The 72,089-nt window shown below is 43.9% G+C and overlaps 1 protein-coding gene across 1 annotated transcript; it reads left to right on the top strand.

Annotated features, from left to right (window-relative positions):
- The first annotated feature begins 21,428 nt into the window (after positions 1-21,428).
- On the top strand, positions 21,429-50,826 carry NDUFAF4 (NADH:ubiquinone oxidoreductase complex assembly factor 4). Its single transcript, XM_069235530.1, has 3 exons — positions 21,429-21,710; positions 33,041-33,141; positions 50,299-50,826. The coding sequence occupies exons 1-3, from the start codon at positions 21,584-21,586 to the stop codon at positions 50,599-50,601; spliced, it is 531 nt and encodes a 176-aa protein (XP_069091631.1). The 5' UTR covers positions 21,429-21,583; the 3' UTR covers positions 50,602-50,826.
- The last annotated feature ends 21,263 nt before the right edge of the window (positions 50,827-72,089 follow it).

The raw sequence follows: 72,089 nt of genomic DNA, 5'->3' as shown, positions 1-72,089 counted from the left end.
AAAATTGATGACTTAGTATTGTTAACGAATAGGGAATAAACTTACTAAACTTATAACTAAAGGTGTGGTTATTCATGGCTGAAGAGTCATGGTGAGTGAAATTTACTGATTCAATTGATTATGGATTTGACGAATGGTTATTGATTATTGTGTGTTGATTATTGATTCTGTGTCAAAACTATGGTAAAAACACCCTATACGATATAAAAGGTTCATCGACTTATACGCATCCCCTTGTAAGTTTACTTATTAATGACCGACGCCCCAACATTTATGGTAGCAGACTGATGGTTTGTTTCTATAGGGGCTTGCCGTAGGTGTTCGATATAGAGTGATTGGTGTTGACAGTTGTGCTAGGAGACTGGTGGACAGATGTTCCTAGTTACGGTAATAGTTTAAAGATTGATCCGTTTGAGAATTCAGTATTTTTTAAATTTGGATTTTGTTTTTCAAAATGGCATTTGTAGAGAGAATGATGTTCCCTTAAGCCCAGAAATGACTTTCCCAGATCCCGGATCCTACTAGTAGTGTTGGGTATGTTCCCGGCGTTCCAGTGTAAGAGTGAGAGATAGGTTGCGTTTGCACAGCTTATGCAAATTGCAGGTGAGTTGTGATGTATGGGAGAATTTAGGGAGTCTGCGTACTTCAGATGAAGATTTAGTAGGAGTGTGCGTACTCCGCAGTGTGAGAGTAGGGAAGTCGTCAAACTTCATATGTGTGTGGCGCTTTGTGCTAAAAAATTGTCCATGTGGTTGTTGATGTACGGACCCTGCGTGGTCTAAGACTCCGGAGTATATTGGAAAAGTGTATGAAACGCTTGGTTATATATTGTAATCTGTCTGGTTTAGTAGGTTGATCAGGCGTGGTCAACAAGTCGGTGTGTATGTTAAGTGGGCGATGGAAAATTTTCGACTGAGATTTGGCCAGTCCTATGTGCACTAGGACAGACCCATTGATCAGTTGAGAGTAAAATTTGTAGGTAGATTTTTGCTTGCGAATCTAGGGGACCGAGAAAGAGGAATAGCTGCATGAGTGAAAGGGCCATCAGTGAAAATCCGTAAGGTTTCTGAAACGATTGTGTTACCTTCCTGTAGTAAACCAGCAGATTTGTTTTTGGCTATTGGTTATTGGTTAGTGCTCTCAATAATCTGCATTAGTTTTGTGTGAATTGGAGTTTAGGAGGACGAGCTGCAAGACTTTGTCAGCCGCAGTGTGTGGGTGTGACATCATTAGAGCCTCGCTGGGATAGGTCAATTAGTGAGAGAGGTCACGCACGGATTGGCAGCCGTCTGTGAGAGGCATTTGGTTGAGAACGTGGGTGAAAGGAATCTAGGGAGTAAAAGTAATTTCCTGATCTGAATTTGAATAAACAAAAGTAGAAAAAATGAAGTTTTTCAAGGCGTTAAAGAGTGCCCCAAAGGGAGATACTTACATTAAAGCGAGCGTAGGAGAGCCTACACCACCAGAGAATACTCCGCCTTACACTGTAATGGAGGAGCGAGATGTCGTGTCATGTCTTTGGTTGAAGCAGTGGTGCAAGTTGACAGCGAAAAAATGGAAGCTTAGCTTAGCGTTTCGAATGGGATGTTCAATTTGAGAACTTTAGAACACTTGCGGATGGTGCTATGTGAATCGAGGCCCCTTCTGAGACCAGCACAGTTTGAGGCATTAGCAGTTTGGGAAATGATAGCTAGACAGTAACAGCAAATGAAATTTGAGTGGAGAGTGAGAAAGGTAGAGAACTCACTAGCAGAGGCAAGATGGGATTGGGAGCAGAAGAAATGGAGAGCAGTTACATTGCAGGATGCTAAGCTGTTTCCAGCAATGATGCAGGAAGATGAAATGGAAGGAAAGAAATCGACTAGAAGGTCAAATAAGGGTTCGTCTGAAAGTAAGGAAGCAAGAAAGCCTTCTAAAGTAGAGGAGGACTCTGATACTGAGGACCTTGTTACACAGACACTGAGAGACAGACCACCACCGTATGCGGTGCATGCCGATGGTCCGAGTACTAGTGCTGATCCAACCGCCCGGCACAGCAATGGTGACAGTGAGTCCAGTACAGGTTAATACTAGCCAGACACAGGGTGTGGTGCAAGGACCTAATGTGTTGACTACTCCAGTAGTTCAGGCATAAATGCATCCACCTCCCATACAGAGAATCTATCCTGATGTGTCTGTCTTAGAGACGACTTCGAACTTAGTGGTACAAATGGAGCAAGTGGTTCCAAGAATACTGTTGGTTCAGACTGAGCCTACTCTGATTTTGCTGCCCCAGGTACAGCCGCAGGGAATGCCGAGCTTTACGCCAATGACAGGAACATAGTCGGATGTGACACCAATTATGAATCAGAGCATGGGAGTTACTCTCCCAAAATGTGCGGGGGCTAGAGCGGCCCCAGATGCAATATCGCTGCTGAATACTGTTGGTCCAGCGGTACCATTATTTGCGCAGAAGAAACCAGACGTGAGTCAGCAAGGGGAGATGTTCCGGAGTCTAGTGAGGAGGGGACCAATTGAACAAGTGTCGGTAATCTCTTCTATGGGTCAGCCCTTTGATGGGGCAAGATCTTTGTCAGATCTTAGTCCACTCGTCGCACTTCCAGATACTGTGAATGGACCTAGTGCAGGCCAGAGTTTGAAGTTATTGACACCACAGACAAAGAGGGCAGTGGTACAGCAGGTGCCACCGATGAACGCCAGTAACATTTCGTTACAGGGACTGACAGCTCAGCAGCTAACCGAATGGTTAGACCAGCTGAATACCCCACAGAATGCTTCTAAAAGTGAGAAGCAGATTAATTGTGTCAGACTAAGCATGGAAGCAAATGAACTGGTTGAGGGAACAATGGGGGTGAATAGATTAGAGTCATACATAGAGGCAGAACTGAGATACTTATGCCCGAGAATCACAAGAGAGGTGAGCAAGGTACATCAGAGTCTAGAAGATTTGGCAGAGAAACATGATATAGAAATTGAGAAAACGAAGCATCTGAAGAGACGCTATAGGTTAGATTTTGAGGCAAAGGATTTTGAACACATGAAGTCAGCCGGAATGAAGGCACACCTCAAAGAATAATTGCAGAGTGCTCAGGTTTGGAGAGCATTAGAAAAGTGGGAAGGCAGATGGGCAAAGAAGAAGGATAAAATGAAACAAGACTCTATAGAGGTGACTGAGAATGTACAACAGGCCAAGGATCCAGTAAAGATTATACCGATGAGAGAGATTCCAGGAGGACAGTTTGTTCATGTCCCTTGGCATAGGAGTGATATTCTGTCATTCACAAATAATTATCCAAAGCTGAGGGAAAAGCCGGTAGAGTGGTACCAGCAGACAGACAGATTTGTGAAGCTCTCGAAATGTTTGTGGGAAGATCTGAATACCTTATTGGAGATAGTGGTCCCGGCAGACTTGTGGGTTGAGTGTAAAAGGGCCATGGACTGGCCAACAAGTGAGCCAGAGAGGGATAAAAACACAGGTGCACCATCACCTGAGGTAATGAAACATTATAAAAGGAGATTGAGTTTCTGAAGGCGAGGATTTCGCCCAAAAATATTGATTGGCAGAGGATTGACAGGACAGTGCAGGAGGTGAAGGAGTCGATACATGCGTACTATAGGAGACTGTTGAAGGCGTTCAAGGAGTACAGTGGCAAGGAAGCAATTGAACCAAAAGACATGCTGCATTTTGTGTTCAGATTTGTGGAAGGACTGAAACCTGAGATAGGTCAGATGATTAAGAGTCATTTGATATTCTGTAAGAGAAGCGGATTGATGAGGTGCTGCAGTATGTGAAATACTTTAGTAACGAGATTGAGTTGAAACAGAAAATTTTTAAAGAGAAGGCAATGGTGATGCAAATTAAGGCAGCTCAAACAGGAGTACAGGGGACTTTTGTGCAACAGATGCCGCAGCAGCAGGGAAATGTCATGTTCCAGTCTCAAATGAGAGGTAGAGGTTGCGGAAGCAACATGATTTGTAGCCCTGATTTGAATACTGTTGTAGTTCAGAAAGATGTGCAAGGGGCCGTGGGACACTGGAAGCGGGAGTGTCCGAAAATGGTGAAGAAGGGTGTTGTTCAGCAAAATAATGATGTCAATGCATTTCAGAGCAAAACACAAACGCTGTGGGATAGCGTAACTGGATGGACGGAATGCGGAACCAATCAAACATTCACCCCCAGTCACAGATCTGGGTTTAATCCATCCATTATTTTGCTCACCATGCCACCCCAGTTTGAACCCAGCCATATGCAAATCAGTCTTGACCCTGTTCCTCATGGGAACAGTCCAGCCCGAACTGCCAGGCCAGGTTTCCCTGGACCGGAAACAAGCATCCTGGGACCGGTTTCGGGGTTTCACCCCTCATCAGCCAGGCTAGCTTGAATCCAGTGGCACAGTGAGCCCGGGACCCACGTCTGGGCATACCCGGCGCACTTAGGGCGGCAAAAGCAAAGCAAAACACAAACGGCGTGGGATAGCGTAACTGGATGGACGGAATGCGGAACCAATCAAACATTCACCCCCAGTCACAGATCTGGGTTTAATCCATCCATTATTTTGCTCACCATGCCACCCCAGTTTGAACCCAGCCATATGCAAATCAGTCTTGACCCTGTTCCTCATGGGAACAGTCCAGCCCGAACTGCCAGGCCAGGTTCTCCCTGGACCGGAAACAAGCATCCTGGGACCGGTTTCGGGGTTTCACCCCTCATCAGCCAGGCTAGCTTGAATCCAGTGGCACAGTGAGCCCGGGACCCACGTCTGGGCATACCTGGCGCACTTAGGGCGGCAAAAGCAAAGCAAAACACAAACGCTGTGGGATAGCGTAACTGGATGGACGGAATGCGGAACCAATCAAACATTCACCCCCAGTCACAGATCTGGGTTTAATCCATCCATTATTTAGCTCACCATGCCACCCCAGTTTGAACCCAGCCATATGCAAATCAGTCTTGACCCTGTTCCTCATGGGAACGTCTGGGCATACCCGGCGCACTTAGGGCGGCAAAAGCAAAGCAAAACACAAACGCTGTGGGATAGCGTAACTGGATGGACAATGCATTTCAGACCATGAGAGGGCCGAGATTAAGGGGTCCTAATCCAAATTTCCAGAATAATGTGAATCAAATGCAGAATGTTCAGCCTATGCAACAGGTGCAAATTCCCCGTGCACAAGTGTCACAATTTCAGCTGATGCAGCAGCAGGTTACCATGGTACCTAGACAGCAAATGCACATACCTCAAGCCCAGATGGAGCAGCAGGAGATGATGCTTACTCAACAGGTCACAGGTCAGAGACCAGACAGAAGTAGTAATGCAGTACACCAATTCCCATTACATAGTGAAAATGAATTAATTGGTGACTGGGTGAATGATAGTTCGGATGATGATCCATGTGTGCTTGCAGCTTCCTAAGAAGTGGAACAGAGAGGACCCTATGTGAGAGGGAAGGTGATGGGTCACAAAGTCGAATTTTTGGTAGACACAGGAGCTACACGCTCTACAGTGAGAAGTGCAGAAGTTTCAAATTTGTCCCTTTCAGGTCGAACAGTTCAGGTTGTAGCGGTAGCGAATCAGTATTTGACAAACCCAATTACAGATCGAGTGCAAGTTGAGATTGTCAATTTCTAGGGACTGCATAAGTTCGTAGTTTGTGACTCGAGTCCAGTATCCCTACTGGGAATGGACTTGTTGTGTAAAACTAGGTGTTTGATTACTTGTTCAACCATTGGAATTGAGATCCATACAAATAGTGATGATGAGGAAGATCCAGCTCCTGAACCCGAGTGTGAGACTTTCAATGAAGAGTATCCCCTAACTGAATTTTTCCCGATGTTCACAGTAAAAGAGCTGCATTCTGATTTGCAGGGAACAGTTCAAGAAAATGTCTGGGATTTGACAGGAAAGGAAGTAGGTTTGATCAAAGAAGTGGAGCCGATTAAGGTCACCTTAAAGCTGAATGCAGAGTTTCTGCAGCTTCCCCAGTATAATATGACACAAGATGTACTGATGAAAGTGGCTCAGATAATTGCAGATTTCGTGAAGCATGGAGTTTTGAAAGAGGTGTTGAGCAGCCTGTGTAATTCACCGATAATCGGGTTGAAGAAGCCATGTGGGAAGGTTTGAATTGTTCAGGATTTGAGAAAAATAAATGACATAGTGGTCAAGTGTTGTCCCGTAGTGCCCAAGCCAGCTGTATTAATGTTTCAGATTCCATGCGATGCAGAGTGGTTCACAGTGGTTGATTTGCCACAAGCCTTCTTTTCTGTGCCTCTTCATGAGGATAGCCAATTTCTCTTCAGTTTCAAATTCTTAGATCATGTCTACTGCTGGTGTAGACTTCCTCAAGGGTACACAGAGTCACCATCCTTGTTTAATCAGATCTTGAAAAATAATTTGGAGTCATTAAAATTACCTTTCCAATCAACTCTGGTGCAGTATATTGATGATTTGTTGACTGCCTCCAGGACAAGGGACGAGTGTAAGTATGACTTGATTGCCCTTTTGAATCATTTGGGAAAGTTTGGTCATAAAGTGTCACCATTGAAGTTGCAGTACTGCTGGAAGGTAATGAAGTACTTGGGTCACCAGATTGAGAAAGGATTGAGGAAAATATCCAGAGAAAGGATCACAATGATACTGCCCGACTACACAGAGATGTTAGGATGTTCCTGGGAATGGTGGGTTATTGTCGCCAATGGATCCCAAATTTTGCAGAAATTCAAAAACCCTTGCAGAAGTTGACCCATAGGGATGTTACAGACCCCATAGCGTTAGATGAGGATCAGATGAAAGTGTTCACTGAATTGAGAGAGAGTTTGTGCAGAGCTCCAGCAATGGGTATGCCTGACTACACAAAGCCATTCACATTGTTTTGTCATGAGTGTGATGCATGTGCATTGTCTTTCTTGACACAGTCCATGGAGGTGCTCATCCCCCAGTTGAATATTTTTCAGCTACCATGGACCCAGTTGCAGCAGCCTTAACAGGTTGTTTGCGAGCAGTTGCCACAGTTGGTCAGAGTCTTTCACAGTGTGAAGGAGTAGTGATGGGATATCCCCTGACTGTAATGGTCCCTCACTTGATTGAGAATTTACTGACAAGGACGAAAACCCAATACATAACTAGTTCTAGACTGACCAGATATGAGACGAGCATTTTGGATGCTCTAAATGTGACATTGAAAAGATGTACAGTTCTGAACCCGGCAACTTTACTCCCAAGTGATTCTACTGAAATTGAGAAAGAGGAAGATGTTGAACGTGATTGTCTCGAAGTAACTGAGTTGTGCACGAAACCGAGATATTACATTAGAGATACCTGATTGGAAGAAAATGACCAAATTGTTTTTGTCTATGGTTCTTGTCTTACAGACAGTACAGGGACACTGAGAGCAGGATATGCAGTGTGCAAAATTACAGGTACCTTAGAAGCTGCCTGGCTTCGAGGAGTGTATTCTGCTCATGTAGCAGAATTGTTTGCTCTTACTAGGGCGTGCCATGTTTCTGCTCGATTGAGAGTTACTATCTATACAGATAGCCAATACGGATTCAGAATAGTTCATGATTTTGGTCAATTGTGGTCACAGAGAGGTTTCTTGACCTCTACTGGGTCACCAGTGAGAAATGGTGAGAGAATAAAGGAGTTGTTATATGCAATACAACTGCCTGAAGAGATTGCCATGGTGAGATGCAGTGCACATCTAAAGGCACAGGACTATGGGGGTTATTACAACTTTGGAGGAGGTGGTAATCCGTCCCAAATGTGACGGATATACCACCAGCCGTATTACGAGTTCCATAGGATATAATGGAGTCGTAATACGGCTGGTGGTATATCCGTCACTTTACCGTCACTTTTGGGACGGATTAACACCTCCTCCAAAGTTGTAATCAGGCCCTATGTGTCCTTGGGAGATGGATATGTGGATCAAGTCTCAGGGTTTTGCTCACTGAACTGTATATCGTTCAAAGACAAGTGGGAATTGATGTCTGAAGAATACACTACATGTACAAGCTTTGCATTAAAAGTAATCAGTTAAAAACTTTGCAGAGTAATGTTGAGAAAGAAGAGAAAAGGTCATGGATCAAAATGAAATGTGTTCAAAGACAGGATGAGATGTGGGTATCTGAAGAGGGTAGGTGGTATTGCCAAATAGTCTGTTGTCCCAGATGGCGAGGCATTATCATGGTCAGGCACACATTAGTAGGGATGCCATGGTTCGTTTGTTCAAAATTGACTGGTTTAATCGCAAGTTTAGACAGGCAGCTGAAGCAGTATGCCATTGATGTGTCATTTGTCAGCAATTAAATGTGGGTAAAGGGACCGTGGTAAATTTGAGCCACATTGGAAGAGCAGGAGGTCTATTCAACAGAATGCATTTGGATTTCAGTGAGATGCCTGCGTGTGGAGTTCTGAAATATGTGTTGGTGATTGTGTGCATTTTTTGTCACTGGATTGAAGCGTACCCTACAAGGAGAAATGAGAGCCTCACAGTAGCAAAATTGTTGCTTAGGGAACTGATACCACGTTTCGGATTTCTGATCTCTTTAGAATCAGATAGGGGAACAGACTTCAATAATGAAGTGATTAAACTACTGTGTGCAGCACTGAAAATTGAGCAGAAGTTGCACTGTAGTTACCGCCCTGAAGCTTCAGGTTTAGTGGAACAGATGAATAGCACCTTGAAGTCACGAATTGGGAAGATGTGTGCAGCTACAAATCTGAAATGGCCATATGCATTGCCTTTGGTATTGATGTCAATGAGAAACACACCTGACAGGAAGACAGGATTGTCACTCCACGAGATTCTCATGGGCAGAGCAATGAGGTTGCCAGCAGTTCCAGCCAATGCACTTGTCAACATAACATGATGATATGGTGTTGGACTACTGCAAAGGTCTGGCTGATGTGGTTCGCTCTTTCTCTCAGCAGGTGGAGGCCACCACACTGCCTCCAATCCACAATCCAGGGCACAACTTGAGGGCCAGTGACTGGGTTGTTGTCCGCAAGCACAAACGCAAGACGTGTTTGGAGCCTCGTTGGCGGGGACCTTACCAGGTGATCTTAACGACTACGACAGCTGTGAAGTGTGCAGGGATCCCGAACTGGACTCACGCAAGTCACACGAAGAAAGTGGCCTGTCCACAGGATCATGTAGAAGCATTGTTGAGAGAACCAACAACTGTGAGACAAATTACAGCACTGGAACCGGAAAAGGAGCAAGGAAGAACTAAAGCTGAACCGGAGCTTGTTGAGGACGGTTCTATCACCCCTGGGAGAGACGAAAGTGAAGACCTCCAGGAGGGTGCGGAGGAACCTATCGCAACTGAACCAGCAGGAGAGTCAAGTACTAAGAGGGCTCTCCCAGAAGTAGACGATTCTGAGAGACAATTAGAGCAAGTGCCAGACCAAGACCTCCTGAACGTGTTGCAGCTCCATCAAGACAAAAAACACCACAGAAAAGGAAAAGGGTTTGAGTCCAATCCTGAAGAGAATACTAACAGAAGGTACACAAAAAGGATATAAGTGGCCGAATTCGCAAGTGGAGAAAAGGAAAGAGGTGATTGTCGATCAAACAATAGAGGAAGAAGTAGATACTACGAGAAAAAAAGAACTGAGTGAAGAAGGGTTGAGTGGTGATCGAAGGTTAAAAAGAAAGAGAATAGCAAGTTGAAGATACGCAGGTCCTGAATGGGCATATGCAACTACAAACGAATGGCAACACAAGTTTAAGTCTTTTTGTTTTGATAGGGAAGTTCCGAGTCAGTATTTTGAAGTAACCTGAAGAAAATTGATGAACTGAACTGTTGAAACAATCTGAAAAAAACTTGAGCAAGAGACTGATGAAATAACCGGATAAGACATTGAAACCTGATTTGACATTTGAAACTGATTTTGACAAAGCTGCTAACCAATTTTGACACGGATAAGGGTTCCTGGAAGTGAAACTGAATTGCTGAAATAATTGTTTATTGTCTATTTTTTATTTTTGCTGCACTTTTCTAAAGTTACTTCTGCTTTCTGATTCTTTACAGATCATGGCTGATGTAGAAAAGCAAATTGGGATTGTTAGGTGCTGTAAATATATGAGCATTGGTTTGGCAATTAAGTGTGGGATATTGTTTATAGTGTTGATTGTAGGTATGTCTGTTCTTGATGCGAAAGGAGCCAACCATACTTCTGCTTCTGAGACTACAACACTAATGGCCTTAGAGAGATTTAAATCAGATGAGAGATATTTGCATGACTTTACTAATGCTCAAGGAGAACTTTCGTCTAATGTTTTCTATCGCTTATTGAGTGAGTATGTTGAGACGATGGATGCCAAGGATTGTCTTGTGTGTACGCAGATTCCTTCATCAGTCAAGGAAGGAGTCACTTACCATAGCCTTCCACCAACCTATGGGATAAGTTGTAGTCTGATACTAACAAGATTCAATAATCAAGAGTACATTTAATATTTTTATTCCAATCACGACCTTGTGTTTTCGTTTTTTCCTATTATTAGATATTTGAGTAGAGCGGCTAAGGATAATAACACAGAATTAGTTAGAGGATTCTTTGAACCTACACTAAAGTTTGGGACCGCTTATGCTCATAAGAATAACCTCACCTGCTTGCTTGTACCTTTAAATAAGAGATTTTTACATCACACTGATGACAGGAGAAAGGCACTCAAGGAGAGATTAGAAAAAGGATTTGAGAAGAGGACTTATGAGAATGATTATGCTTATACTGCAATTATAACGCAAAGAAAATTAGCTTTAGATGTGCTACACGTAGGGAACGTTTGTATATATAGGCCTAAATCATGCACTGACACTTTATTTGTGGGTACGAGTGAATGTAGGCATGTGTTTTTGTTTCAGAGTAAATGGACTTTATGTTGAATGGGCAGGACCCTGCGATTCCGGGGATCTACTATATTTGTGGATTTAATGCTTATCATCGTCTTCCAACAGGATGTTATGGGACATTTTATTTGGGGATAGTATTGCCAAAGATTTACCAGATGGAGGATTTGAAAAAGTTTCAGAAATTGACAGAATTACGTAACGTAAGAGACAGAGGTCGGAAACCTCTTCTGCTATAGTGGGAGATATATTTGGTGCGGTGATTCCTTCAGTGGGAGTCATCCTGAATTCAATTAAGATCTGAAAGTTGTCTACTATTGTGGATAACATGCTGACAATTTTTTCAGGGGCTATACTCCTGATAGATACTGAATTGGCTGCGGATAGAGCTATGACTCTTCAAAATCATCTTGCTTTAGACATTCTTTTAGCGAAAAATTGTAGAGTCTGTAAAATGATTAACTCTAGGCATTGCTTTTATATATTCCTAACAATAGTTAAGAGATAAGAGACTTACATATTAATCTGACTAACGCAAGTAATGATTTGAAGGAATTGAAAGAACCAGGTGTTTGGGAAAAGGTTGGTAAGGGGTTTGCTTCAGTGGGAAATTGGCTTAGTAGTATTTGGAATGGGGTACTATTGAAAATCATGCAGGGAATATTAATTGTCATAGTTTGATGAGAACATTGTAAAGCAGACCAATCAACGACATGTGAATTGTGAAATATTAGAATTTATAGATTTGGTAAAGGGAAATTATTGGGTAGAGTAATAACGTACGATTAATTGACCAATTGGAAATTGGGGGATAGTTTGCAGAACTTTGATATAACAACGTGACAGACAGAAAGGACTTCAGATTTTACCCAGAGACTTTTTGCGATATTGAGAAGAAGAGATTTGAGATTCTATCATTGGGCTCATACTCTCTGACTGAGAGCCTGATATTTTGCTGATCTACTGCTGCCGAAGACTGATTCTGCTTGCTGACCCATACCGTAGATAGGTAGCTATTACTGAATTGCAGTTTCATGCCTTTTCTTTCTAGGAACAAACTTCGCTGCCTTAATACTTTTCTTTAGGTAGATGTTTTCCAAATTTGTATTCTAAATTGTTTTGCATGAAGCCCCACATGCTGATGCTAATTGGTGTTAGCTGAAGTTACTTACATGACGACTGACAAATTACAGGGATAAATGGTTGACAAATTATCTTGCTGAACTTCATGGATGTCATAGTTTTCTTGAATTGGGATTCATTAATGTTATGTGTTGATGCCTTAGAATGTCTTTTGATTCAAGCTTTGATTAGATCACGTTTTCTGCGACTTGCTGATTAACAAGCGATAGAAATTGTTTTGATTAAAGTTGATGATTGAAAGTGATGACTTAGTATTGTTAACGAATAGGGAATAAACGTACTAAACTTATAACTAAAGGTGTGGTTATTCATGGCTGAAGAGTCATGGTGTGTGGAATTTACTGACTCCATTGATTATGGATTTAACAAATGGTTATCGATTATTGTGTGTTGACTATTGATTCTGTGTCGAAACTATGGTAAGAACACCCTATACGAATCAAAGGGTTCATCGACCTATATGCGTCCCCCTGTAAGTTTACTTATTAAGGACCGACGCACCAACAGTAATAAAAGTTAAAATAATTCCCCCAAACTTCACCAAACCAACATTAAATGACTCATCCGATGCCATTACATGCCAACAGTTTAGACAAGCAAAGTGGGAGTTTTTAAAATAATTGTTGGAAGAATGTATTTTCCCTATTTGACTTCTATTGAAACACGGAATTTCAGGTGGGAGACAGCCAAAATAAAGCCATTTTTTGCATCAAAAATCTGGAGTCTTATGCCTTCAGGTCTATTGGCACATATGCTATTGAGAGAGCGTAGCATTTATACTTATAATTAACATGAAATGCTTTTAAACTAATGCATAATAATGCCGCATAGAAAATGTATTAATGTACTTTTGCTAAACACGCGCTTGAAATGTGCCCACTGGAAGTGGCCATCAATGTATACAATGACTAATGAAACTGACTAATAATAATGAAAATGAGATGTTAAAGTATGATTTTACACTAATATTAAGAATTATATGTTAAGGTTTTGCTCATAAATCAATAGACTTTAGTTCGCATGAGTCGAGGCCTAGCTGCCCGGTTTTCATATTAAATGTGTTTTTCTAAGGTGCAGTGTGACGACTTGCTGAAGGACATGTACTCGTATTTTTCCAAAGCTAAAGGATGAATGTAACCGTAGTAGATCCGTACTCATGAAATTTGACTTGCTAGGAGAAACATTTTTGCTAAATGCAACACTGTAGACTAGTAACAGGTACAAGGTCGCCTGAACCGGTACAGACAATGGACCTACTGAGTGAAGATACGTGAGGACCACGAGAGTATGAAATCATACCGGACATTCTGCCCGCTGGAGACGTCAATCATAAGAACCAATAAACTACGTGAGAACTGTTATGGGGTGACAATTTTGATGAAATCATCGAAAACCTATTGGATGGAGATAGTGGGGTGTCAACCCTGACCAATGAAGAATTAGGCGACTGTACAACAGAAAAGGGATAAAAACCTTTGACACGAGGAACCATTAGGAGAGATGCCATTGCGAACTTGTTATGACCCAGACACTTTGTCACTCTGCATAGAGACTTTGCTGTTTGGTTCTTCAAACCATCCTTGCCTTGCCCGTTATATACTTTTCCTCCTTATGAGGGAAGAGTCCCTTCTTACCCATTTTGCTGAATTCCCTGACTGATGGCGAATCAACTGATGTCCTGAAAACGAAGACTGAATCTGTATGATGACCCATTACGGAGGGTAACTATATGATGATGAAATTGTAATTGTTTGATTGCCTTTCCTTTCTAGGTACCAACTGCTTCTTTTGACAGGCACCATAGTTAGATGTTTTCCAAATTCATGTTACCAAATTGTTTTGCATGAAGCCCAACTTGCCAATGCTAATTTGAGGTTAGTTAAGGGGTCCACTGAATCGGACGCAAACAGACAAATTACTGGTTCAATGCTTTGTTGAATGATGCGCTAATGATACTCTGCTAAGGTTAACCTATGTTGACGTTGTGCTATGTTCTAATGTTTGTGATCTTAGCTTTGATGAAATCTTATTCGAGTTGCCATATTATGACTATGCTAATGTGCTTCATGGTTTTTAGACTAATAAACTTGCTAGCAGAACTGTAATCAATAGGGAAAAACATCACAAAATCTTACTAAACTGGTATGGTCATTCATGACTGAAAGGTCATGGTGGTGCTAACGCGTCCCTTTCTGATTAATTTACTCACTTTGGAACTCGTTTTAGGCCAGTTAATCTTTTGACCCTGATTGAAGACACCTTAGGACGAGATAGCTAATCAACATGTCAATCAATATGTTAATAATGTCATCAAAGTTCACAGTAATATGACAATCCAAATTATTCAAATCATTTAATAAACTCGAAAGACCACCATGACCTTTCAGTCATGAATAACCACACCAGTTTAATATGATTTTGTGAAGTTTATTCCCTATTGATTATAGGGCCCGCGATCGTGGAGCAGGAATCTCCACTAGACACCATGGATTTTTTGGGGTATGTTTATTTTGGGGGCGACCCCTTGGGCAAGGGTCGCCCCCCTGGGGGGCTATTTTTTTTAGTATTTAGCCCCCCCCTGGGCGCAGATCGCCGGCTTGTCAGCCGATCTGCCCCCGGGGGGGCGAAATCCACTAGACACCAGGATTTTTGTTTTTATTGTTTATTTTGGGGGCGACCCCTTGGGCAAGGGTCGCCCCCCCGGGGGTCTATTTTATTTAGTATTTCACCTCCCGGGGGCAGATCGCCGATTTTTTGGCCGATCTGCCCCCGGGGGTGGCGAAATCCACTAGACACAAGGGATTTCTTTATTTATAAGTTTTTTTGGGGGGCTACCCCTTGGGCAAGGGTCGCTCCCCTGGGGGGCTATTTTTTTTCTGTTTCGGCCCCCCCGAGGGCGGATCAGCCATGTTTTTGGACAATCTGGCCCCCGGGGGGGGTTCGAAGCACACTAGGCACCAGGGATTTTGTGGTGTGTGTGTGTGTATTTAGTATTTCACCCCCCCCCCCCGGGGGCAGATCGACGATTTTTCGGCCGATCTGCCCCGGGGGGGAGGTGGCGAAATCCACTAGACACCAGGGATTTTGTTTTTATTGTTTATTTTGGGGGTGACCCCTTGGGCAAGGGTCGCCTCCCCCTGGGGGTCTATCTAATTTAGTATTTCCCCCCCCCCCCCCCTGGGGGCAGATTGCCGATTTTTTAGCCGATCTGCCCCCCGGGGGGGGGGGGCGAAATCCACTAGACACCAGGGATTTCTTTATTATAAGTTTATTTTGGGGGCGACCCCTTGGGCAAGGGTCGCTCCCCTGGGGGGCTATTTTTTTTTCTGTTTCGGCCACCCCGAGGGCAGATCAGCCATGTTTTTGGACAATCTGGCCCCCGGGGGGGTCGAAGCACACTAGGCGCCAGGGATTTTGTGGTGTGTGTGTGTGGTGTGTGTTTGGGGGCACCCCTTGGGCAAGGGTCGCCCCCCCCAAGGTGGGGAAAGTTCGTATTGGCCATCTCTGCCCCCTTTGGGGGCAGATGGGCCTATTTTTGTAGGCAATGCTTTAGCCTTGCCACGAGATCACCCTGATTGTGACCGTCTTTTTAAGATTAGGCCTGTCCTTGATCATTTTGTAGATCGGTTTTCAGAGGTCTATATTCCAGGCAAAGAGATAAGTGTGGACGAGTCTTTGGTCCTTTTCAAGGGGCGTTTAGTTTTTAAGCAGTACATTCCTAGTAAGAGGGCACGGTATGGGATTAAATTGTATATGCTGTCAGAAAGCAGTACAGGATATGTGTATAATTTCTGGGTCTACACTGGTAGGGATTCCAGTATTGACCCTCCTGGTTGTCCGGCCACTTTTGGAGTTAGCGAAAAAATTGTGTGGGAACTTGGTAGATGGCTGTTTAACAAAGGTCACCATTTGAACGTAGATAATTTCTACACTGGAGTGCAGTTGTTCAAGAAGTTGTTTAGAGTGGACACTGTTGCTTGTGGCACAATCTGTTCTAACCGGAAAGGCTATCCAAGGGAGCTTGTCTGTAAAAAACTTGAGAGGGGACAGTGCAGTGCCTTGCGGAATAATGAGCTGTTAGCTCTGAAATTTTCAGACAGGAGGGATGTGTACATGCTGTCTACCATCCATGATGAGAGTACTTCCCCTGTGACTGTTTGGGGTCAGGTTGCGGAAGTGCGCAAACCTGCGTGCATTTTGGACTACAATAGGCACATGGGTGGTTTTGATAGAGTAGATCAGAGGTTGGAACCTTACACTGCTCTTCGTAAGTCTTACGTGTGGTATAAAAAGTTGGCCCTACATTTATTTCATTTGGCAACTTTTAATGCTTTTATTGTATTCAAGGATTGTTCACCTGAGTCAAGGATGACATTTGTTAAATTTCAGGAGCCGGTGATAGAAAGCCTTATTGTGGTGAAACAGGCAGGAGTTCCTAGAGTAGAAGTGGTGGAGGATGTGGCTAGATTGAAAGATCGGCACTTTCCAGATCACATTCCTCCTACTCCCCAAAAAGACTTGCCCACAAAGAAATGTAGAGTATGTGCCCGGAGATTAATCTGGAGGAAGAGCCGGATGTACTGCCCCGAACGCCCTTCAAAGCCTGGGCTGTGTGTGCCCAGCTGTTTTAGAAGTTACCACACAAGGAAATACTTTTGGGAAATACCGTGAGCGTAAACTGTCTGTTTTATATTTTCATATTTTGAGTTTCACGGTTGGCATCACTGTCATGTATTTAGTTGGAGCTTTTGTGTTTGTAGTTTTGTACTTATTTTATAATTAGTTAGTGGTTTCTTTGTTGTTTATAAACAAAAAAAAAGTGATGGTGGTGTGCGTGGGGTGGCGCTTGGCTGGCGGTGTGCTTGGGGTGGCGCTTGGTGGGCAGTATGGGTGGGGTGGCGCTTGGCTGGTAGTGTGCGTGGGGTGGCGCTTGGCTGGCGGTGTGCGTGGAGTGGCGCTTGGCTGGCGGTGTGCGTGGGGTGGCGCTTGGCTGGTGGTGTGCTTGGGGTGGCGCTTGGCTGGCGGTGTGCGTGGGGTGGCGCTTGGCTGGCGGTGTGCGTGGGGTGGCGCTTGGCTGGCGGTGTGGGTGGGGTGGTGCTTGGCTGGCGGTGTGCTTGGGGTGGGGCTTGGCTGCCGGTGTGGGTGGGGTGGCGCTTGGCTGGCGGTGCCAGCCAAATGCCAGTCCACACACTCATCAGCTGGTGTGATTGCTGTATCAGGCATGTGGGCGTATAAAAGTGATGGGCCCTTGACTGGCGCTGTCTGTCGATGCGAGTCTTGTAATGTGCTGGGCCCGTGGCTGGCGGCGTGAATGGTCTTGTGCATGTCATGTATGAAAGGTGTGTGAATGGACTGTAAAGCGGTTGGTGCCTTGTCGTGGCTTTACAGCTCACGAGCTGTGAGTCATTGGTTCAGTTTTTTGGCCTTTCAGTTATTACCAGTGCATTTCACTTTTGTGAAATCTCTTGTAAATAACATTTGATCTACTGAACCATCACTCACCTTTGTGCCAAATCCAACCAGTATGTGTGGTACAAATGACAAAACCTGCTCCGCTGTAATCAGGCGTCGCAGCACACTTGAGACACGCTAGGTGTCTCAGGTGGGACCCCGATGAGGAAGCATGCCTCCAACTTGGTTGGTGGGTGAGGGGTCTTTTTCACATAACCTAAGTGCGTTTATTTTCACAATTTTAGTGTTTGGCACATCACAGACGTATGTGGACACATCAAAATGATATATTACAAAACTACCTGTGTTTGGGGGGGAGGGGCCACCTAAGTTTTTGGTCCTGGGTGCGGCCTTCATCTAGGGAAACCTACCAAACCCAGACATTTTTTTAAAATAGACACCCCAACGAGTGCAGGGAGATGTGGCTTGCGTGGATCCTCCAACATTTTCTTACTCAGACGCCTCTGCAAACCACAAAATTTGCTAAAAAAAGCCAATTTTCCTGACTTTTGTTTGTACGATCACCCCTCCAGCACAAAATTCCTACTCCCAAGCGTTCCCCTCAGTTTCCCAAGTAAAATGACACCTCACTTGTGTGGGTCCCCAAAGCAGAGTCAGCCTAAAGATGTATAAAAGAAGAATATGTCCTTATCAACTCGCTGTGCTATCCCCTCTATCTCTACAAGTTTTTGGCCTTATTCTGTTGCAGACACCTGGCCCACCCACTCAAATGAGGTATCATTTTTATCGGGAGACTTGGGGGAATGCTGGGTGGAAGGAAATTTGTGGCTCCTCTCTGATTCCGGAACTTTCTGTCACCAAAATGTGAGGAAAACGTGTTTTTTTTGCCAAATTTTGAGCTTTGCAAAGGATTCTGGGTAACAGAACCTGGTCAGAGCCCCACAATTCCCGTAGGTCTCTAGTTTTCAGAAATGCACAGGTTTTGCAGGTTTCCCTATGTGCCGGCTGAGCTAGAGGCCAAAATCTACAGGTAGGCACTTTGCAAAAAACACCTCTGTTTTCTGTCAAAAAATGGAATGTGTCCACGTTGTGTTTTGGGGCATTTCCTGTCGCGGGCGCTAGGCCTACCCACACAAGTGAGGTATAATTTTTATCGGGAGACTTGGGGGAACGCTGGGTATAAGGAAATTTGTGGCTCCTCTCTGATTTCAGAACTTTCTGTCACCAAAATGTGAGGAAAACGTGTTTATTTAGCCAAATTTTTAGGTTTGCAAAGGATTCTGGGTAACAGAACCTGCTCAGAGCCCCACAAGTCACCCCATCTTGGACTCCCCTAGGTCTCCAGTTTTCAAAAATGCACAGGTTTTGCAGGTGTCCCTAGGTGCTGGCTGAGCTAGAGGCCAAAATCTACAGGTAGGCACTTTGCAAAAAACACCTCAGTTTTCTTTAAAAAAAATGTGATGTGTCCACGTTGTGTTTTGGGGCATTTCTTGTCGCGGGCGCTAGGCCTACCCACACAAGTGAGGTATCATCTTTATCGGGAGACTTGGGGGAACGCTGGGTGGAAGGAAATTTGTGGCTCCTCTCTGATTCCAGAACTTTCTGTCACCAAAATGTGAGGAAAACGTGTTTTATTAGCCAAATTTTGAGGTTTGCAAAGGATTCTGGGTAACAGAACCTGGTCAGAGCCCCACAAGTCACCCCATCTTGGATTCCCCTAGGTCTCTAGTTTTCAAAAATGCACAGGTTTGGTAGGTTTCCTTAGGTGCCGGCTGAGCTAGAGGCTAAAATCTACAGGTAGGCACTTTGCAAAAAACACCTCTGTTTTCTTTCAAAAAATTTGATGTGTCCACGTTGCGTTTTGGGGCATTTCCTGTCGCGGCCGCTAGGCCTTCCCACACAAGTGAGGTATCATTTTTATCGGGAGACTTGGGGGAACGCCGGGTGGAAGGAAATTTGTGGCTACTCTCTGATTCCAGAACTTTCTGTCACCAAAAGGTGAGGAAAACGTGTTCTTTTAGCCACATTTTGAGGTTTGCAAAGGATTCTGGGTAACAGAACCTGGTCAGAGCCCCACAAGTCACCCCATCTTGAATTCCCCTAGGTCTCTAGTTTTAAGAAATGCACAGGTTTGGCAGGTTTCCCTAGGTGCCGGCTGAGCTAGAGGCCAAAATCTACAGGTAGGCACTTTGCAAAAAAACACCTCTGTTTTCTTTAAAAAAATGTGGTGTCCACGTTGCGTTTTGGGGCGTTTCCAGTCGCGGGCGCTAGGCCTAACCACACAAGTGAGGTATCATTTTTATCGGGAGACTTGGGGGAACATAGATTAGCAAAACAAGTGTTATTGCCTCTTGTCTTTCTCCACATTTTTTTCCTTCCAAATATAAGAGTGTGTGTAAAAAAGACATCTATTTGAGAAATGCCCTGTAATTCACATGCTAGTATGGTCACCCCGGAATTCAGAGATGTGCAAATAACCACTGCTCCTCAACACCTTATCTTGTGCCCATTTTGGAAATACAAAGGTTTTCTTGATAGCTATTTTTTACTCTTTATATTTCAGCAAATCAATTGCTGTATACCCGGTATAGAATGAAAACGCACTGCAGGGTGCATCTCATTTATTGGCTCTGGGTACCTAGGGTTCTTGATGAACCTACAAGCCCTATATATCCCCGCAACCAGAGGAGTCCAGCAGATGTAACAGTATATTGCTTTTGAAAATCTGACATTGCAGGAAAAAGTTACAGAGTAAAACGTAGAGAAAAATTGATGTTTTTTTCACCTCAATTTCAGTATTTATTTTTTTCAGTTCAATCAATCAATAGTTTATTCGGTCCAGGTTTGGACCATTTGAGAAATTAAAAAATAATCATACATACAGAAGGATACAAACCATAGACCATCAGGTAAAAAGAGACATTAGCAATTAGTACACTGCTTATATAAAAAAAGGGTTCATAAAACTACATAAAAAGTTTCATAAATAATTAAGACAAGACTCTTAAAATAGTGTCTGGATCTTGCCCTATACAAGAAGCTAAATGCTAAAATAATACGAATCAATTGTTAAAAACATATAAACTATTCTAAGACGGATTATTTTATTATTTTTTTCAGTTGTTATTTTCTGTAGGAAACCCTTGTAGGATCTACACAAATTACCCCTTGCTGAATTCAGAATTTTGTCTACTTTTCAGAAATGTTTAGGTTTCTGGGATCCAGCATTGGTTTTAACCCCATTTCTGTCACTGACTGGAAGGAGGCTGAAAGCACAATTTTTTTTACAAATGGGGTATGTCCCAGTAAAATACCAAATTTGTGTTGAAAAATTGGATTTTCTTATTCAAGTCTGCCTGTTCCTGAAAGCTGGGAAGCTGGTGATTGTAGCACCGCAAACCCTTTGTTGATGCCATTTTCAGGGGAAAAAACACAAGCCTTCTTCTGCAGCCACTTTTTCCCATTAAAAAAAAAAAGTTTTCAATGTATTTTGGCTAATTTCTTGGCCTCCTTCAGGGGAACCCACAAAGTCTGGGTACCTCTAGAATCCCTAGGATGTTGAAAGCAAATTTGGCTTGGCTAGCTTATGTGGACAAAAAATTATGAGGGCCTAAGCGCGAACTGACCCAAATAGCCAAAAAAAGGCCTGGCACAGGAGGAGGAAAAGGCCTGGCAGCGAAGGGGTTAAATTCACCCAACTAACAGCCTCATCTCACCCACTCACACTGTGTAGTTCCCTCTACTAAACCAACACTAATACACCTTTGAGTTCCGGAGTAGCGTGCTACTCACCAAAAAGCGCTTCTACGCCTAGTCAGGGGTAGTAAACGCTTCACAAACACAATTGCAAAAAAGCCTCTTAGCGTTTCCATTGCTTGTTTATTCTGTTCCATATTCTCGCTCAGCTTTATTGTGTTTCTTGTAATAGGACTCGTACTTACTTTGAAGGGTGATTGGGCTTGTTTTAGCTTTTAGAGCAGGCATCCGTAAACAGCATAAAAAAAAAATCACCGCACGTTCTGCGTGGACGCCATGATAGAATGGGAACATTCCTTTGTAGACAGACGAGTGGTGCTGAACGCTCTCCCATTCATCTTCCGTTTCTTTGCTGGTCCTGTTCTTTCTTGGCGCTGATTCTCACCCTTGGCCTGACCGGCTATGGTTTGAGAAACAATGGGAGGCTTGGTTGCTCGCGCCTTCAGAAATTTTAACGTGGAAAGCAGGGCTCACAAGGTGCTCAGCCAAGAGAAGCCGAAAGTAGCTCCGCTTCACCCTACAACACCAGAGGAGCTGCGCGTTCGTAAGTATTTGTGACATGAGCGTGTGGAACTTGTGTCAGGTAGACTTGTTTTATACTTAATTGTATCTATCGCGCATCTTCCCGGAACAATTTTACACCCACTCTCTATGGATGACATTTGTGTAATGCACCGAACGTTTGTGCTTGCATTGGTTTGCAGTTGCCCTCTATAAAGGCACGTGCAGAATTCAAGTGCCCATGCGCAGCAGCATGCGACCTTGAACACTTATAGGATGGTGTTCTGTAAAGGATGCATTGGATTTGTCCGTAATTCGGGGCCATACTGAAGTCAGGCAGCGTCTTCCTACCTGTGTGTCACTCTGTTCTGAAGGTGCCACCTGCTGGATCGTACCGAAAGTCATGTTAGCCTTCTCTGTCACCCTACTGGCAATTAGTTTATCTTGTGTTGTATTTTTGAGTTTTGAAAGTGATCAGTACATTTTATACCTGGGTCTCGTTAATTTTATGTTCAGGTTTTTTAAGATGAACATCTACATCGTGTATAGTAGCAGATTAGCTTCCAAACTTGTTGCCGTCATCCAGTAATCACACAATTCCCGAAAAAAAGTGAGCAGAGCAATTAGTTTATGCAGTGTATGTTATCACAACGCTAGCATATGTTGCCTTTGATGAAAAATCTTCCAGGGTGCATTTTGTTTAGTACATAAATGTCAACATTTTAAAAGAGGGCGAGTCAAAAAAACATTTTCCCCTATTGTCTAGGATGACGAGATGTTCAGAACAAAAAAGCTGGACAGGCAATGACATACAAGTAGGACTAAATTTTTGACACTGCACTGACCAGTGCCACCATGTAGAATATTTATTTATATATTTTCTGTATAAAAAGCTTTGCTAATAAGTTTGGCACTGCTTGATGAATCTTCATGAAATTTCCCAGGAAAACACTCACTTCAGCGTCTGTCTGGAAAGTTTCAGGGAGATCGTCAAGCCGGGGGCAGAGAAAAGGGAGGTGGGGCCAAAACACGTTTTCCCCATTCATTTTTCAATAGGGATTTTGAACAGCGATAGCGCCCAAACCACTGGGCGGAATTACACCAAATTTGGTAGAAAGGTAGCTCTTGGTTCAGAAAGCAACGTTTTTGTTATTGTTATTTGGTGTAAATCCGTTCAGTAGTTTTAGATAAATTAAAGAAAATCCGTATTCGTATATGTAAGGAAGCAAAGGTTGCGTGAATGCTCTTAATCTCGTATTGAGATCTGATTGGCTGCCAACACTTCAACAAGGAAGTGTTGGCAGCCATTTTGGGACTCGACTTCAGCCGAGACCCAGAAAAAAAGTGTTTAAAAAAAAAAAAGGGACAGGGCAGTGTCACCCTGACCCCTTACCGCTGGTGCTGGGACCCTCCCACCCCTCAACAGATTTAAAAAAAAAAAAAAGCATTCTAAAAAAAATGTTCACAGAGGATCTGACAGAAATAAAAAAAAAAAAAAGAAGACTCCAGCACTTTTATATTCTGAAGCCCGAGGGTGGGCCAAGTACTGGGGTTATTGTTAATTTTAATATGGGGGGCATCCCCCTGCAGCCCCAGGGACTACCACCTCCCTGGAGCTTAAAGCATTATGTGTGCTGGGGGACCATAGGGCCCGCAACCCCAGGGATCACCCCCTCTTCAGGGCTTAAATGCAATTTAGTGCAGCCCCAGGGATTGCCACCTCCCCGTGGCTAAGACTAAATTCAATGTTGCCCCCATGCAGCCCTTGAGACCACCACCTCCCCGGGGCACTAAAGACAGTGTGGGAGGGGCAAAAGTGAAGGGAATCAGTTTCTGATCTCTACAGCCCCGAGGACCACCACCTCCCCAGGGCAATACCTGTTGGAGGGGGCCGCACTGCTCTCATTCAGGAGCCACTGATGGCCCTGGGGACCACCACTCCGCCAGGTCCTGCTCCTGCTATGTCCTGGGGTGCCCACCCCTGGGACATAGCTGTTTGCTTTTGCTTGGTGGGAGCTTTGACAGCTCTCACAAAGGAAATGCCAACAAAGCCCACCCTCTGACAGCGGGAGCTGTCGAACAGCTCCCACTTTCAGAAAGCAGGGTTTTCATCTGTCTTCCCTGCACACAAATATGCATGCAGGGGAGACAGATGAAAACATTGTCCCGCAAACAGGGAGCTACTATTAAAAGCAGCTCCTTGCTTGGGAGAGCAATGCCGGCTCCCACAGTATGTGCGGAGTGGGCAAGGACCACAAAGGCCTTGAGGCCCCCCACTGTCCTGTAACTCTCTCTCTCTTCCATCTCATGATGGGATGGCAGAGAGATAGAGATAGTCATTGCAATGTCTCTCCATGCAATGATTACAGTAATTAGTCACCTGTGGCATAATGGTTAAGGTTACAGACCCTCGCACTGAAAGTTGTGGGTTCTAATCCAGGTGTGTCTGTGATCATTTCCAGACTTTAATTTCTTTTCAAATTGGTTCATAATAAAAGGTAATCTCACACTTTAATTGACAAACACATTTTTATTTTCAATATGTCCAGAAATCTCATTCTAAGTATATATTTCATAAAAGCCTAAAAAACTATCTCTTTCTCTGTCTTACTTTCAGTTTCTCTTTTTCAATCTCTTTCTCCCACTCACACACCCACTCAGACCCTCACGCACCCGCTCAGACCCTCGTGCACCCACTCACACCCTCACGCACCTGCTCACAGACCCACTCAGACACTCACTCACAGACATTCTCATACACCCACTCACAGACCCACTGATACCCTTGCACTTCCACTCACACACCCACACAGACACTGAGGCACCCACTAAGACAATGATGCACCCACTCTCACACCCAGACAGACACTCACGCAGCTACTCACAGACCCACTCACACACCCACTCACAGACAAACTGAAACCCTCATGCACCCACTCACAGACCCACACAGACACTCCCGCACCCGCTAAGACCCTAATGCACCCACTCTCACACCCAGAAAGACACTCTCACAGCCACTCACCCCCAGATACACTCTCTCACACCCAGAGAGACAGGCTGTGGCCAGCTCCAGCCGTGTACGGCCAAGAGCGGTGTGCAGTGTGGGTTGGGTGGTTAGGAGAGGCCGAAGGAAGTGCGCGGCGATGGTTGGATTAACGTATAGTAATGAAAATTACTTTACGTTAGAAAAAACATAGAAATTCACTGAAAAAAACAAAGGTTGGAGGGACATTGTAGTTAGGCTCACATTTTAAACTGCTAAACCGTAGAAATTTGCCTGTTATAGTTATAGTTATCTCAGGTAACTATAACACGCACCCTAAGGTAACCATAACTCGCGTCCTCGCCATGCACTGCTAATTGCCCCACACTCATGACATCTTTGATAATATCACTGATAACATCATTGTAATACTTGCAGTACATTTTTTGACAAAAAAACTGTGCATGGTGGGGCGCGAGTTATAGTTACCTTGGGCACTAGTTAAAGTTACTTGAGATAACTATAACAGGTGAATTGCTAATGTCCCTGTAACCTTTTTTTTTTTTAAGTGAATATATCTATATCTATATATATATATATATATGTGTTTGTTTTACCTACTGGCAGTCGTTTTTCAAAGGAAAAGCGTTTTTTGACTTGCCAATATCTTTGGCACCGTTAGTTGAATTTTTATGAAATGTTCCAAAAAAAGTGCCCCGGTAATTTTTGTTGTGCACGGAAAGTTTTGGTGTGTTTGGGCAGACGGGGCAGAGAAAAAGGGGGAGAGGTCACGTTAATTTCCATAGGACCTTTGAAGACGACTACAGTTGAACCGCTGGATGGAATTACAGCACATTCAGCAGAAAGCTAGCTTTCGTTACGTAGATTGTGCTTTCGCTTATTTGATGTAAATCTGTTCAGTAGTTTTTGAGAAATTAAAGGGAAAAGAAATTTGGATATCTCTGGTTGCGAATTTGTTGGGACGTTCTCACGACATATTCGCAAATGCGCGTGCCAACAGGAATGCTTTGACTGGCTGGCCACAACCTAACTAGAAATTTGCGCCCCCCATTTTATATTACTGGAGAGGGTCCCTGGGACTCAAAATAGACATGATAAGTGAAATAAGGGGTTAGGGTGGAGATACCCTGGCCCCTAGGGGTGTGATATAGGGGTGTTTGAGTGTCAAAATAAGGGTTTAAAATGTTGTCTTCACCATGCCCAATATTGTGGGATATTTGGAAATATTCTTGAATATTCACAAATAAGCAAAAAAAACAATTAAAGGAAAAAACATCCACGGACTAATCTATACACTAATACATTCATTTATGCACTCAAAAACTCATATGCCCACTCAGACTCACACACCCATTTTCAGACCCACTCAGACTCTCGCACATCCACTCACAGATCTACTGACAGAGAAAGGTCCTGTAGCCAATTATAAGGGCTTGGCCTAAGGCCAACCACCCCTGCTGCTCATGGTCAAAGGCCTTACACTTCGTTTGTTGGAATAACATATAGTAATTAAAATTACTTTACGTTAAAAAAAAAATTAGAAATTCACCAAAAAAAACTAAGGTTACAGGGACGTTATAGTTAGGCTCTGAATTTACTCATGCAAAACCATAGAAATTCAGCAGTTATAGTTAGAGTTCGTTCAAGTAACTATAACTTGTGCCCTATGGTAACTATAACGTGCACCTTCACCATACACCACTAATTACTCCACATATTATCATTGATGACACTTTCTATGGCAAAAAAACATTCACAGACAAATTCATACACTAATACATTCACTTACACATGCCTGTGGCCAACCCCCGCTGCGCATGACCAAAGGCCGTGCACAGCATTTGTTTGATTAACGTATAGAAATTAGTATTACTTTGCATTAAAAACGATAGACATTCACTGAAAAAAACAAAGGTTGCAGGGACTTTATAGTTAGGTTCTTAATTTACTAGGGCAAAATCATTGAAATTCAGCAGTTACAGTTATTTCAAGTAACTATAGCTCGTGCCCTAAGGGAGCTATAACTCGTGCCTTCATCATGCACAGCTAATTCCACATATTATATTATTGATAACATCTTCAATGGCATGTTTGATATTATCACTGCAACATTTGCAATAAAGTTATTGATAAGAAAACTTTTTATAGTAGTTTCTCAAAATAACTCGAACTATAACTGCAGCATTTCTGTGGTTTTGTGCGAGTAAATTCAGCACCTAACTATAATGTCCCTGCAACTTTTATTTTTTCAGTGTGTGTGTGTGTGTATATGTGTGTATATATATATATATATGTACAGCGTGGTCAAGGAAGTCTTTCATTTTCATGCTACCGAAATACACACCTCTCTCTGTAGCATGAAAATTAAAGACTTCCTCAGCCATGCTGCAGTGTGTTGCAATGGGAGATTTGTTATACTGGTCTCGGGTAATGGGCTTTGTAGGGGTTCATTCGCCCCCATTAAATTCTGCTGTGCTGCCTGAATTAAGTCAGGCAGCACAGCAGGAGAGTACTTTAAACAAAAGTCTGTCTGTGGTGTCATGAGAGGGTCGATATGAACGTGAGCCTTCAGAGCACAGTGATAAATGTGCATGCTCACCCAACCCTCTCCCAAAACTGTGACATTTGTCTGTTTTTGTGACAAGTATCGAGACTTCGGGACAGTCATCGAAAAACTGGGACTGTCAGGGCAAATCTGGGACGTCTGGTCACCCTACTACTGCCTTCTGATTTTCAGGTGGGAGACAGCCAAAATTAAGCAATTTTTGGCTTACAAAATCAGGGGTCTCCCACCTAAATCAGGTTTATTGGCATGGTTGTTAGTGATCTATATAGCAATGGATGTATGCGCCTTATATTTTGTTTTGCCTTTACTCATATTTTTTAAAATTTAAGCTTTGAAATCCTGCGTCTAGGTTTCATTGAAGCTCAGGAGGTAAGAAAATAAAGGCCTGATCTTTGGTACAGTGATGCCAAGTTAGACTGAGTAGTGATTGAACTCAAATGTCTAAAATATTAACATTTCATTAATATAAATAACTTACTCTCCCCTCTGGAGGTGTACTGCTTTTGTTACCAAGTGACATTTTTTATCTTTAGTCAAAGTACAAAGGAACAGTAAGTGTCTTTACAAGGTCGTCTGACTTTGGAAATTTGGGCATTTCTTATTTCAATTGTATTGGGGAAAGAGAGGCGACAATCTAACTGTAGCAGCATGCAGACTGAATTTGATAACAGCATTGACAGGGCAAAGATGAAATGGTACGGCTTGCTGGCTCCCCAGTCAAGAAATAGTTTAAGATACTTTTTACTATTCTTGCTGTAGCCAGAAATATGTTGATGAAAGGTAAAAATTCACCAGGTATTATAAAAGTAGGTTAAAATATTCTGTTGTAACATTGAAGCACAATTCCTGCAACTGCTGTCCTAATGGCATAGCTAAAGTTATAAAAACATTTAATACTGAGGTATTTTCACAAGCAGTAGCACATCACTCAGCTAACTGCCCACATAAACTTTTCTGTAGAGGCATGGAGCACTCATGTATTTAATTGCATTTTCTCATACCTTCTCTTGGGTCTGCCCCTGATTATTTGAGGCTGTGGTCAATGGCCAACAAGTTTGCTGCTGCAAGATCGGGAACCTATTGACTAAGAGCCCTGGAAAGGGGGCACCAGACCTGGATCCTTTAAGATTAATGCATCATGTCTAAGAGCAGTGTTGTCGCATTTCTTCCTTCGCAGGAATCGATACCTGACAAGGTTGATGAATCTTTGGGCCCAGCATAAGGGTGTAGAGAACAAGACATTACATTTCAGTAGTAGCCAGTTCAACTACACAGTAGGACCAAGGTGACCACACATGGAAAACGCTTATTCTGGAATAAAGTTAGGCGGTTTTATTACAAGCTTAGATTCAGTCATATAGACACCTCGCAAGACAAAGTTTTTTTATGAAGGTACAAAATCACCAAGGGTTGCCCAAGGTGACGCATAGGATTCAAGTGAACTTACAGTAATAAAACCAAGCCCTCTGCAAATACAATACAGAACATCAGCATAATTACCTGTTATACAGAAAACAAGCATTGCTCAGCTCAAACAAGCATAAAGGTAAATTAAATCATCTAGGTTCAGCTAGTTTGGGCAAAGGAAACCATACAGATTAGCCCATCCGGGATTAACATTTTGGGATGAGCACATGTGGGCAAAAAGTGTAAAAAGAATTTGGAAAAAATGGAGTCTGGGGCAAAAGATCACTCACTAAAGTGGGGAAAAGATAAGTAAAAAGGGAAGAGTCTGCATTTTAGAAGCTTGGTCAAGAGTCTTCTTCTCTGGGTTAGAGAACATCTTTAAGTCTCAGTAAAACACTCAAAAGAGGCAAGGGCAGAGAGGATTATACTCCTCGGAGTCCAAGGGGTTCAGCATGCAGTAAAGAATGGGGAAAAAGGATTTTGATCTTCTTGAAGGTTCTGATTCTGACCAAAGTCCAGCTGGAGAATGGTATATTAAAGTTCATAGAGCGAGATGAATCATCAGTCCATCGTTCCACATGACATTGAAGGTGTAACAACCAATAGAAAACAATCATGCAACACAGACTGCAAGAATTCTCAAGTTTATCATGAGAGCGGTAAAGAAACAGCCTCAGGAGGTGGGAGAAAGCTTCCCCGCCTCTCAATGCTGTTTCTGTGTTTTCAGGGAATTGAGCCTATCTGCTTACTTCACTTTCTCTGCGTTGGTGCTCCTGGGGTATCTCAGCCCCCTGAGCACCGACCCAGACAGAAGAGTTATTATTGGAAAGGAGAATATATTGATTCCTAAACAGGGATCCATACTACTAGACACCAGGGAGGGGGAGTTGCCCCTCAGGCAAGGGCTTTTGCTCCCCCTATATGTCTTTGCCACAATTCAGTCTTTCTGCCCTGAGGTATGGCCATGCCCCCCCACCCCAAATAATTATCCCTGATCCGCCCCACGGGTGGGCAGACAGCCCACTAGATGCCAGGGAATAAAAATAAAAAAAACTGTCACCACCATGGGCATGATTATGCCCCCCACTCCAACTGAAGGGGGTAACAGTATTTCAGCCCACCCTGCGGACTAAAGCTTCTCATCCCAATGGCAAGCAAGAGGACATTTTACTTTTTTGGGTTTTGATTTTACATATGGGCTAACAGAGTTTGGCTAAATCCCAATATCGTCCTACTTGCAATGGTGAGAGGCTACACTTTTTGGACTTGGGTAGGCTGCCACCTGGAAAAACCTACCAGACCCAGACACTTCTGAAAACTAAACATGTTAGGGAGTCCAGGATGGTGTGCTTCACATGCACCCCACACCATTTTCTTACCCCCAATGCCCTGCAAACCTCTAACTTTGCCTGAAATCACACATTTTCCCTACATTTCTGTGATGGAAGCTTCCGGAATCCACAAAATTCCTCCCACCCAGCATTGCCCCATCTGCACCGATAACATTTCTGCCCCACTTGTGTGGGTGCCCAAAGCAGTCAGCCTAAAAATGTATGAAAAAAAAACCCTGCCCCTTTGGACCGGCTTTGGTCCCCCCCTCAATTGTTTCACGTTTTTGGCCCTTCCCTGTTGCAGGCACTTGGCCCACCTACACTGGTGACAGGGAGACCAAGGGGAATGCTGGGTGGTAAGAAATGTATGCCGGTGCGGTGATCCCACACAGAAATTTGAGGAAAATGTGTTTTGATTATTTTTTTTTTGTAAGCTAAATTTTAGGTTTGCAGGGGATTCTGGGTAAGAAAATGCAGGGGGATCCACATAAGCTACACCTCCCTGGACTTCTTCGGGTGTCTAGTTTTCCAGAATGTCTGAGTTTGGTAGGATTCCCTGGATGGCTGCCGAGCCCGTAACCAAAAACACAGTTGGCCCCCTTGCAAAAACAGGTCATTTTGTGATATGTTTTGGGCCCTTCCCTGTCGCAGACCCTAGGCTTATCCACACTAGTGAGGTACCAGTTATATCGGGAAACTTGGGAGAATGCTGAGTCGGAGGAAGTTTGTGGCTCCTCTCAGATTCCAAAACTTTCCATCACAGAAATGTGAGTAAAATGTGTGTTTTTTTTGTTTTTTGTTAGACAAATTTTGAAGGGATTCTGGGTAACAGAACCTTCCATTCTGAATTCCCTTGGGTGTCCTGTTTTTAAAAATGTAGAGGTTTGCTAGGTTTCCCTAGGTGCCGGCTGGGCTAGGGCTCAAAATCCACAGCTAGCACATTGCCAAAAAAGAGTCCGTTTTGGATGGTGAAATGTGATGGGTCCACATTGTGGTTTGGGCTGTTTCCTGTTGCGGGCACTAGACCTAGCCACACAAGTGAGGTACCTGTTTTATCGGGAGACTTGCAGGGAATGCTGGGTGGTAGGAAGTTTGTGGCTGTCCTCAGATTCCAGAACTTTACATCACAGAAATGTGAGAAAAATGTGCTTTATAGATGAATTTTGAGGTGTGCAAGGGATTCTGAGTAACAGAACCTGGCGAGGGCCACACAAGTCACTCTATCCTGGATTCCCATGGGTCTCTAGTTTTCAAAAACGTACAGGTATACTAGGTTTCCATAGGTGCTGGCTGTGCAAAGGCCAAAAATCCACAGCTAGGTACATTGCAAAAAGGGTCAGTTTTGGATGGAAAAATTTGATGGGTCCACATTGCATTTTTGGCTGTTTCGTGTTGTGGACACTAGGCCTACCCACACAAGTGAGGTACCATTCTTATCAGGAGACTTGGGGGAACACAGAATAGTAGAACAAGTGTTATTACCAATTGTCTTTCTCTGTATTTGCGCCTTCCAAATGCAAGACAGTGTGTAAGAAAGAAGTCATTTTGAGAAATGTCCTCTAATTCACATGCCAGTATGGGTATCCACAAATTCAGAGATGTGCAAATAACCAATGCTTCTAATCTCCATATCGTGTGCCTATTTGGAAAATACATAGGTTTCCTTATACCTATTTTTCACTGTTTATATTTCACCAAATGAATTACTTTATCCCCGGCACACAATCAATCAATCAATCAGGAATTTGTAAAGCGCACTACTCACACGTGAGGGTCTCAAGGCGCAGAGTAGGGGGGATGAAAGGGGGTGAGGTGCTGCTACTGCTCGAACAACCAGGTCTTGAGAAGTTTCCTGAAGGTAAGGAGGTCTTTTGTCTGGTGCAGGTGGGTGGGTAGAGTGTTCCACATTTTGGTGGCGAGGTGCGAGAATGATCTACCGCTGGTTGTAGTTCTGCGGACACGTGGGACGGTAGCGAGGGCGAGTTCGGCAGAGCAGAGATGCCAGGTCGGGGTGCAGAAGGAGCGCCGTCTGTTGAGGTATTCTGGTCCGTTGTTGTGCAGTGCTTTGTGAGCGTGGGTGAGGAGTTTGAAGGTGATTCTCTTGTTGACTGGGAGCCAGTGCAGGTTTCTCAGGTGGTCTGTGATGTGGCAGTGGCGGGGGATGTCCAGGATGAGGCATGCAGAGGTGTTCTGGATGCGTTGCAGCCTCTTCTTGGGTTTGGCTTTGGTTCCTGCGTAGAGGGCATTGCAGTAGTCCAGTTTGCTGCTTATGAGGGCTTGGGTGACTGTTCTTCTGGTTTCAGTGGGTATACATTTGTAGATCTTTCGGAGCATGCAGAGGGTGTTGAAGCAGGAGGAGGAGATGGTGTTGATTTGCTGGGTCATGGATTATGAGGAGTCCAAGAGGATTTCTAGGTTGAACCTAATGAATAACCTTTGCAAGGTGCAGCTCAGTTATTTGCTTTGGCTATCTGGGGTTCTTGGTGAACCTACAAGCCCTATGTATTTCCACAACCAGAAGGGTCCGGCAGACATAACGGTATATTGCTTTCCAAAATCTGCCATAGTTTGAAGTTACAGATGAAAATGTAGATACAAACAGCTGTTTCTTTTTCAACTCAATTTCAATATTTTTATTATTTCAACTGTTACTTTGTATAGGAAAAGCTTGAAGGAGTCTAGCAGCGAAAGGGTTAAAGCAGACTCCTGATTCCAGAGTTTCTTAAATAGAGCTTTGAAGGACAGATTTTATCTACCAAGTGCCATTTCAATCAAATGTTCCTCCGTCAGGAACGGAGAATATAGAATATCATCTAACATTGTTCAAATCTTTGAAATAATCCTCTGACACCCGTCTTTGTTCTCTCCTTCTACTAATTCAGTAAGTTCCCTAAATAAGAAACCAAAAAGATTCTCAGGCAAACAGTCCTTTCTTGATTAAGAAATGTCTTGTTTCCATATAGCGCAGAGGTTGTTTTGTTATGCTCATCACTCCACTTCTCCTTCCCTCTTGTATTGGTGAACTGCTTTATGTGTTTTTTTTTTTTTCTTTTTTTTTTTAGAAAACACTGCAGTTCGAGATAAAATTTACAAAAAGGATGATCACCTTCTGTCGTTATTAAGAGAGGTTTATGTTGATTCTACAGACCCCACACCTGTCCAGGTAATTGCATTTTGTTTGCTCTTCACACATTGTGCATAGTTGGTTAAAGATTGCAGATCAGTGCTCACAGCTGTTGAAATGAGAAAGCCCAACCAAACGACTAAAAGTTAAAGATATTTGTTACTAGTAATAGATGTGATGTCCGCATCTGGAATAGTGTATGTGTGTTTTGTCTGTCTTTAGTCTAATCTTATTGGCTTTTCATCTGCCTCTGGTGTATATCGCTTGTCTGAGTTGTCTGCCCGTTAGGCACTATGAGGGTGGCGAGTCTGCCTCTCCTGTATTGTGTGGAGTTTTCATCCCCTCAAAGCTGTGGTGTCTGTCTCTGGGGAGGTGTGTGCAATGTTTACCTGTGGGGCTGCGTGCATGTTGTTTACTTCTGGAGTAATCTAATTGTTTGGTGTCTCCTTCTCACGTAAAATGTGTGTTGTATCCTACTCTTTGTTGAATGTGTGTCGTGTCATTGTTTGAAATAATGTATAGCATTTACATCGGAAGTGGTATTGGGTGTTTGTGTGCATGCGCATTTATTTGTATACTGTTTGTATCTGGGGCAGGATGTCTGTTTGATAGCTTCCTCAGCTGTACTGTATTTGTATCTTTAGTGTTTTCAACTAGAATGATCTGTGGGCTGTCTGCCTATGTTGTTAAATGTATGGTGTTTACTTATGTGGTGGTATGAGAGTGTGTACTGCCTGCCTCCTGAGGTATCTATGTGGCCAATGGGCAGACAGTCAACAGTAAACTTATTGGACACATCATCAGCTCTCCAGTATCCGTCTTTAAAGGATTCCTCTGTCATTACAGGTTCCATACAACTCTCATGTTGCTAATGAACATGAAAACATAACTATCTGCCGATTTTTTTTTTTTTTTTTTTATAACTATACAGAGCGCATTATTTTAATTAAGTAATCATATTAAGATCAATACAGAGTGGTTTCAAAACATTGTCTTGTAGCGTGATTTCCGCTTCCTTGTTTTCATAACATTTTTTACATACAAATCTTGTTTCGTGCTCTTTGTACTTTTTCAAGTCATTGAAGTATGCAAACATCTATTAAGTTAGTAAATTAGTTGGCAGCATTTGCCCAAATATGTGAACACTTTCACATGTGGCGTAAACTGCACCAGAGCAATGTACGCTGCTTGCATTGCTAAGGTCTACACACCAATAACCAAGAGACCATGAGGGAATCATTTACAGGTGATACTGGAACAACATATCTCTTAGCTGATTTATTAGCCAACCAGATTTACATATTGAGTTGAGATGTCTTTAGACCACTGGACTGGTGCATCTGTTGCAACATACTGCTTTACTTCTAGTAAGGTAAATCAGTATATATTTCTGACTTTCATGAGATTATTTAGAGCACACCTATTCTACTTTAATTTGTTAGACATGATCATTTAGGGACAGCGGTGTGACTTTGTTCTTTATTGCTGTCAGTTCTTGTTTGCTGATGCTGCTATACATCTAGAATTACTTCTGGTAAGACACAAAAGCTGTTGCATGTTGCATCTCTTCGTAATCCTCCTTCACTAACTCGCCCATCCTTTTAGTAAGGAAAAAACATGAATGCAATCTTTATAAATATCAGCAATTACGCTTGGTGGTGACCCTGCTACCAGTACATCTCCGTTAGGTTCGAAGTATTAGAGCTTCTCTGTTTCTTGTTTGCATTATAATGATCAGTGGAGAGTTGTAAGCTGTCAGTGCTTATTTAGACATTACTAGTCAGTCCCTTAGTCTAAATCATCATTGGGGGAAACACATTAGTGTGTTTTTGACCATGATTGTCTAATTTTATTTAGATGTAATACAGTGCACAGCCAATTTTGCCTCCTCTTCATTTATGTTTAGAAAAAGTGGCATTCTGTCACAAAGAGGAATGTCTAGAGAGGGTACTGTGGTTCTGCTAGGAATGCCAGTGAAAGGGTGCCCCCTTATGAAAGTCATATTTTTGAATACTTTCATACAATGCCAATCAAAACACAGAACTAAAAAACGAAGAATGGGATAACTCCTATCATATATCTTTTGCATGATGGCGGTGTCCACAGATGCACACCTTATGGAAAACAATTTCCAGGAACACAGCAGTGGCAGGAAACCAAACTGAAACCTTGATTCAGCAGATACAGTAGTCCTCCTTAAAAGCAAATGTTAAGTCCAACCCACACTCCAGTTCACCCTTGAGAATCTAAAATTAGAAAACTATGTTGTTGCTTTCTAGCTTTTGTTTCTGTGCTGCTTATTTAACGTTTCTAAATAAAACAACATGAACACTTCCATGTAATTGTAATTCAGATTACTAGGTTGATATACATTCAGTGAATTTCAGTTAATTCAGTGTGTGAGGGGAAAAACAGTAAGGGGTGCTATTACAGTAGTATTCGAAATTTAATTTCTTCATCTGCTCATCTTTACAGTAAATCCGAGGGTCGGGAGGGACGTGGAGTAGTAGTTGTCTTTGCAACCCCCAGGTTTAGGGTCACTTTTATGCTTCATTGTCTGTGTTTTTACAGAATAAAACAAAAAACTCACCATCTGCATCCATGTGCTCACCGCACCCTGTGATGAAGAGCTATGCCAAGATCCTCATAAATTCATGTCAACATTTACTGCACATTTCTATGTTGCTAAGCAACATCATTTCACAAAAGTGGCTTAGTCGTGTTTGAATGTCACTGTTACTAATATGCCTGGGATATCTATGATAAGTAAAAAATTGGTACTGAACTACATGGGAGCGTGGCCTTGCAATATGATTTGGCCGGATATGACTTGATACCTACTAATCCTACACAGTACGAGGACTAGAGCAGCCATTAGCCCCAGGACAGGCATCAACAGCTGACTGTAAGCCTAAGGCCATTGTTTTATATTTGCTATTTTGTCCTGGGAGCTGCACTTTCAACATGGTACGTAAAGGTGAATGAGCTGGAAGATGCTGCTGTTGCCGCATAAAACCCTGGAGTGAGGTGGCAAGAGGACTCTGGAGTGAGCGTCTGTTAGCAAATTGAAGTGTTGGTTGAAGGAGACCTGGGGGCAAGAGAAAAGATCTGAATGCTTTGTGGACAACACATGTGGAGATGGCAACTGGTGGGAAGGAGAAACCCCACAGGGACTGCTGTATGAAACGAGGCCAATACTACTCCACATGCATGTCAAACCACGATAGCGGTGGGGAAAGGGGGAACCAATGACAGATACTGGAGTGTGGGGCTGGGCTGAGGTGGAGCCCCCCATTTGTCCATAAGAACAAACCAATTGTAGTGACAGGAAGCACCAGAGTATGGGTGGGATTGAGGTGGCCATCCTCTCACTTGTGTTCAGAGGGATTTTGAGGAAAGCAGTAATGCTTGATTTCCCTGCCTATGAGAGAAAAGCCTGATGGAAAAAGTGGAAGATGTGCCACAGACATTGGGGCAGGACTATATCCTCCATTATGAAATGGTAAGCATCTGTAAGATAACTAGATATTGCTGAAATGTAAGTGGTGAAATAATCAACTCTCCAAGACAAACATGGCAAAAACATTAGAAGTACTGTGTATCGCTCATTTCAGCTGACTGTCACGGCAAGCACAAATTTTGATATTGTGAAACGTATCGGTCTGCCTAAAGGCTGCATTAATGTAGAGAAAATGCTATTTCTGCATGGTCATCCTGGATTTTTCACCTTTTCTGGACCCTTTTCTTGTGTTTTTTTTTAAAGACTTTGTGAACTCTGATACTGCTGTTCAGTACCACAGAAAGTGTGATGTGGCCCTAAAATAGTACTGTTAAAATTGGTTATACTCAATTGGTCTATTTAACCTATAAGGCCATGAGGAGGATGCAGAAATTGCACAGATGCCGTGGGAGTTGTCCAAGTTTCCACGCCACTCAGTATATGGCTGCCAGAAGCATCAAGGTGCTCTTACTGAGCTGTAGTTCAAAAGCACTGCAGTGACACCTGGAAAGGATACGTGTCTTTGCCACACAGGAAAATGCTTTTTCATACATTAAAAGTGTGCCTTGTAAGCCTACACATGTAATAGGATCCCTTACAGTGACTGAAGACCCAAAAGCTGTGCTCACTGTGTGGATAAAGCTTGCTTCTCCAGCAGCAGTTGGAAGTGAAATTAAAACCCTTATGCTCTGTCTTTGCTTTGGAAAATGCTAGCAAAATCAGTTTGTTATTGTCTAGTCAGTTTTCGAAAATTGATTGAATGGTGAGATCCGATTTTTGATAATGTTTGTGGAAAAAAACATAAATCTAATATTTGCTGCTTGAGCAGAAAATGTCTCAGAACCAGTTTTGACACTAACCTTACTTCCAGAGACCCATACACATTCCTGGCTGGAGTTAACAGCCCTCCTCTCCACAGAACAATAGCCAGGACTCTGAGCCGAAGAAGGGAGAAGTTTTGTCAACAACTGGCCACATAAGAGGGATTAACCACTGGGGGATGAGGGGCAGGACAGTTGGCAGAACAAAGGACACCTCTTTTGACACAGGGATATAAATGGCCGTGAGAGGATTTGTTCCCATTAATTCACAGAGCCCACCTAGATCTTTGTGTACCAACCCCAGCAGGAGGAAGAATCAGTTTTGACCCTGACAAATAAGAAGAGACCTCATGTAAACAGGTGAGTGGCTTAGGGACTACTAGAGCCCTCCTACGGAAGAAGAGTTTAAGTACTTTGTGTTTAGGGCTTCTAGGAAGTTTTACAGTAATTTGAAGAGGAGGTACTGCAAAAGGATGTGGGCACAGGGGAAGAAAGTAGATAGGATTAGGTAGGGAAAATTCTTCATTCCTGGATCTGTAAAGACTAAACTTGAAGAAGGCTGTCTTGGAAGAAACAAGACTCGAGGACTCCTGACTCCTTCGGGGACACAGGGACTAGAACCACTCCCCAATGATCAGGTGGTTACCTCCTGGTTGCCTGCTCTAGGGACATAAAAACAAAAGAAATTGTGATTGTAAGAGGGCCTACCTAGCCACACAGGACTAAATTCTACAGGAGCCTAGCTGGAGAGAGACATGGTACCTAGAAGTCTTCCTTGAGGCCTCCTTCAGGGTTGCTGGAGTGAGAAGAAGGAACATTCTCAGCAGTTGGAGAAAAGCTAGATTTAGTCATCTTTTTGTGTGCATTATGCCCACCTCAAGAGGACTGGGACAAGGTGCTTTCTGAGGAAGGTGACACTCCAGACAAGCAACAAACCAGACCATTTTCTGTCCTCAAAACTGGGGCACCCAGTATCCCAAGGCACATGGATAATACTCTCATATGAAAAAACGTGTTCTTCTAGGAGTCATTTAAACATACTTGACACATAAACAAGAAACTCCAATCTATGACAGTTTTACCCAAATTCACAACAAATGTGGTCCATACAAATTTATCAGCAACCAATATCTTATGGTATTTTCATATCATTAATCCATGATAGAGACAGTTCAACAGAAATGCAAGTGCTCCAAGTGATGGCACAGTGCAAGTGAATAAGCTTTGAGGGGTTGAAATACCAACCTTTTGGGTCCTAAACATACCATATCATGTCAGACTAACAAAACAGCCATAATGCCAGCTTTCAAAGGAACATTTGTCCTATTGGTTGTGACCTTTGTACATTTTGTAAATACCGTTTGCGCATCATTTTATTTATATTGTTTGTCTCATTGTTATTCACTTGCATTGCACCATCACTTGGACCACCTGCATTTCAGTTGAACTGTCTCTATCATGGATTAATATGATAAGATAATAAGACTGTGACACATCAGAGTTCCTTGCTTATGTGTCAAAATATATTTAAATATTTTCCTAGGGGAGCATTTTTTTTTTTTTTTACATGGTCCTTAAAACCGGATCACCCAGTCCTTGCGATAAAGACATGTAGCCTTGTGGAGCCCTATTTGGCTACAGCTTCCATCCTTTCCAGAGAATTTCAAGAACCAAAAGTGACGTTTAGACCTGTCAAGCTTAGGGTGGTCTCCCCCCAAACTCTTTGCCTACATCACTTCTGTTTGCTGAAATTCATTTTTGTTGGCTTTTGGACTCTCTGCACTTTACTACTGCTTACCAGTTCTGAAGTGTTCACTCTATAAAACATGGTAAAATTGGCCTACACCTTATTGACACATTTAGTTTACTTATAAGTCCCAAGTGGTACAACATAGCCAGATCCTGTAACTTAAATATTGCAAGCGGGCCAGCAGCATGTATTGTGCCAGCCATTTAAGCAGCCTTTCAAAACCTGCTTCAGACCTCCTGTTGCAGCATGTTTAAACAGGCACTTCAACCTGGCAAAATAAACCTTTTGCCAGGCCCAAAACTCCCTTTTTCATACATACAAGTCATCCCTAAGTTAGACCCTAAACAGCCCACAGAGTAGGGTGCAGTGTATTTAAAAAGCTGGACATCTACTGTCTTAGGAATTGTAATTCAAAAACCTCTCTAATGGTAAAGTTGAATTTTAAGTCACAATTCTGAAAATGCCACTTTTAAAAAGTTGGAATTGTTGTGTCCTAACCATTTTGGTGCCTGCAGCCTGTGTTCTGGATCACATGACTATGATTAGTATGGCAGTTGCCCTTTGTGTATTCCTCCCAGACAGTGTTACAGAGGGGGACTAGATGTTGGCAGGATGGGCCATCCACCCAGAGTGGGAGGGGGAATGCCTCTGCACACTCAAAAAGGATTTCAGACTTGCGTTGTGTCACCCTAGACGTCCTGGGGCCAGGGCAGAGTCAAAGGAAATTCCAGAACATCTGGGAGGGTCATGGGAGGGGGTGAGACTCCAGAGGTTTGTTTCACTCAGGCCTGTCATCAGGTATAAAAACAGGACCCTCAGACCCACTCTTCAGTTCACTTGTGGACCTGCGGAGGATACTCAGAAGGCCTGACCTCTACTTCAGAGGACTGCCTGCTGCTTGAGGCCTGCTTTGTCCTTTAGAGCTTGCAGCTTGAACCAGAGTGAATCCAAGTGGTAGTTGGCTAGCCTCCTGTTCTAAGGAACAGAGACACAAAAAGTTCCAACTTGGACCCTCCCTGAATTGAGTCCTACCCTCGGAAGTGGTGCCCACCCATTCCTGGCCCATTGGAAGTGGTGATAATGGTGGCCAATCAGCCTAAATCCCAAACCTGGGACTTAATTTTTTTTTTGCCAAATGCTACCCTATGAACCGAGAGGAGATCAGGACCTACCTGCTTGACAGTCTGCCTATGATGCATCGCCTGTTTGCCTGACTTCACAGTAGGTCCCACTATGTCCTTCCCTGCAACAGCAGATCATGTTCAGCGGTTCCTCGCAGAAGGAGTATCTGGGCTCAAGGAGCCCTTGTCTGCTACAGCCTGCAGTTTTGTCCTGCTGAAGATTTTCGGTGTCCAAAAAGAGACTGAGGACCTGATTTAGAGTTTGGCAGAAGGGTTACTCTGTATTACGATGTCCATTGGCTTTCATGGGATTGTAATACAGCAGACGGGATATCCGTCACGCCTGTGATGAAGTAACCCCCTCCGCCAAACTCTAAATCAAGTCCTAAATCCGAACGCAGAAATCTTCACTTTGTCCAGTAGGTACCTGACCACTCAGGCCTCTTCCTCAGGCTCTGCAAGCTGCCATGCCCCACTGAACTTTATCTTCACTGAATTTTTTTTTTTCAAAATTTCTTCTAAGTCCGAAGGTAAGCGCAGACATGGACCAATCCACCTCTTGTATTTGAACCGTACTCCATCATGGATAACTTTAAACTTTGCCCGGTCTTGCGCGGCTAGAAGTCTGCATTTGCTTGTTAGATCTTTTAGCCGCTGGTGTTTGCTAAAAAAAATCACAACACTAGTTCTACTGATTGGATTGTTGTCATGTTACTGTCAAGTTACTAAATTTTACTCTGTTTCTGAATTGGTGTGCCACAGGTTAATTTAGTGACTTTTTGTGGTTCACTCTGACAGAGACTGTGAGTGCACCTGAGGAGGACTCAAACACCCCTCAACCAAAAGCCCAGTTTTTAACAGTGCCAAAAATAAAACCTTAGATCTGTTTAGGACGGCAAAGCTATCCCAGTGATGGAGTGCCCACAGCGGGTGTGAAATCCTGTTTTGTCTTGCTTTGAGCATTTGGCTGCAGACTGCTTAATCAAGAGCTTGGGGATGTACCTGACTTCAGGGACCCTTGCTGGCTTCAGCTATAGACCTTGACCATCTGGAGAACTTTGACTTCCGAAAATGAGACTAAGTCAGAAGGTAAAGCTTTTGACGGAGCAGCATGACTTTTGTATCTTGTGACCATCCGCAGCTTAGCTGATACGCAGGCTATGTGTATCTTGTGGCTATCTGCTCTCTTTGCAGTCTGCCTGAAATTGCACATAGGTTTCAGTCACTGGCGTACTTTTTCTCTTAAAACTTTAAAGATTCCTATCCCTGCTTACCCTTATCTCATGTTAATCATTTTGTACTTTTTTTCCCCAGTCCGATTTATATTTTCTCTTTTTTTCTGTATTGGTTTGGAAATTGTACTGTTTTCTTGACTTTAAAATTGTTACTGCTTGAACTTAACATACACATTTCTGGGAAATAGCATTATTACTTTGGCCATAGCTAGTAGGCATTGAGCAGAGATTCTCTAAGAATTCTGTTTTGTCCTAACCAGATTGTGTTTATTATGTTGGTACTGGTCATCCCCCTCCAAATGAATAACCCCGTTTTTGACAGTTATCTATAGGCATATCACATTAAAAAGGGCAGAATGCCCAGACCAACATCTGCTGGTGCACAATGTATACCACAGGTCTGCAGCCATCCAGTTGCCAAGTGTAACAACCTGTGTCCAGGGACTGAAAGGGGAGAGCTCTTAACGTAGGATGCCTCTACCTGGTTCCGGTAGGAACCTCCTAGGAAAGCAAAAAAAAAAAAACGTACAGAAAATGCCCACTTTCTAATAGCATGCTGACTGAAGGGAAATACTTTAATGCCAATGGTGAACAAACATGCTAATACACTGATAGTTAAGAAAGATGATCCACTGGTTACCTAGTAACATCACTATGCACATGAGTGCACTAGACCACGGCAGACAGTTTTGCGCAAAATCAGAGCACTTATCTCTCATGTCTCTTCAAAGGGGAAAATTTGCCAAATAATTGGTCTTGTATATCTAGATTGAAAGAAATGCTTTAATAATTATAGGATACCTCCTCTAATGTGCCTCAAACCAATAAGTCCTAAAACATACTGGATGAAATGCAAGCCAAAGGAAACAGTATATGGCTTTACTTTTTTAAATACATTTTATTTTTAAATTACTTCAGAAGCTAATATATAACCCTTACTTTAATTGCAGTGTGTCCTGATTTATGTAGTTCATGCAACTAAAAGCATACTTTCTTCCAATAGAATGAAGGTGCATAGCCTCCTATCAAAGCAGGCATCTGACTTCCTATTGATGCGGGAGAGCAACCTTGGAGGCAAATGAGCTAAAGCATTTGTAATATTTTTACCTCCAGTCCTTGCATCCTAACATTAGTGGAAACAGAAGTGCCATAAATGCCAGTCCAAGTCAGCAGAATATGAATTTCATAGAGTGTTTTCTTAGAATCCAGACCAATGATCTACATTGAGTTCATCCAACTGACTTAACCCCATGTTCCCCCTGACCCCAGTTCAGCAATCCAGATTAGCATAAAGGAAACTAAGATCAGTGCACAACCAAAAATTCCTGTTTCGGAAGAACCAAGTCATCCGTGGCCCTCCGAGCAAGAGGATTTTACCGCAGCAGTTAGAGAAGCAAGGTCTCCCATCAACAGAGATAATGAGTTTTTGGGCATGTGTACTGTTACAGACATTCAAATGTCACTTTTCAGTAATTAGTAATGTTTCACCACTTTAAGGTCTGCTATGTTCACTTATAATAATATAAAACAAATGCAATTAATCTCTCAACTTTGTAGTCTTCTTTCAGATACCATATATCTACTAATAGTAATGAGGGTCTTGTCTTGAGAAGACTAGCCTCAGAAACAATCTTCCTACTGTAGCAGTCACAAACATATAGGTGTGGCCTAGAGACAGTTTTAACTGTCTTGGTAGGCTCATACAATCAAAAACATTAATAAATACATGCATCAGGTGGACATTTGTCTGTGGCTGTTGTGGCTGAGGCAGGATGCAGGTGGATGCTTTTCTTTGCAGATATGGTCCTGGAGGCTGGTGCAGCAACTCCTCTTGGGTGTGCACCTTGGCTAGCAGCAGTAGCACTACACCCTCTGGGTTAATGGCGGGAATGACAGGTGGCACGCTGAAAAACCGGTGAGAGCTGCAACAGGAGACCTTCCAGATTTCATACCAGGACCGGCTTTGTTTCTCAGTAATCAGCTACTTCTGGATTCCCATACATCCTGGAAACCCACTGGGCTTTGCCTTCTGGACAGTCTCTCATTCTGCTGTTGTCACCTTCAGGGACGTGAGACCGAGCCACAGGTCTCTGTATTTTTCTGGACCCGAACCTCCAGGTCTTCACAGTCCTTGTCTACCAGAGATAAGGACGACCCCTTCCAGTGGCCACATTGCCACAGACACTGGGTAGTGCTAGGTGGAAAAGTGCCCTCCAGAAAAGGGCTGAAGAATAGGAGGAAAAAGCCCTAGGGCAAAAAAGATCCAATAGGCAAGGACCTGGCGCAGGATATAGGATGGCCAAGCACAGGAGATGGAGAACGCTGGATATGAAGTAGCAGAATCAAGTGCAAATGGCAGGGTAGAAACAAAATAGGAACAACGCAACCACTGGAGAAGAAGGAGCGAGAACACTAGGACTGGAGTACTGGAAGCTTTGTGACGCAATGAGTAGCCAGCGTTTGCTCGTTATATAGGGGAAGAAAACAGGAAGTACTTAATACTCCACCTTAAGTTGGATGTCTTCCTTCGAACCCCTATGGAGCACTGCAGTCTTGGATTGGAAAATAATAAATCTTCCCAGAGGCATTAGCAAGGCACTCTGGGAAGAGGAAAGTCTGAGGAGGGAAACCTGTCCCCAAACATGGTCCCACGTAGAAGAATGCGAACTGGATGGCAGCACCGGTGGGACAGCCACAATGAGGTGGGTCTTTTGGAGGGAGGTGGAGCCCGGTGGCATGCTCGCTCTCCCTCTTGCCCCCAGGACATAGGGCAAGCCACACGCCCCGTCCGCAGTGTGCTTCTCCCACTGATAGCAACATGGAGGGTGCGATGTGCTGCTGCGAGGCACCCGGTCCACGGCCAGTATTCAATGCTGGTACTGCAAGGCAGGCGAAGAAGTGCTGCAGCGGCTCGACAGCTGTGCAAAGCACTCTCCTTCCCTCCCTGAACAGGAAGGTCCTCCAGCAAGTTGCAGACTTCATGTGGTGTCCCTTCACTTCTGGCAGGCACGCTGTGATGCATCAGTCAAGGTCACACATTAGTTCTCTGAATGCTCTGGGGAGCGTTTCCTTCCTTAATCATGAAGGACTTGCAACAGTAAACAAGAAGGGTGGTTTGGATCTCACTTCAATACACATTTTTCAGACAGTTGAAGTTCGTCCACTCACTTAGGCTTCAGAACTGGTTTGATTTTGGTTAACAGGCTGCTCTCCATTCACATCGTTCGTTTAAAATGATGGTTCTCGAAGCAGGTAGAATTCGGACTGCTCCAAGCAGAGTATCCAAACCATGGGGACATTGAAGTGTGAGTTCCCTGCACTTGACTGCCGCACATTCTTGACACAGAAATCAGAGGCAGAAACAAAGGAGGCTCTGCCTATAAATGCCCTCACCTCGAACATGATAAACTGCAGTCTCGCCTAGCATCACTACCTTCTATAACTGCCAGTGCTCCTCAGAAACAACTAATCAGCAGCCTTTTGATTTAGAGGTTCTCAAGGAATTTCAAACAGTAGGCCATTCTCCATTCTGCTCAAATGAATGTCTGGGTCTCCACCCTGCAGTTACTGGCATGCAGGCAACTCACTTTTGATGTCTGCAGAAGCTATCCTCATCTTCCATCTTGTACCATGCTGTTTGAAATAGCGGTTGGCAGAGGTATTCACCCTGTTCAAGTAGGGATAACAATCCTAGTTAGGGCAAGTCAGTAACACAACATAAATTAGCCTTTGCTTATCCCCCGGTTGCTCGGCGCAGAGCAGGCAGGCTTAACTTAGAAGGCAATGTGGAATAAAGTACTTGTGCAACACACACAATAACCTTAGGAGATACACCACAGTAAAAGACTTCACACGGATGTAGAAAAATAAAGCTTGTTTATCGGGTTGCTTTTAAGTTCAGCACGATACAGATCCAATTCACAAATAGCAAAGTATTGGCTTTGTAGACTCAAAAACAAAGCAAGGTTGATGAGCAAATTATAGATATCAAAGTGGTAGTGCTGGGGACTCATCCGCACAGGTGTGGGATGTCCTGATGGACTCCGGTTCTGTCCTGGTTGTGCTGCTCTCGGGGAGCGGTATACGGCTAAGCTGAGCAGAGCCACCCGGGTTGACTGAGAGTATCAAGCGGCAAAGGAAAGCGGGGCCTCTCCGGACGCTTCACAGGTGCAAGCGGCTACGTTTAACAAAGCCGCTGAGGTTGACTGTAAGCAGCGTACGGTAAAGGAAATCAGGGCTGCTGCAGATGGTTCACAGGTGCAAGTGGCAAAGGTTGACAAAGCCGCTCGGATTCAGTTTGAAAGTAGCGAACGGCAAGGAAAAGCAGGGCCACTCTGGACAGTTCACAGATGTGAGCGGCAAAGTTGGGCAACAGCCATTTGGGTTGAAATTGAAAGTAGCGAGTGGCAAAAGGAAGCAGAGGCCACTCTGAGTCACTCTTGGTTTGGAAGGCGAGTCTTGGGCTACTGAGCTGAGATCAGCATGCAGCAGTGCGGCACAGCAAAGCAGGGCAGCAGTTCCTGAGAGAAGCCAATCCTCACCGAATGGTAATCCTGGGACACAGCAGTCTTTACTGCAGCAGTGTTTTTTTGAGTCCAGAAGTGTACTCATTCTAGGAGATCAGGGACTGAGCACTTATACTAGAAAGTGCCTTGTTGTGGCTTGTGTCTACAAAGATTTCTTGTGAAGTGCACCAGACCCCCTTTCAGGTCCGCCTCGGCTCCAGACTATCAGTGGGAGGTAATTAGCACCTTTTCATGGAAACTAGACACTACCCTTTGAGGTGTAAGTGGGAGCCCTTCTAGCCTCCTCACAAGGAAGACCCATCAAATGCAGTGGAGTATCATGTGTTGTGGGTGTCTGAAGGGAATGCACAAGTGTAGCTGTCACGTAGCCCAAGCTAGACGTGTATTAAAGATAGGCTGTGGTCACACAGGGCAGTGAGTGCAGAAGAAATGCCCACTTTCTAAAAGTGGCATTTCTAAAATAGTAATAATAAATCCGACTTTACCAGTAAAGAGGATTTATTATTACCATTCCAGTGGTACTAAACATGATGAAGTTGCTCATTTCAGATCAGGAATTACAACTTAAAGGCAATACAAGGAATTCCCAATGTTGGCCTATGTGGGGGCAGACCTCACAGTAATGAAAAATTACTTTTGTAGTTTTTCATTACCAGGACATGAAAACTTAAAGGTATATGTCCTGCCCTTTGTTTTCATCGCACCCTGCTTTATTGGAAACCTAGGGCCTATCTTAGGTGTGACCTAAATGTAGGAAAAGGGCAGATTAAGGATTGGCAGAGGTTTTTAAATGCCAAGTCAGGGTGGCAGTTAGACTGCGCACACAGTCTCTTCTGTCGCAGGCCTGAGACATGTTTACAGGGCTAATTATGTGGGTGGCACAATCAGTACTGCAGGCTCACTAGTAGCATTTAATTTACAGGCCCTGGGTATATGGTTTACCACTTTATCAGGGACGTATAGGTAAATTAAATATGCCAATTGTGGATACAGCAATGTCACCGTGCTTTAGGGGAGAATCACATGAATATTAGCATAGTTCAGCACTGATAAAGTGCTCAGAGTCATAAGGCCAGCGAAAATATACAACAACAAAACAGGAGATTAAGGCAATACATTCGGAGTAAGACCACCATAAGGATACAAGGGCTTACACATTCTAAACCAGGGGCTCCAAAATGTATCCCACTGGCTCCCATAATCAAACTCCTGAAACACAGTCTTATTACCATATGTGGTAAAGACACATAGCACAACACATGCTCGACATACACACAGAATGCCTGCACATATGGGGGTTAGTAGACCTCGCTCTCACTGACACAGACAAAAAAGGTCACATTGTAAATTCACAAAGCCCACTTTATGTGTTGTACCTATGGAAAGCACAATAGTGTATTGCCTAATTTGACAGGGAAAGGTCCTAGGTCATGCATTGCCAGGGCCTTGGCCTCTGTGCACACGCTAGATTAGCTGACGTCTGGTCTTTTTAATTAATCATTGCACCACCTTGCCAAGTCCAGAACTATTGTTTTGCCAGTGCCTGCTAATTTTACTTTCACACCTACAAGGTCGCTGAACATTTATCTCAGGGCTCAGAACTGAATATTCTTAAATAAATCAGCTATAAAAGAACAACATACCTGGACCATGGTTGAAAATATTAGTCATCAGGTGAACAGCAACCAACCATTCTTGCAGCCTAACACCTATGTGAAGAATCTAGATATCTAGGGCCACATGTATCAAGAGTTTTTGCATTCTTAAACTGTGCGAATGGCCGTTTGCGAATGCAAAAATGCCTTTCATTATGTATGAAAGGCATTTGCTATGCAATTTGAACGAATTGCTAAGATAGCGATTCCTTAAAATTGCGAGCACGTTTAGAAAATCGCAAATTGCGCTTCTCTAAATAAGAAATCGCAAATAAGGAATCCTTATTTGCGATTTCTTAAGCACAAGTATCAAGCTTTTCCTTAATGCGAATTCGGCATTAAGGAATCGCAATTACCACCAAGTAAAGCTTGGTGGTAACCATGTGCAAATTTTAAAAATGCATTTTTAAAATTGTCATGTAACGCACACATGCCCCTTTGGCACGTGTGCGCCTTACATGTCCTGAAATATTTTTGAGGTGCAGCAGAGGGGGCCTTAGGCCCCCAGCACCCTGGAGGTTTGCATTTCCTAAATTGCAAATTCCAGTTGGGAATTTGCAATTTGGTAAATGTAAAAAATTTGCAAATATGGGCCTACAGGCCCATAAGTGCGAATGGGCTCAGAATCGCTATTTGCGATTCGGTAATAGCATTTGCGTTTTTTTTTTTTTTTTTAAAGAAATCGCTATCATCGAGTCGCAAATATGATACATACCATTTTGCAAATCAGAAATAACGATTCCTTAAAAATCGCTATTAGAGAATTGCAAAGTGGTTTCTTCATACATCTGGCCCCTAGCTCTTTGTATGATTAAAACTTGCGAATTCAGTTACCAGCTAGGTGTAAACGTTCAGCAATTCTAAGTGATGATATAAACAACTGTAGCCTCTTCCGACTCATGGAAGGAGGATGTGGCGGGATTCACTTCCAGGGCATGGTCTACTGTTACTCATTAGTACCCAGTAGTTTACATAAGTGCAGTGTACACTTCCAAACCTTGAAATAGGGGTGCATCCAAATGGGGGCGGGATGAGCTGAATACAGAGCAGGTCACTGCTCCCATTTAGTTTAAAAAATACAAACAAAACAAAAAAAGACCCCGACTTTGTGCAGTGTAGAAGGGCTTACACCTCCTATCACCTGCATTACCCACCTTCCACTTGACAGAAGGAATGATATCTGAGAAAAAGCCTAGTGGAGAGAAGTAGACATACGTACACCTTTTCACAGTAAGAGTCTTGTTGTCCTTGACTGAGACCATGAAAAGGTGCAAAGGGAAGATATGGAACCCCCAGTCTCCAACCGGCAGAGCACAGCTAGAGGTGGTTCAGACTGTGTGTCTCGGTAGGGGAATGCCTGGCCTCCAGCATGCACCATTAGGGTCATCCTGGCAAACAAAAAATAAGCTGAATTCTTTCTGGATGTCAACAGATGAGCACTGTTAATGCATAATTTCTCAATACCAGATCACGGACAAGCAATGTAAAACACAAGAAATGGAACTTAGCTGGACACTTAGCAGCATCTAGCACAAACGCGACCTCGGAGAAATAGACAAACTACTTCTGGGTAAACGGTTAGAGGCTTGTGTTCTCAAATGGGACGTTAACATTTTGATAAAACTAAAGGGCTAGGTTAGTTTCCTGAATATAACTTGCCCTCATAATGTAAGGACTGTTTGGATGAACTAGTAATCAAGGTAGACTTTTTATTGTTGCCTCAAGAGTGGAGTCTATCGAGTAGGGTCTAACCAGAGGACGTGGTAAGCCTTAAATAAAAGACTCGGGCAAACGTAAGGTGAAAAGTGTTTTCCATGATATCCAGGAGGCCTACATATTTCTGGTCTTCTGCACATAAATGATAATGTCGTCTTTACACTCAAATCATATATTAACACACAAAAGTCAAAAAAGTTCTTAGACCGTATGCTCGTTCCTGCCTTTCATTATGAAAGTGTTTGATTTTACCTTACCTTTTCTTTAATGATGGCCTGATTGTTGATTTTCGTGGGTTTGATCAGTGAAAGAATCTAGAGCAATGTTAGTATGCCTAACGTATCATGCAGGGAGGAAATTGTGAAGAATTTAACAAGACGTCATAACCGTTTTTAAAGAAAGCTGCCCATTGTGTGCTCTGTGACTCTTCTCTAACAACCACTATTCAATGGTGTTGAACAAATCCATAAGCAAGCACATTGTAAGGTAACCCTTGCGTTGATGATTGGACAGTCACATCAGCCATTGAAGATTACATTTAAAATGCTGTTTTTAGTGGTGTGTCTTGTATTTATTTGTACAGAATAGCCTCAAAGTGCTTGGCATAATTCAGTGTACACAAACATCAGTGGTGCTTTTAAGTACTGCTGGATATTTCTGTCCTTGTACAACTCCAGCATTTCACAATTGTGATGTGGACCTTTCTGCCTCAGGTGCAACCTTTGAATTAAGCTCGTCTTACACATGTTCCCTTTAATTAACTTTATCATTTCAGCACGTGTAAAGCGGTTGGGATTTGATGACTTTGACAGTTTTAACTGTATTTTTTGCTTTGAATGTTGACACATGTTAATGATCTTAATCTCACTTTAGGCAGGAAAAAGAGATGTCATCAATAATCATCAGGAGGGGCGCAGACTTCCAAAGCAGACCTTCAAGCACGACTACTTTTCAATTCTAGATGTTGAGAACATTCCAAAAGGAAAGCTATCTATCATAGAAGCACTCACAGTCCTCAGCAATCATAAGCGTCAGCCTGAGACATGGACCGCTGAGAAGATAGCTGAGGAGTACAACCTGGAACTGAAAGATACCAAATCGCTGCTGGAATTCTTTATCCCTTTTGATGTCAAAATAATTCCTCCGACAGATGCAAAACAAATAAAGCCTACATAAAAAAAAGTCAACCGCTTCATTGTTTGTGAGGCCAAATTTACATTTAAGGCTCTGGTACTGGCCACTTTAATTTATTTTTTATGTATTGATATGTGGTATAAGTAGGTACATGGTGTCTAGAATGGTCGCCAGTTTCTAGTAATTGGCCATAATATTTTCTCAATGATGGGAGGCTGAGTAAAAGGATATTTTTCAATTGTGTATTATTAAAATGCTACGAAAATACTCTGAACTTACGTTGTTATTGGTTTGGTATGACAACTCCATTTCACAGTTTCAAGAGGTCACTGGACAGGGACTGAATAACAAAATATGCCTCTGCACTCTGATAACAGACATGTTGATTGAGTAGTTTTTCCACGAATGAGGGACACGTTGCCTTAGAAACCAAAACTTGTCAGAGACAAATACACAATAGCTTATCACCACAGAAACTGAATTGAAAACATGTATAACAGGCAAGTAGTAACCGTTTTAAAAATTCCTTCCTAAATTCTGAACATAGGTATTGATCACCATGCTGCTTCACAAATCATAGTAAAAAGGCCCCCCACTCCACACGTACTTTCTTGTGTGCCATTTAGCTATTCTATGATTTCTGGTGGACCAACCGTTTTTTTTGGCTGAGTAGCATCTGAAATGCTGTGGTCGTTTTCAAATGTGCAAATTCTAAAAAGATGCCATCTCTTTAGGATCCCACGGCCTGCCTGGAGGATGGTGTTGCACACCTGTTTTTTTTAGTGTGACGATGGTGGTAAGGGGAGATTGCAAGTCTCTATGGCTCCACCTTAATCATTTGCGTCAAATTGTGATTGTTCCTTTGTATTTCTATGCAAAAATATTGTGTCAATTCTCCAACAGCAATACAGCACACATTCTTGACTACATAACCCGTTTGACAGTCCTTTTCTTGCTTGATATTTGACCTGCTGTGGCATACTTTGACATGCCTGCCTTACAGATTGTCAGGAAAGTCCTACTGATATCGTGATACCTTTCGGAAATGGTGCACGTGCCAAAGATTTACTGTCGGAAAATTGTGCGAGGCTCATCTCCCAGTCTCACTTAAGTTCCAGATGAAATTCAGTCACGCATATGGGTTTTTGGATTACAACGGATCCACTTTTTTGCATGCCAAAGTGAGGATGCCTCCCAGCTCCTCGATCACTAGCTACGAGCTTAACATGCTTGGCCTTGGAAATGCAATCAGTGTCGCTATTGGAGGTGAGATCGTGTCATGGGCCTGCTACGTTTTATGTTGCAGGTCAATATCTTGCAGATTCGGACTTTGTGGGCAGTCCATTATTTCTGAGAAGAGTCAGAATAAGATGGCTGTTTTGATTTTGTGAGTTCCAGGGCCAGAGTGCCTATTACTTGGTTCACTGGGGCGGTTCAGTGATCGTTTTGATTGTGTTCACACCTCAAACTATGTATTGCCTATGGCTTCTTAAGTGATGGCCATTTGTAGGTCCAGTCTACAAATTCTAGTCACATTTCAAATGGATATTGTTGCGAAGCTCGTGTAATATCCTTCAATTACATTGTTACTGCTTTGAACATATATACATATGTTTTGCAAGAGCATCGTTAAATTACAGTACTGCTGTAGTTTGACTCTGGGCCTAGTACAGTGGTTCCCAACCTTTTGACTTCTGTGGACCCCTATTTTATCAATACTGGAGCCCGGGGACCCCCACTGAATCGTTATTGGAACCTGGGGACCCCCACTGAGTCATTACTGATAGCTGGGACCTAATATTATTAAATTTTTTAAGCAGTCGCGGACCCCCAGGGGTCCCCGGCCCACAGGTTGGGAACCACTGGCCTAGTAGACAGCCCTATAGTCATGAGTGCAGTGGTGTGTGCACAGGTACAAATGACATTTATTTGAGCTGCAGAGAAGTAGGGCAGAGGCAAATTAATTAAAGATGAACACAGTACTTTACAATGGACTTCATAGTATTCATCAGCAAACTTATGCGCTTTCACACTATCACTTGATGGCATCCCTTGGGGGCAGATCACAGATCATCTTTTATTTTGGCAATTGTTTCAGCGCCTGCTGAGAGAGAATGGCCATGTGGTATGCTAGAACCATCGTCATCTCAAAAGATTTGTGGTCCGACATGAATAACCCAAGGGTGTCCCTGTTGAAGCCCGTTCTGTTAAAGTTTGAGGCCAAAGCATAATGCACAAAAATGCAATAATGGCTATGGCAATTGACCTCTCCGATATATGTGAAATCCTTTTTAGTTCCTGTTTTCACTCCTCATGCAACCACATGATTTGAAATTGGTAAAGCTTACTCACGAATCCGTTTAGCATTATTAGAATTATATTTAATCATAAAGGTAACAATAAACAAACAATTTTTAAGCAGTTGATCGATTCAGAAGATGCTGACCATTATGCTTTAAAAGTTGCCTCCCCAGCGATTTTGCAAGTAAAATTGTTTTCATCTCAAAGTTAAATATCAGTGAGTGTATACTTGTGTGAGCTTTTCATGATATTTTAACAAAGTATGTGTTGTTCCTCCCACAGGGAATGGGAGAAGCGCGCACACACACTCACACTCATTCGCTCTCTCTCACCACCTGTCTGCAATGCAGTGCAGAAAAGGAGTGGAGCAAGTAGCAAGCTTTCATAACCGCACAGTGAAGTCAGAAGTCTTCTAGGCAGACGACTTCAACAAGAGATGAATATAGCTGTGGGCTGCCTTGATCCTTTATCACAGATGGAGAAACCGAATCAGGAAATGGGAAAACTCCCAATGCTGCTCGGTACTTCTCTCTGCAGGGATAAACATAAACGTCCCTCCTCCCCCGCATGGTCACATCTCATTAAAAATAAACAAGCATTGGCATAGCCAATAGGTCTTGTGTTTGGGACCTTATGGGTATTTAGCCATGTAGCACATTATCTTGGGTGCTACAACATCTACTGTTACTTCATGTGTCACTGGTGAACGGCCACATACATCCAACAACCCAAGCACAGGCAAAGCCAGTCGGTCTTGGCAACCTGAGAACTATTGGCATTGTCAATGTTATTTTTAGCTATGTTTTATGAAGTAGAGTGGATCTGGGTTTGTGACGGGCCGGTGCGGCCCGTCCATAACTCCGATTTGTGCTGGCGCTGCCGGGGATAACCCAGCTCTACTAGAGATGACAGCGAATCCCCAAAGACTTCCGGCATCAAAGGAGGAGCCGGGAGGTTGGTGCGCGGGGACGAGAACAGCTGAAAAGGCAGTGGTTGGCAGAGAAGAGGAGCGCGGCGGCAATATAACCAGCAGCAGCAAGGGAGGACGGAACGGCGAAAGAAGACAGAATCCAGGAGGAGAGGGTTCAAACAACGTTGCAGTAACGTCGGTGGCACAGGAGGCATGACTCGAGACTACCAGCCACGCTTCAGGAGAAGCGTGGTAGACTCAGGTGCGTCCTGGGACCGGGTAATGGGAACCAGGGCGGGTCGGTGGTGAGATGAGCTTGGTAGTTAGCTGTCTTCATTTGTTTACAGGGAAGCGTCTGTATAGTCTCTGCCAGCCATAGCCACCTTCCTTGAGTGTACTTATTCTTTGGGGTATCCCAGAACACCTGGTTAAGTGAGCTCATGCCTCAGGATAGTGAAGTGTACGGCACTCCGCAACAACCTTCCACAGACGTCACCTACTGAAGATAAACAAAAGATTGTGAACTATAGTCCTAACATATGAACACAGAAAAATATATAAGTGAAGTAAATGATGATGTGTATTCTTTGTTAACTCCGCATACAACCGCTGAGATTAGATTACACCATCTAATACTGTCTTTAAAAAGGTCAGCCCAAAGCCACAGAAAAAGATTTACCATAAATACAAAGGGCAGCTAGAAGACACATGACCATTCTGCCAATAGGTGGGCCAAGGCAGGTTCTTGGTCACAAATCTACCAAAACAGGGTCAGAGGAGGCTCACATTACACTGTGCACAACAGCAAATTCACAAACCTTCCACACAGGTTCATATGAGATGCGCTAAGCACTCAGTCCACATGCAATGGTGCACGCCTTCTAAAGTATCATACTCAGACCCACAGACTGCCCCCCCCCCCCCTAAAAAAAAAAACTAATACACATGGGCACCCCAGATCTCAAATCCACCCAAATGGGCAGTAAAGAAATTGCAATTAGTTTTCTCTAGTGAATGTGCTGGGGACATTGTTATGGTAAAGGTAGTGTACCTAGAAAGCAGTGCACCACTGAAAATCTGTTTCTCCCCCTATGCAGGGAGGGATTAGGTGCCATCAATGTACCTCAGCTACATCATAATAATTTGCCGTGCGCAGAGCCAGGATGTGGCCTGTTGTGGGCCCAAATTAAAATCATGGTAGCATATTTAGAGTTGGGCAGTGCTTTCTGCCCAGTCGCTCGACCCACGGTCCACTTACTCCAAAGGGAAGAGCCGCAATTTTTCCATTTGTCCCAGGAACGCAAAGAGGGTCCGCAGCTGCTCGGAGCTGGGAGATACATTGGTCACCTGGATCACGTTGAAACTCGTGGCATGTCTCCTGCTTTAACATATCAAATACAAAAGAGCAATTAGTAGGGGGCGCAGCTGCTGCTGCTGCATAGGGTCTGCATCTAGGCCGAAAATCATCACTGACTACACCAGAGCCCCGCCGCCATCAGCCAATGAACAAGTAGCAGCACTACCATTGATAGTTGGGTGTACGGCACCTCACAACAGCCATCAACGTGCCATATATGTGACCATGACCACAATGACAATATTTTGTATGCGCTGCACGTTCTAGTGGTCAAAGTAGGTGTTCTCAGTTGCATGCATTATATGTCACAGGACTTCTCCCGCACATAATGGATAAAAGTACAGGCAGGAGGGATTTGTTCCACCTCTCTTTAATGAGAAAGCACGCCTGCTCTCACCGAGCTGCAGAGCACCCCCCATCACAGCAGCTCCAATCAGAGCACAATAGCTTGGGAGGCAGTGGGAGGGAGAATACTGCAATCAAATTCAAGCATCTACGGCCTCAAGCACCCACAGTGTAACAAGAGCAAGAAAGGAAAAATAAAGTAGTCCCTGAAACCAGAGATAAAGAACTATGGTGTAAATATACTGTAATTAGTCCCTGCTCTGTGGGACAAACGAAAGAGAAAAAGGAGGGATAAAGAGGCAGAACTAATCACTAGCCAGCAAGGATTTTTAAAGGACACAAACAGATTAAATGGCTTTAAGCCCACAAGAGAAGAATACTAAAGTATACAAGAGGTTGTACCCTTACACTCGACCTAAAAAGGATTGCCCTTTTGTGACCCATTTTGGTCTCCTGGTGGAACTGTGAGCGCAGAAATTAATGTTAATGATTTTTACACATATTACTATATTTGACTTAACATATAAGATGTAATTAGCATAGAAACTTCAGTGGGACTCATAATGTACCTACTTGATTGGCCACCATTGTGTATGGGGTTGTTAATTAATAATGTATTAATCTGAATTAAGTTTATATATGCTTGAAAATGCATTACTCTGTCATACTTGCAGCTAAATAATATGAACTTTGCTTAAGCTAACTGAAAAAGCCTCAAGTTTTAACAAGACCATGGTCAAATTGAGCATCTGCCGAAGTACTATAAGTTGTTACATTAGTAGAACAATCTCTTTTCCGCTGTATAACAAGTTCTTTGTCTGAATCTCAAACATGTTTAGGGTTCAAGGAAATGTCGTATAACCCTAGAATGTTTCTACATCACTGTAACTGTTGATTTGTAGTGTACTTGGAATTGAGAAGAACATGAACTCTGATGATGAACAGAAGGATCCACAAGTTGATTCTTATTGTATCGACTGGATGTACGCGAACGGAGAAGAACCAATCATCGACGTGCGGATGTCTGTCTAACATATTTTTCTGATGTGTAGTAAATCTGTAATTGGACAACTTTCATCGCAAGATGCCACTGACCAATGACGTGAGATAGATTTAATTTAACGGCTCTACATTTGGTGTTTGGGGGTCAGTCAGTTCAGCTACTATTCTAATTTCACTATATGACAACTAGCAACTTTGACTCTGTCATTTTGACACCTCCAACCTGTCTACTGACGCTTTGGTACTGTATTATTTTGAGTTATTTCGTATGCTCGAAGCAATGATGCTGGTGCTTACTTAGCGCTCACTGCTTGGAGCTTGTAGTGTTTTGTTACCTCTCTTAGATAATTAACTTGATGGTTCAGAGAACATAGAGTCCAAATCCTGAACCGTCCCCCTTTCCCAAATCCTCTGACCTGGTGCTGATGTCCTCATAAAGAAGCTTAAGCTGTTTTGCTGATCCTTAAGGATACATAAGAATAAACAGCACATTGTTGTTTGTCTTTTGTTTTTCAGGTACCAACTGCTGTTTTTGATAGCGCCAAAGCTAGATGTTTTCTAAATTAGTATCACTAAAACTTTTGCATGAAGCCCAACATATCAATGCCAATCTGTGGTTAATGAGGTGTTACATTTCTCATCTATGACTTAATGCTATTCTCTTGCTGAACAAATGTATGCCATTTCTCTTTCGCGGATATTATTGTTATTTCTTTGCGTGACCTCTATTGAAATCATTGTGATTTTAACTCTGTTGAAATTGAGATTCTTTAGGAGCCAGCCTGTGTTATTCCTTTACATGTACCATCTGGTTTTAAGACTAACGTTCGTGACCCTAGCATTGTTAATATAGGAAAATAAACAGTTTAATTGATAATCAAAGATGTAGTTATTTGTGACCCAATAGGTCATTGTGCGTTCTCTACTAACTCTAACGATTTGTATTGTTTAATATTGTTGACTTTTACATGCTACTTAGGCTATGATCATCTTAAACGAGTCAAAAGGTTCATCGGCCTTGAGGACGCGTCTGCTTATAAGTTACTATAACTAAACAGATAAGCCTGGGCGTGTTCACAGAACGAGGAACAAAATGGGAGATTGTTGCTCCCCACAATTATTTTACTATTTGTGTTGCTATCTAATGTTGCAAATAGTAGGATACCTATTCAAAAGAAAGGAGCCCAATTGCACTTAAGACAGTACGTGCTGTCCACAACCAAAAGTCGTTTCAGCCATGCTTGGAGGGCTGAAGAATGGATGCCTCGGAGGTCAGATTCTGTGGAGCTGATGGGCACAGCCTCAGGCTTACACCCTGAACTACTAATCATGGAGGAAGCCCTTCCATTCATGCTTTTCTCTCTGAGACCACTGGCATTACCATTATCTGTTAGGACAAGGTGTACTGGGCTAGGGAATGGCTGATGTCCACTTTTTGAAACATTCACAAATGAGACCCAGTCCTGCAGGCTTTGGGGGAAAGACATACAGTATATCATAAAACATTTGCAAAGGGCAATTGAGGTTTTCTGATAGGACCAGTAATGATCCAACATTATAACAAAAATACAGTTCTGTCAAAGAAACACTATCGCTTTGATCCAAAAATGTATAAAAAAAACTGAAATGGACTACTTTTAATGTGGTCACACTCCGCCAGAGCTCACCGAGTACACATAAGGACCTGACCTGTGACATCACAAGTGGGCGCAGGGCTGGTGGAGGACAGAGGAGAATTATCCTGCTAGATTTTGAAGTGGGGGCATAAGGGACAATGGGCCAGATGCATCAAGCCTTTTTCCTTTCGCAAACCGTTTGTGACTGGAAAAATGAATTTTGGTATGTATTAATTCCAAATTGCGATTCGGTAACATGTTACCGAATCACAATTTGACATTGCGAATACATACAGATTCGGTATTAGAAAGAGGCATGTTTAGGAAGTACCTCCCTTAGATTGAATCACAGTGATATGTAGGAATGTTTTGCTACCAAAATGCGGTCACAAAACATTCTCATTTTACCACCTACTTTAGGTTACCTTTCCAGATTTTGAAGTGGAAACTGAAGATTAAGCAATGGCAGGCAGAACATGTCTGCCACAGAAGCCACGCTGCACAGCACATATCCCTCCAGAAAGCGCTATAACCTGAGGAGCAAAGTCAGTGGGGCTCAAAGACCTCTTTCATTTGTTAACTATTTAATTATGATCATTGAGGTATTGACCCTCTATTAAATCATATTTATTGTCAAACCAGGCGGGCCAGCAGAGTAAGGAAAGGCAGGATATGCTATTTTATGTTAATGTTAGTGCTGAGTCAGCTGACTTAAGCAAAAGATACATAGATATATACACATACATGGCGGGAGTACGAGTTATAGTTGCCTTAGGGCACAAGTTACAGTTACTTTAGATAACTATAACTATAACTGGTGAATTTCTATGGTTTTGTAAGTTTGAAATGTGAGCCTAACTATAATGTCCCTGTGATCTTTATTTTTTTAAGTGAATTTCTGTTTTAAAAAATTCTATTTTCCAAACTATAACGTACCTGTAACGTCTATTTTTTCAGTGAACAGTGGATATATATATATATATATATATATATATATACATACGCACACACACACAATTATGTTTATATTTATCAACGATATCGAAAGTAGATGCTGCCAATAAATGGCATAATGATTGTGAATAGTGAGGAATAGTGAACAATAGTATATAAAACCAAAACCTTTCTCTGAATTTCAGCTCAAAATCACCATACTGGTTCCAGTATTAGTAAACATCCATTAAAGTCATATCTATGAAAACACTTGCTATGGAGTCTTTATCAGGACCACACTGCTTAAGGAGGTCAACCAATGATTAAAAATCACCACTTGCACTGAATCAGCATCTAACATAAAAACTCTGCAAGATTCTGTGGCGATACAAAAGTGGGGAGAAATGGGGATGTTGAGCCGGGCGCGCTGATTTTTAGTATTGAGGGCTTCTTCCGCGCTGAGAAATCAGTGCAAACAGCACCATGCGCCATTCCATAGGGCACTACTGCTCGATTTGTTTTTGCTCCCGCTCAAGTACTCTACTCGAGCGGCAGCTTTCCCAATGCAGTGATGTCATTTGAGATGTCATCAGTGATGTCACTGACCATGTCATGAGTGATGTAATATGTGAGGTCATAAGTAGTGCATTTCGGGGGTGCAAGTTATAGTTAGCTGAAGTAACTATAACTGAAAATTTCTACGGTTTGATACATGTAAAATGGGAACCTAACTATAACATCCCTGTAGCCTTTGTTTTTTTTAGTGAATTTCTGAGGTTGTTTTAATTCTGTTTCCTAATTATAACATCCCTTGTAATCTTTGTTTTTTCAGTGAATTTCAAAGTTTTTTTTATTTTTTATATTTAGTTACTCTGCTAATACAGGAAGCCTTGTTTTGTAGTGTAGTGTACCAAGTAACTGTATTATTTTTCTGGTTGTTTAAATACGTTTATAAATATATATATATAAAATAAAAAGAGAAAAAGTACAATTACTTATTAAAGAAGTATTTGTTCTTTACTAATTTTTAGAGGTGTAAAGTAAATAAAAAAAGCGTGATTTTGTTTAAGTAACATTTGAAAAATGTTTACCCATTCAATATTTTGTCTGAGGTAGGTGTGAGAAATAATATTTTAAAAATGTATACAAGTCAGGAGAGGATAGTAGCAGTAAGTAAGAAAAATTTTGTCATCTCCTTTACAGTGAGTTGAAAAACAGAGATAGTGATAGATAGCAATTGCGGAATCTGCTTTTTACAACTACTTATTGTTGGAAAATGGGTTATTGGTAAGGGCAGGTAGGTACCTACACCTAGCAACAAGCCACTAACCTCCACATAGGTACAGTTAGGTCTCAGTAAATTAATCCCAGCTCAACCCTTGGTAGCTTGGCAACGAGCGTCAAGGCTTAACTTAGGAGACAAAGTGTAAAGCATTCAAATATCACAAAACAGTAATTAAATAAAACACAGGAAACAGTTTAAAAATCCAAAACCAATTTATAAAAATAGTTTATATTTTTATCTTTAAAATGACACAAAAACGATTAAAATCGGTTCAGGGGAACCGGAGATATGAATTTTTAAAGAATTATTACTTTTCTAGCGCTTAGAAACAAAAAGCGCCAATCGGGTCATCTGGTTGCACCTCGACCGGGGCAAAGTCAAACTTTCAGGCCGACCGCGATGGAGCCCTGCTCGGCTACAGGTCGCGGGAGGCCTCGGTTAAAAAGTTACCTTCTGACTTAGTCTTTATTTTGAAGTTTTTCTTCACCGGGACGAACCTGCCAGTTGAATCCGATATCCTGGAGCCCTTGTCCGGATACGCGATGTGGGTTTCCTCGGTGGAGACTTTTACCTTCGGACTTAGTCGTTTTTTCGAGATGAAAATCCTTCGACCAGGGTAAACCTGGATCTTGATCCGACGTCCATGGAGCCCTTCTCGGATACGATGGCTGGGAGGTCCCGGTCAACTTTTTACGTTCGGACTTAGTCTCTTTTTTGGATGTTTTTCTTTACCGGGATGAACCACGAAGTCAGGCCGGGTCGCGGTTGAGGCAAGCCGGCTAGAATTTCCGCGGCGGGTCGGTCCCTCTCTGGAGCTTTTTTCCAAAAATTCTCAAATCTTTTCCAAACTTCTGGGGCTTCACCCAGATGTTCTTTTAAGGTTCTTTTGGGGTCCACAGCTCACCCCAAGGGTCCAGAAGTTCTGTGATGGTCCTTGGGGGGCGCGGACTTCAACTCCCAGAATGCACCTGGCGCAAACTCCTTTTTGGCCACTGGACAGTGGTCAGCTGGTCGCTTTCTTCAGGAGTTGGTGCAGGGGACTCTGGTTAGCAATTTTTCACCTGTAGCAAACAGGGAGTCCCTCCTTGAACCAGTTGAAGCCAGGCAAAGTCCTTCTTGTGGTGAAGCCCAAGTGTGCAGCTGCTGCAGTCCTTCTGAGTGCAGGTTCCAGGTGCAGGCCAGGGGTCCAGCAGGGCAGTCCTTCTTCTCCTTAAGTTCTTTTCTTGTTGAAATCTGGTAGGGATCTGAGGCGTGGGTGCAGGTCTGCCAGTTTTATCCTTGCTCCTGGGTGAAAAGCAGGGGGGCCCTGGTTCTCCAATCAGGGACAGGGTCGTCCCCCTGTGATGACCACTTCCTGGGAAGTGTGGCAAAAATCCATCCCAGAAGGCAACAGTCTCTAAAAATCCAACATGGATGAATCTGATTTTTGGAGGTTACATCTGGCTGAGCCCACCCACTGGTGTGGCTAAAAATCATAAACACACCCCTCTCCTGCCCTCTCCTAATCTAATCAAAGGGGCACCTAATTGTCTGGGGTTGCAGGATGTGGGGGTGTTGCTGGGTGCTGCAAATGTCCTTCTCTGCCTTTGAAGACCAGTTTGGCAGCCCTCCCCCTTCCTGCCTCACCATCTGCTGAGGGGAGATTCTCTCCCCCAAGCACATTCCTTTGTGTGAAGCCTGGCCACTTCACACCTCATCAAGGCAGCCTGGCAGAAGCTGCTGCAGGCTGGCCAATCAGAGCACAGCAGCAAAAACAATGCAGAGCTGAAATTGGCAACTTTTTAGGTAAAGTCTAAACTTTTTACCTGAACTAGTTATATTAAATCCAACAACTGGAAGTTGTAGGATTTATTACAACAATTAATTTGATACCAAATTCTTGGTATGCAACATTTAAGGAGACTTTAAAATTTAAAATAAAGTCTGCCCATTCTAGCCTATGAAGGCAATTTACTTCCATGAGGGAAAAACGAATTTGGCTGTTTTTACCTCACCAGGGCTTATAAATCTATTTTTATAAAGTCCCTGCTTATAGTTACATGGCACCCAGCCCTAGGGGCACATAGGGCACACCTTAGGGGTGACTTATATGTAAAAATAAGGTAGCTTAAGACTTTGGAAGTACCTTTAATTCCAAAGTCGAATTTGCATATAACTTTAATTTAAAAGCAGCCAGCAAGGCAGGCTTGCTTTTAAAATGACACTGGGCACCTCAGCAGTGCACCTAGGTGTGCACCACCTATGCTGTGGTCCCTAAACCTACATGCCCTACCATATACTAGGGACTTATAGGTAGGTTAACTTAGCCAATTATAATTAGCCTAATTTGCATATCCATTTTACACAGAGCACAGGCCCTGGGACTGGTTAGCAGTACCCAGGGCACCATCAAAGTCAGGAAAACACCAGCAAAAAGAGGAAAATGGGGGCAAAAAGTTATGGGGCCTCTGCAATCAGCCCTGTTTTCTCACACAACCCCCCCCCAGCCCACACGCCCAGGAGACTCAGCCCAACCCTGGGAGAGTCTTCTTGGCTTGTTAGGCGAGGAAGACATTGAAGAAAACTAGCTGTCCCTTTGCAGGGCCTACTCTGCCTTATATCCTCCTGTCAGGGTCACTCCCTATGGGTAGTGAAGCCATGCCAACAGTAAAAGGACCCAACTCAAACTGAAACTTCCCTCTAGGGGGGTCTTCCTCCTTTCTCTCTGCCAACTTGGGTAGTGAGGTGCCCACCTCCCCTACTCCAAACTTTGCTAGGGCAACACCTAGCTTACCCAAAGAGGTCACCCAACACTTGAGCAACCCCACCATGACCAATAGGGTCAGGGGGCCTACTTTGCTATTGGCCCTGGGGTCTGCCTCCCAGGCCAAGTACAGTGCTGCCTGGAAGGCTAGCACCCAGCAGAGGCTACTGACAGCTGTCAGTACCCAGAACCACACCCTAAGCTCTCCACTGACAGGTGGCTGAGCTGCTTTAGGGGCATCTTTGGGGTCCTGGCACCCCTCTTGCTGTCTAGAGTGGGGGGCTACCACCTCCTGTGGCAGACACCCTCCTTCCACTCTCCCTTCTGTCAGTGCAGGGGCAACACCTTGCATCTGGACAGCTGCCTGACTACTCAGGACTTCCTTGGGGTCAGGTGAGGCCTCACCAGTGCCAACTCTGGGCTCCCCCCTTACTGGGGCAGAGGGCCCTTGGCTCCCTGGAACTCTCTTTAAGAGTGGCCTACCCTTCCTTTTCTTCTTTCCTTTTCTTGGGGACTCCTGTCTCCTAACTGTAGGGACTGACTCCCCAGGAGTTTGGGTTGGGGGGGCGCCCTGGGCGACCACCCCATCTGTGACCAGACTCACCTCTGGGAGGTCATTGCCCAGGATACAATCTAGGGGGAGGTCAGCACTGACTACCACCCTGATCCAGTCAAGGATACCCTCCCTCTCTAGGGGCACTATGGCTACAGGTTTGGAGGTGACCTCCCCTGTGGCTATCCTGACTTTCTTTGTCTTTCCTGGGACATACATGTCTGGCGTCTCTAACCGGTCACTCACTATAGTGTGACTGGCACAGGTGTCCCTCAGGCCAGTGGTAGGGATCCCATTCACTTGAATGTGGTGGAAGTGCCTTCTCCCACCCTCAGGGATCACCAGCTTACCATCTGGTCCTGTCTCCCAGCACAATGCTAGGAGGACTTCATCATCTGAGGAATCCTCCTCTGTGGCTACACTGGACAGCCCAGTGCTAACCACCTTCCTTGGACAGGCTGCATCTCCTCTGAAGTGACCTGTCTGCTGACAGTCAAAGCAAGCCCTACTGTCCAAGAGTATTTTTAACCCTGGGTCTCCCTGTCTCTGCTTGTCAGAGTGGGAGTGGGATTTACTCTCCTCCTTCTTAGGGTTCTGGGGTACAGAGGGAGTCTCTGTGGTGGGCTTACCACCTCCCTCCTTAGGTTTTTGGGGACCTGTCCCCCCCTTCTTGGAGTCTCCCCCCTGGGACTTGACAACCACTCTGGTTCTCAACCACTCATCAGCTGCCTCCCCTAGCTCTCTAGGGTTGGTCTGCTTAGAGTCCACTAGATGCTGGCGTAACCTTTCTTGGATACAATTGGTCAAGATGTGCTCTCTCATGATCAGATTGTATAACCCCTCATAAGTATCTACTTTGTTACCAATAATCCAGCCCTCTAGTGCCTTTAGTGAAATGTCCACAAAGTCAACCCAAGACTGGGTACTGACCTTCTGGGTGTCCCTGAACTTCATTCTATATTGCTCTGGGGTCAGACCAAACTTCTTGGCTAAGCACCTCTTCATACTAGGGTATGAATCTGCCTCCTCCCCCCTTAAGGTCAGAAGCCTATCCCTCCCTGAGTTGGGGACCAACTCCCACAAAAGGGAACCCCAGTATTGAGGCCTAACCCTTCTCATTTGGAGTGCCCTCTCAAAGGCCCCCAGCCACTTATCTATGTCATCCCCCTCTACATAAGCAGGAACTACCCCCTTGGGTAATCTGGGGCAAACTCCCCCACCCATGGACACCTCAGCTTCTTTATCGCTGCTTCCATCTCTTTTCTCTTTGTATGCCCACTTTTTCTTTTCTAGGGCCAGCTTCTCTGCTTCCAAAGCTATGTATGCTAGCTGGGCCTCCAGCTCTCTTTCTCTGATGGATGGGTTCTCTCCTCCTGAAAGGACCCCCTTCCCACCACTAGCTTTGGATCTGCCCCTAGTGACTGTGTTTACTGAGGACCGTTCTTCCTCATCCTCACTTAGGCTCAGATGCCTTCCCTCCCCTGAGTGGTTAGAGCTTGCATCCTCCCTTCTTTCTCCCTCCTCTGGAGCTTCTTCTGACTCTACCTCTTGGGCCTCAGCCCATGCTGTCAGGGATGTGATCAGGATTTGCTTCCTGAGATCAGTGGTTGCAGGCAACCCTCTTTCAATACACAACCCCCTAAGCTGGACTACTGTCAGTGTGGGTAGGCTAGCCAGATCAAGCTCCATGGTTCCCTAGTTTTGTGTCAACAAAAACTTTTTGCAAAAATTGGAAACAAGAATTTAGAAAAATTACAAAAATTCAATAATTGAAATTAATCCAAATTAAAAATTAAAAACAATTTTTGCACTAGGACAATTTAAAGGATTTTTAATTTGTTTTACCTAAAACTGTAACGTGATATTGAACACAAGTACAGGATCCCACCGCTGCCACCAATTATGTTGGAAAATGGGTTATTGGTAAGGGCAGGTAGGTACCTACACCTAGCAACAAGCCACTAACCTCCACATAGGTACAGTTAGGTCTCAGTAAATTAATCCCAGCTCAACCCTTGGTAGCTTGGCAACGAGCGTCAAGGCTTAACTTAGGAGACAAAGTGTAAAGCATTCAAATATCACAAAACAGTAATTAAATAAAACACAGGAAACAGTTTAAAAATCCAAAACCAATTTATAAAAATAGGTTATATTTTTATCTTTAAAATGACACAAAAACGATTAAAATCGGTTTAGGGGAACCGGAGATATGAATTTTTAAAGAATTATTACTTTTCTAGCGCTTAGAAACAAAAAGCGCCAATCGGGTCATCTGGTTGCACCTCGACCGGGGCAAAGTCAAACTTTCAGGCCGACCGCGATGGAGCCCTGCTCGGCTGCAGGTCGCGGGAGGCCTCGGTTAAAAAGTTACCTTCTGACTTAGTCTTTATTTTGAAGTTTTTCTTCACCGGGACGAACCTGCCAGTTGAATCCGATCTCCTGGAGCCCTTGTCCGGATACGCGATGTGGGTTTCCTCGGTGGAGACTTTTACCTTCGGACTTAGTCGTTTTTTCGAGATGAAAATCCTTCGACCGGGGTAAACCTGGATCTTGATCCGACGTCCATGGAGCCCTTCTCGGATACGATGGCTGGGAGGTCCCGGTCAACTTTTTACGTTCGGACTTAGTCTCTTTTTTGGATGTTTTTCTTTACCGGGACGAACCACGAAGTCAGGCCGGGTCGCGGTTGAGGCAAGCCGGCTAGAATTTCCGTGGTGGGTCGGTCCCTCTCTGGAGCGTTTTTCCAAAAATTCTCAAATCTTTTCCAAACTTCTGGGGCTTCACCCAGATGTTCTTTTAAGGTTCTTTTGGGGTCCACAGCTCACCCCAAGGGTCCAGAAGTTCTGTGATGGTCCTTGGGGGGTGCGGACTTCAACTCCCAGAATGCACCTGGCGCAAACTCCTTTTTGGCCACTGGACAGTGGTCAGCTGGTCGCTTTCTTCAGGAGTTGGTGCAGGGGACTCTGGTTAGCAATTTTTCACCTGTAGCAAACAGGGAGTCCCTCCTTGAACCAGTTGAAGCCAGGCAAAGTCCTTCTTGTGGTGAAGCCCAAGTGTGCAGCTGGTGCAGTCCTTCTGAGTGCAGGTTCCAGGTGCAGGCCAGGGGTCCAGCAGGGCAGTCCTTCTTCTCCTTAAGTTCTTTTCTTGTTGAAATCTGGTAGGGATCTGAGGCGTGGGTGCAGGTCTGCCAGTTTTATCCTTGCTCCTGGGTGAAAAGCAGGGGGGCCCTGGTTCTCCAATCAGGGACAGGGTCGTCCCCCTGTGATGACCACTTCCTGGGAAGTGTGGCAAAAATCCATCCCAGAAGGCAACAGTCTCTAAAAATCCAACATGGATGAATCTGATTTTTGGAGGTTACATCTGGCTGAGCCCACCCACTGGTGTGGCTAAAAATCATAAACACACCCCTCTCCTGCCCTCTCCTAATCTAATCAAGGGGGCACCTAATTGTCTGGGGTTGCAGGATGTGGGGGTGTTGCTGGGTGCTGCAAATGTCCTTCTCTGCCTTTGAAGACCAGTTTGGCAGCCCTCCCCCTTCCTGCCTCACCATCTGCTGAGGGGAGATTCTCTCCCCCAAGCACATTCCTTTGTGTGAAGCCTGGCCACTTCACACCTCATCAAGGCAGCCTGGCAGAAGCTGCTGCAGGCTGGCCAATCAGAGCACAGCAGCAAAAACAATGCAGAGCTGAAATTGGCAACTTTTTAGGTAAAGTCTAAACTTTTTACCTGAACTAGTTATATTAAATCCAACAACTGGAAGTTGTAGGATTTATTACAACAATTAATTTGATACCAAATTCTTGGTATGCAACATTTAAGGAGACTTTAAAATTTAAAATAAAGTCTGCCCATTCTAGCCTATGAAGGCAATTTACTTCCATGAGGGAAAAACGAATTTGGCTGTTTTTTCCTCACCAGGGCTTATAAATCTATTTTTATAAAGTCCCTGCTTATAGTTACATGGCACCCAGCCCTAGGGGCACATAGGGCACACCTTAGGGGTGACTTATATGTAAAAATAAGGTAGCTTAAGACTTTGGAAGTACCTTTAATTCCAAAGTCGAATTTGCATATAACTTTAATTTAAAAGCAGCCAGCAAGGCAGGCTTGCTTTTAAAATGACACTGGGCACCTCAGCAGTGCACCTAGGTGTGCACCACCTATGCTGTGGTCCCTAAACCTACATGCCCTACCATATACTAGGGACTTATAGGTAGGTTAACTTAGCCAATTATAATTAGCCTAATTTGCATATCCATTTTACACAGAGCACAGGCCCTGGGACTGGTTAGCAGTACCCAGGGCACCATCAAAGTCAGGAAAACACCAGCAAAAAGAGGAAAATGGGGGCAAAAAGTTATGGGGCCTCTGCAATCAGCCCTGTTTTCTCACACAACCCCCCCCCAGCCCACACGCCCAGGAGACTCAGCCCAACCCTGGGAGAGTCTTCCTGGCTTGTTAGGCGAGGAAGACATTGAAGAAAACTAGCTGTCCCTTTGCAGGGCCTACTCTGCCTTATATCCTCCTGTCAGGGTCACTCCCTATGGGTAGTGAAGCCATGCCAACAGTAAAAGGACCCAACTCAAACTGAAACTTCCCTCTAGGGGGGTCTTCCTCCTTTCTCTCTGCCAACTTGGGTAGTGAGGTGCCCACCTCCCCTACTCCAAACTTTGCTAGGGCAACACCTAGCTTACCCAAAGAGGTCACCCAACACTTGAGCAACCCCACCATGACCAATAGGGTCAGGGGGCCTACTTTGCTATTGGCCCTGGGGTCTGCCTCCCAGGCCAAGTACAGTGCTGCCTGGAAGGCTAGCACCCAGCAGAGGCTACTGACAGCTGTCAGTACCCAGAACCACACCCTAAGCTCTCCACTGACAGGTGGCTGAGCTGCTTTAGGGGCATCTTTGGGGTCCTGGCACCCCTCTTGCTGTCTAGAGTGGGGGGCTACCACCTCCTGTGGCAGACACCCTCCTTCCACTCTCCCTTCTGTCAGTGCAGGGGCAACACCTTGCATCTGGACAGCTGCCTGACTACTCAGGACTTCCTTGGGGTCAGGTGAGGCCTCACCAGTGCCAACTCTGGGCTCCCCCCTTACTGGGGCAGAGGGCCCTTGGCTCCCTGGAACTCTCTTTAAGAGTGGCCTACCCTTCCTTTTCTTCTTTCCTTTTCTTGGGGACCACTGTCTCCTAACTGTAGGGACTGACTCCCCAGGACTTTGGGTTGGGGGGGCGCCCTGGGCGACCACCCCATCTGTGACCAGACTCACCTCTGGGAGGTCATTGCCCAGGATACAATCTAGGGGGAGGTCAGCAATGACTACCACCCTAATCCAGTCAAGGATACCCTCCCTCTCTAGGGGCACTATGGCTACAGGTTTGGAGGTGACCTCCCCTGTGGCTATCCTGACTTTCTTTGTCTTTCCTGGGACATACATGTCTGGCGTCACTAACCGGTCACTCACTACAGTGTGACTGGCACAGGTGTCCCTCAGGCCAGTGGTAGGGATCCCATTCACTTGAATGTGGTGGAAGTGCCTTCTCCCACCCTCAGGGATCACCAGCTTACCATCTGGTCCTGTCTCCCAGCACAATGCTAGGAGGACTTCATCATCTGAGGAATCCTCCTCTATGGCTACACTGGACAGCCCAGTGCTAACCACCTTCCTTGGACAGGCTGCATCTCCTCTGAAGTGACCTGTCTGCTGACAGTCAAAGCAAGCCCTACTGTCCAAGAGTTTTTTTAACCCTGGGTCTCCCTGTCTCTGCTTGTCAGAGTGGGAGTGGGATTTACTCTCCTCCTTCTTAGGGTTCTGGGGTACAGACGGAGTCTCTGTGGTGGGCTTACCACCTCCCTCCTTAGGTTTTTGGGGACCTGTCCCCCCCTTCTTGGAGTCTCCCCCCTGGGACTTGACAACCACCCTGGTTCTCAACCACTCATCAGCTGCCTCCCCTAGCTCTCTAGGGTTGGTCTGCTTAGAGTCCACTAGATGCTGGCGTAACCTTTCTTGGATACAATTGGTCAAGATGTGCTCTCTCATGATCAGATTGTATAACCCCTCATAAGTATCTACTTTGTTACCAATAATCCAGCCCTCTAGTGCCTTTAGTGAAATGTCCACAAAGTCAACCCAAGACTGGGTACTGACCTTCTGGGTGTCCCTGAACTTCATTCTATATTGCTCTGGGGTCAGACCAAACTTCTTGGCTAAGCACCTCTTCATACTAGGGTATGAATCTGCCTCCTCCCCCCTTAAGGTCAGAAGCCTATCCCTCCCTGAGTTGGGGACCAACTCCCACAAAAGGGAACCCCAGTATTGAGGCCTAACCCTTCTCATTTGGAGTGCCCTCTCAAAGGCCCCCAGCCACTTATCTATGTCATCCCCCTCTACATAAGCAGGAACTACCCCCTTGGGTAATCTGGGGCAAACTCCCCCACCCATGGACACCTCAGCTTCTTTATCGCTGCTTCCATCTCTTTTCTCTTTGTATGCGCACTTTTTCTTTTCTAGGGCCAGCTTCTCTGCTTCCAAAGCTATGTATGCTAGCTGGGCCTCCAGCTCTCTTTCTCTGATGGATGGGTTCTCTCCTCCTGAAAGGACCCCCTTCCCACCACTAGCTTTGGATCTGCCCCTAGTGACTGTGTTTACTGAGGACCGTTCTTCCTCATCCTCACTTAGGCTCAGATGCCTTCCCTCCCCTGAGTGGTTAGAGCTTGCATCCTCCCTTCTTTCTCCCTCCTCTGGAGCTTCTTCTGACTCTACCTCTTGGGCCTCAGCCCATGCTGTCAGGGATGTGATCAGGATTTGCTTCCTGAGATCAGTGGTTGCAGGCAACCCTCTTTCAATACACAACCCCCTAAGCTGGACTACTGTCAGTGTGGGTAGGCTAGCCAGATCAAGCTCCATGGTTCCCTAGTTTTGTGTCAACAAAAACTTTTTGCAAAAATTGGAAACAAGAATTTAGAAAAATTACAAAAATTCAATAATTGAAATTAATCCAAATTAAAAATTAAAAACAATTTTTGCACTAGGACAATTTAAAGGATTTTTAATTTGTTTTACCTAAAACTGTAACGTGATATTGAACACAAGTACAGGATCCCACCGCTGCCCCCAATTATGTTGGAAAATGGGTTATTGGTAAGGGCAGGTAGGTACCTACACCTAGCAACAAGCCACTAACCTCCACATAGGTACAGTTAGGTCTCAGTAAATTAATCCCAGCTCAACCCTTGGTAGCTTGGCAACGAGCGTCAAGGCTTAACTTAGGAGACAAAGTGTAAAGCATTCAAATATCACAAAACAGTAATTAAATAAAACACAGGAAACAGTTTAAAAATCCAAAACCAATTTATAAAAATAGTTTATATTTTTATCTTTAAAATGACACAAAAACGATTAAAATCGGTTCAGGGGAACCGGAGATATGAATTTTTAAAGAATTATTACTTTTCTAGCGCTTAGAAACAAAAAGCGCCAATCGGGTCATCTGGTTGCACCTCGACCGGGGCAAAGTCAAACTTTCAGGCCGACCGCGATGGAGCCCTGCTCGGCTGCAGGTCGCGGGAGGCCTCGGTTAAAAAGTTACCTTCTGATTTAGTCTTTATTTTGAAGTTTTTCTTCACCGGGACGAACCTGCCAGTTGAATCAGATCTCCTGGAGCCCTTGTCCGGATACGCGATGTGGGTTTCCTCGGTGGAGACTTTTACCTTCGGACTTAGTCGTTTTTTCGAGATGAAAATCCTTCGACCGGGGTAAACCTGGATCTTGATCCGACGTCCATGGAGCCCTTCTCGGATACGATGGCTGGGAGGTCCCGGTCAACTTTTTACGTTCGGACTTAGTCTCTTTTTTGGATGTTTTTCTTTACCGGGACGAACCACGAAGTCAGGCCGGGTCGCGGTTGAGGCAAGCCGGCTAGAATTTCCGTGGCGGGTCGGTCCCTCTCTGGAGCTTTTTTCCAAAAATTCTCAAATCTTTTCCAAACTTCTGGGGCTTCACCCAGATGTTCTGTTAAGGTTCTTTTGGGGTCCACAGCTCACCCCAAGGGTCCAGAAGTTCTGTGATGGTCCTTGGGGGGTGCGGACTTCAACTCCCAGAATGCACCTGGCGCAAACTCCTTTTTGGCCACTGGACAGTGGTCAGCTGGTCGCTTTCTTCAGGAGTTGGTGCAGGGGACTCTGGTTTAGCAATTTTTCACCTGTAGCAAACAGGGAGTCCCTCCTTGAACCAGTTGAAGCCAGGCAAAGTCCTTCTTGTGGTGAAGCCCAAGTGTGCAGCTGGTGCAGTCCTTCTGAGTGCAGGTTCCAGGTGCAGGCCAGGGGTCCAGCAGGGCAGTCCTTCTTCTCCTTAAGTTCTTTTCTTGTTGAAATCTGGTAGGGATCTGAGGCGTGGGTGCAGGTCTGCCAGTTTTATCCTTGCTCCTGGGTGAAAAGCAGGGGGGCCCTGGTTCTCCAATCAGGGACAGGGTCGTCCCCCTGTGATG

This window comes from Pleurodeles waltl, chromosome 5, assembly GCF_031143425.1.
Source record: "Pleurodeles waltl isolate 20211129_DDA chromosome 5, aPleWal1.hap1.20221129, whole genome shotgun sequence".
Classification (NCBI taxonomy): domain Eukaryota; kingdom Metazoa; phylum Chordata; class Amphibia; order Caudata; family Salamandridae; genus Pleurodeles; species Pleurodeles waltl.
This window is presented reverse-complemented; position numbering and strand designations above follow the sequence as displayed.

What these genes read in the sequence shown, in the direction of transcription:
- NDUFAF4 (XM_069235530.1), top strand. Translation starts at nt 21,584, where the DNA reads ATGGGAGGCTTGGTTGCTCGCGCCTTCAGAAATTTTAACGTGGAAAGC. An exon ending in ACCAGAGGAGCTGCGCGTTC is followed by an intron (nt 21,711 to 33,040) that starts GTAAGTATTTGT and finishes TTTTTTTTTTAG; the next exon opens with AAAACACTGCAGTTCGAGAT. An exon ending in CAGACCCCACACCTGTCCAG is followed by an intron (nt 33,142 to 50,298) that starts GTAATTGCATTT and finishes ATCTCACTTTAG; the next exon opens with GCAGGAAAAAGAGATGTCAT.